This window comes from Camarhynchus parvulus, chromosome 4 (genome assembly GCF_901933205.1).
Source record: "Camarhynchus parvulus chromosome 4, STF_HiC, whole genome shotgun sequence".
NCBI lineage: Eukaryota > Metazoa > Chordata > Aves > Passeriformes > Thraupidae > Camarhynchus > Camarhynchus parvulus.
In genome coordinates this window covers 48,232,225-48,304,313 of record NC_044574.1, presented here as the reverse complement: position 1 = coordinate 48,304,313, position 72,089 = coordinate 48,232,225, and positions in this window count along the sequence as shown.

Below are 72,089 nucleotides of genomic sequence, written 5' to 3'. Positions count from 1 at the left end.
CAAGTCTTCTAGACATTACAGTATGGATCCTTATGAATAGACATGGTCACTACCAAGCCAGAAATAGGCAACTATAAGAAATTCTGTCGGGTGGAGGTGGTATTTCCAGCTTCCTCAAGCTTTTCTTGCAACATCTATCTTTTTTAGGGCCCTATCTCAACATGAGGGAATCTCAGCTTCCACTTTAAAATGCAAGTTACTACACTCTGACTTCAGAAAAAAGTTTAGAAAATTCAAACCTGAAAGGTTCCTAAATTACCTTGGTCACTCCTTACAGAAATCCTAATGCTGGATGCACACAATTCAGGTACAAAATGTAGGAAGTAGCATACAGCTTTTGTAAAGCCAATGGTTTTTTGTAGGATAGATTGTTTCTTTCCTTTCCCAAAGTATCCGTAAATAGACTGCCAGTTTTTAAAGCTTCCTTATTCAGTTATGATTAGTAAAGTAATCTGTACAACACAAACCTCATGTTGTAATAAATGAACAACTACCTTTACTAAACAGGCCTGTACTTGACCAATTGTGGTTGCTCTCATTTCACAACTCAGTTTTCACACACCACACCACATACACACATCCCCAATTTGATATCCATAACTCTGACACAGAAAGTGGTTTAACAGCCCAGAAAGAGGCAGAAAGCACCTCATGCAGCAAGAGAGAATTCATTCTTATAGTTTACATGTTTCTCCCTTTTTGTATGGTGCTGGCCTCAGCCCTTACACCTGCTCTGTGAGATTTACTAACTTACTGAGGAGTTATAGTAACAGTTTCTCTCCAAAATTCCCAAGAAATAACAGTTAAATCCCAGCATTAAAACACTTTCTCTGTTCTTAATTCTGGGCAAGCATGTGTATGTGAACTCAGAAGCGGCGCCATTTTAGTGAAGAGCACTCTTCACTAAAACTGTTGTGGAATTGGTAAGCAGTGAGGCTGAGGAATGTCATACTCAGGCTAGATTGTGAATTTACTGGGGTAGAAAGAACCCTGTTATTTGATATCAAAACCACGTTTTGCCATTGTACAAATAAATAAAGCAGGACTGTAGGGTCAAAGAAGTATGGTCTCTGCACATAATGCAAAACCTGAAGCTCAGTCAATTCAAATGTGGTTCATCTGTGCTTGGTAGTGTCTAAACCCCAAAATTACAGGAGAAATGCAGTTGCCAGAGTCATTGAATCCCTTCCAAATCAAACAATCCTGTAACAACTGTAAAATATGGCCCTTTTTCTAATGATGCACATTATGCAGGTTACATTTTGGTAGTACCCTACTAAGACAAATACAAAGTGAGTGAATTAAAGCAGAATCCATTCTCTCCATCTGATAAAAGATGACTGCTCATATCATGCTTTCCAGTTTAAGGAAAACATCTGTTTAAACTAATACCTCCCATGCCATTTCAAGATACCTTAATATCTTTTTGATTTCAGTCATATTGCATTGGCATGTCTGTAAACAGGCATTTTCCTAAATGCTCACTGGTGTAATTTACTGTATGCTCACTGTATACTTACTGTAATTTACTGTATCCTTCATACTTACATATAAATCCTCTTTTTGCACTTCCTGTTTGAAATGGAGATTTCCTCTGAATTGTATCCACATACATCTACTATACTTAAACATGCAAAGAACCATAACTCTATTAAGCTGACAAACTAAATTTATCCTGTGCTTATTGAATTGGTTTATTAGACATAACCATAACACATTCCTAGATAAGAAGGGGCACTGCTTTGGCCTGGTTAAAGGAGGGGTACATTTCAGCTATTTTATCCTGACAATGCTTTCAGGCCAGAGGAACATGACAGTTCTTTCCAAATGAAGGCTTCCAAATGGTATGCAGGGAACACATATGTACTTTCCCAAGTCAAGATGTTATTGATTTAGACAACAGACATTGGAAGATATGCTTCAGTCTATATTCTGAAAGACTTCTGAAACTTACGAAAATGGCTTTGGCTTTATCAACAGCAAATGTAAATTAATAGCATACTTAATGATTCTGGACAAATGACAACACAATTAAAATCCATGGGAATTTTATCACTCATTTCCCTGAGACTGGAATGTGAATTGCCCTTGCAAAATGAAAACAGCAAAAAATCCTGGGGTTCATATCGGGCAGAGGGTCTTACAGTAATTTACAAACATGAATACAACCCCTTAACTTTCACCTGGGACATTTTTTCACATTTTACAGATGTGAATATGTAGGGAAGATAAAGACCTAGAGCAGAATAGGATTTTGGCACCAAAAGGAAGTGTTTAGTGAAAGTTAAGTAAACAGAATCAAAATCTTTATGAGCTGCTGGTTAATTGGCACAACCTCTTAATTTTAACCTGTAATTTCTGAAAGGCCCTTTTGTAGAAGGCATTCAACAGAGTGTAGCATCATCTATTTCTTCACGAAAATAAGTTTAATAAGCACAGCCCTTGTCAAATGTTTAGACAATCTAGGATCAATTCTCACCACTAAGAAGACTCACTTGCTGGTAGAATCAACCGTCCCTTCTCCAGACTTATGATTGTAAAGGCAAATAGTTCCACCAAAGAGAAGGAGTTGGGATGTGTTCTGGGCTTGAAGCTTGCGGACACTATTTCAAAATTACTTTTTTTTTTTTTGAGAGTAGCACATTGTAAAAATACCTCAGGGCATGATCTGTATCTCCCATTTTCTTCTGATTACAACAGCAATAAGGGCAGCAGTCCTGGAATATTAATATAATTATTCAGATAATGACTTGGATAATAAAAGGGGTGATTTATCCTTTATTCCTCTGGACATCACTGTCATTAAGACTAAGACTTTGAGGTCATTCACTACACTAAAGAAAAGGAAAAGGTAAAAAATGGAAGGAAAAAGAAGGGGCATGTTCAGTGCAATTAGGTAACTATGAGACTTGGGACATTAGTGAACTGATGAGTTTTTATGAATTTCAGAAGTGGACATCCTTAGCAATATCTAGATTTCCATAGTTCAAGCAGCAGAAGGGAGAGGGCTCAGCTCACTGTGGTGTTTCTACTTGGAGGAAAGTGGCTTTTGGTTGGAGGGGTGGAATTTGTGCTGAGGTGCTGCAGCTCAGTTGGCTTGCCTGGGTTGGAGGTTGGCACAGAAGGTGAAAAATAGGGCAGGAACAGAAACTATGGCTGAAATACTTGCAAGAGTTCCCGCCTCATTCCTCAGAACACCAGGTAAATGAACAAATAACTGGTGTTGTGTGTAGGTAGGTTTTATTATACTTTCACTATAAAGACAAATAAAAGTGGGATAAAATATTTCTTTCTGCTCTCCACAAGGCAGTAAAGGAATCATGGTAATTCCAAAAATCTTTTCTTCTTCAACCTTTTCTAAAATGTGTATTTCTTAAGGCATGCCCTTAGGGGATAAAATCAGGGATGATAGGTGATAAAAACTAGGTGAGTATAGCTCAGTCTATCAGCCTATACTGTACAGCCACCTAGAGCCTTCCAGACAAAACAGAAAGTAGGTGTCTTCTACGTCCAGGAATGGAGTGGAATCTGATGGAGTTAGGGAGCTGAGTGAAAAATATCTGAGTGAATAAACACTATGGATGGCATAGAAGCAAAAATCAGAACAGAGAGGTCTTTGAATTTTACCATTTTTCATTTGTGTGAGGCTGGTTTACTGAAGTCAAATTTTTCTACTCAAGTATCAGAAGCAGCCTTGACATCTAAACATCAGTGATGTTCATATCATTTTTCTAATTAATATTGGCAGGTATTTTGAACCTGTGTATACTTCAATCCCAGTTGATATGTCACTAAAAGCAGGTAGAAAATAGAAATGTCCACAAAAAGAGAGAAATTATGTTTAAAAGTGATATCAGCATTTCTAAGAAGATTTTTCTCTCCTTTTGCTGATTTCCACGTGTAGGAGAAGCTGTCAATAACCAAAACTGAGAAAAATATAGCAAGTTAAATGTAATTTTTTTTTGTTCTGGAAATTCAGAAAAGATTCAGCCTGAAGTGTTTCATTTAAATTAATGTAGATTAAAGGTATTTTTGACTCCTATTTGCTTTGAAGAAGCAGTAATATCTTCATTAAGGTAAAATATTTCTAGTATTAAAAGCATTCAGTTGAAAGAAAAGAGGAAAAATTTAGTAAGCAGAAAGCTTTAAACCTTTTGAGATTTCATGCACTCTCCAGTAAGATGAAAGCAACATTTTTAAGTCTTATGTTCACTTAGAAACATTTTGAGGTGTGCTGTTACCACATCTCATCAGCTTTTTGCACTTCAGAGCCATTTCAAATCTTATTGTGGTATGTTTAGCAATACACTTAAAAGATTACCACTTAATCTAGTTAAGACTAGTTGACTTCAATCAAGTGTCTATCTGTCCATCCAGCTGCTTACTGCTTTTTGTTTCTTTGGGAAAGAAAGGAAATTAAAATCATTGGGGAAAAAAGGGACAACAAAGTCTGATCTTATTCAGGTGTTCTTGCAGCTGTGAATTTTTCTAGGCAGACCTTTTAGCAGATGGATTATTGCCATTAATTCCAGCAAGAGCAAGGCTGTTTCCGCAATGGCTTATTTTCTATGGTTGATTTTATTACAAACGAAAAATGTTCTGGCTTTGAAGAACCAAAGTGAAAGAAAAATTTGCCCCCGAAGTTCAAAGGCTGCTTAATAGCATCTGACATGCCACATTTCCAGTTACTGTGGGGATGAAGAGAGGAGGAAAAGATGCACTTTCAAAAGGGGATGGGCACCTGTAGGTACAGCACCTTGCTGTGACAGAGGAGTAGCCACCCCCTGTACAACTGTCTTCTCTCTTGCCTTTCAGAACATAACTCTACAGAGTCCTGATCTCAGACATACCAGCTACTGTTTGAAGTTCATGGGTAAGTACACAGCCATCCTAGATGTGTATCCAGAAGCCCCAGACAGCCAGGGTCAGAACTCCAGATTCTCCAGCCCCTGGAGTTTGCTAGACATTCTACTCCTTTTGCTTCACAGCACTGCAGTTGCAGAGACAGAGCCCTAATGAAAGCCAGAAAAAAAAGTAGGAGAATAGAGAAAGAGGCAAAATGTTCTAGCCAATGGAAGTAAGGCTTTATGGACTGCATTAACTCTAGCTTTTCTTAAGTTTTCACATTTTTTCGAGTCATAAATTTCCTAGGTTTATTGCAGTAAAAAAGATAAGTAAAACTTGAAAAGTTTTACTTTCTATTCCTACCATACTCTGGTCTGTATGGTAGGAATATAAACAGCCACTAAAAATTCTACTGGTTGTCTCTGAAGACAGAGGAGTAAGCACAGCTTTTGTTGGTTATAGAAAGGTTGACTCAAAGTCCACTAAATATGATATCTCCAGAGATGCCTAAAGTTTTTCTGCAAGCACTCAACTTTTAGCCTTCATAATTTAAAATACAGAATAGTGAGAAAGAAATTTTTTTTTCTTCTTATTTAATTTTTTAAAAAATCTTTCTAACCTTCAGTGGTTTCCACCAGAACACCAGCAGTGGTAATAGAATAGAATTTCTGCCTTATGTTCAGCTTCCATAATTTGAGATACCAGACTTAGTAAAAGAGACCCAAAGAAAAGAGTGGCAAAATTTTTGTAACCTCAAAAATGGTGGGCTTACTCTTTTGTTAAACTAAAGCAGTGGTGAACTGGGTGTTTTCTGCTTGCTTACTTTTAAAACTGGGAGATCTTAAATTGCTTAGCACAGGACAGAAATATTTTATAGTTGGAGAAACAGGCAAGGTTCTGCAAACTCATTCAGTCAGCTCAAAAATGGGAATAGAATAAAGGTTTATAAGATCCCTTCCAGCAGCTCTGACTGCTAGACATTGCTAACAGTTCACACTGAGGAAATACGTAATATGTGTCAGCTCAAAATTAAAAGTGCTTTTTCTGCAGGGGGGAGGAACCAGGCCTTGAAAGTTTGACGATGCAAGAAATGGCAAAGGATATTGAGAATGGAAATTCTTTTGCTACTGCTGCTTATTCTGTCACAATGCATAAAGGTATTTCTTCAAATAGTTAAACATAATTAAGTTGTTATACTGCTATTTTAAACAGTAACATTTCATTTGCATTGATAATTACCTGCATGTATGTACATGGTGTGATTCCTGCAAAACCTACTAATTGTGCTTGGCTTAGTCAGCACCAACAGTAAAACACTGCCTGAAGGAAAGATACTGATGATGATGATGAAAATGATTTTACTTAAGCAGAATTGACCTGGTTTCAGCTGGGAGAGAGCTAATTTTCTTCTCAGTAGCCGGTGCAGTGCTGGGTTTTGGATTTAGTGTGAGAATAATATTGATAATATACTGATGTTATAATGGTTGCTAAGCAGTGCTCCCTCTAAGTCAAGGACTTCTCAGTTTCCCATGCTCTGCCAGTGAGGAGGTGCACTAGAAGCTGGGAGGCAGCATGGCCAGGACAGGAAGCAGGTCTGACCTGGCCAGAGGGATAGTCCAAGCCATAGAGCATCATGCTCCATATATAAATGAGGGGGAGTTGGCCAGAATGTGCCAATTGATGCTGGGGCATGGGCTGGGAATTGGTCAGTGGATGGCAAGCAGATGTATGGTGCATCACTTCTTGCCTTATATTCCTCTCTCTCTCTCCTTTTCATCACTTCCAATACCTGTGATAGGAATCTGTGATGATGTCCAAAGGTGCATTTTCTACCATAAAATCCCACCTAGTACTGAAGAAAATGGAAGAAACAGGAGGGAAGCAAAAATAGGGCCATGGCACGAAATGGAAGACTCGTAATAGCACAGCAATGACCCTAAAATATCTTCTCTCATCTATATGCTAAACATTTGGATTGCATTTTGAGTTAACAAATTCTTGGAAGGCTCTACTCAACTGTAAAAATAAGCACCACAAATAAGCACCGCTAGCAGCCAAGTTAGTCCATTTAAATAAGCATGGAAATGAGACTATTTCAGCAGGTAGACAAATATTGTAAATATTTATGCTTGTAAGAATAATAATAAAAAAACCCACAGAAATCAACTACAGAGACATTTCATGCATCCATGCATACATGTGTTTTCACCTGTGATCTATAGTGGATGTTAATAGCAAGAATAATTTATAGTTTCAATGTATTGAATCTTAATTGCTACCGCTATCCTTATTCCACATCTCAAATAATAAAGGAGACCTGAATTACCTGGTTGATATCAGACTGTAGGAGAGCACTGCTGGCTGAAATTGCTACCTTCCTAGAAGCAGGTTTTATTAACAATACTGGAAATATTGAACTAAAGATATTCTTAACAAATGTTCCTCTGATGTTTTCTAAGAGAAATGCAGAGTCCCACCTTTTGACTCTGCATAGATCTCTAGAAAACAGCCATCATGCAACCCCTCAGTTTGGTTTTGCCCTGTTAGACACCATGTCGAACATGAATGAGCCCAAAGAGATGTCAGTCAAGCAATTTTTCCTTTTACAGTTGAAGGCAGTTGATTTTTTTCACCCTGAGTGCTGGACTCGGCTGAAGAGATGAGAATTTTTAAGAGGACTTGCTCACTTAAAATAATATTCTGTTAACTTCAGTTCTTATACAAAAAGTCAGATGGGCTTTGGCAGTAAGTTCAGACAGTCTGTGTTGTACTGAAGAGCACATCCTGTTCTCTTTACTGAGATATCTGGCATGTCTGGATTTGTATCTCAAAAGCTACTGTATCAGTGTCAAAAGAATGTAGGACACTTTCTTACTTTTTGTGGGAGATGGAAATGAGAGAAAATAATTGAACTCTTCCAGTATGTACTATGTGTGGCTGAAGTCTGGAAAATAGCTGGATAGGTCTTGTAGTTATAAATAATGAAATTAAATGATTTGATCTTTTCATTATTAAGCAAAATATCCATCCATTTTCAGTATCCAGATGATGAACTTCATCTCTAAAAAACCCCTAAGACATTACAAAAACCACAGGAAGAATCACATGGAAAAGAAACTTAAAGAAGAAATATGTGAAAAGAGAGTCAGCACTAAAATAATAAAAAAGGGAAAATGGAAATTTAAAAGAACTGACAATTGCACTGATGGTGTTATAATATGTGATATTCATATGGAAGATTAAAAGAACAGATGGCAGGGAGAATGCATACAAAGCCATTCAACAGACACTTATTTGTGCCTCTAAAGACTATTGCCATTTTTTTCCTCATCCCCTGCCGCTGAGAAGGATAGGGATACTGCAAATTGTCTTCTCTATCTAGCAGAGCTATCAGTGTTAGAGACAGGCCTAAAGTGATTAAGATCATGATCTTGTTTTCTATTCAATACTTGAACTATGACTGGCAGGGGCATTTTTCTATTCAGTGATGTATGGAGTTTATGAACATGGGCAAAGTGTGAAACTGAAATCTGGGTTTGGACTTTGAGGGTAGTGTTTGGGAAGTGAATAGGGGGTGTCCATTTGGGGTGTTCATTTGTAGTTTGGTTCTCCTCTACTCAATACAGATATATATGGAAATACAACATCTAACATCATAAAACACTTCATAAATTATATATATTTTTTAAAGTTTAAAATTTTAAGTTTTAAATTTTTTAAAGTTTTAAATTTTTTAAAATTAGAGAAATGTAGGTGGTACATGAAGAAGGGACAGAGGGATCCTAGTGCAACAGCTGTCCCTCCAAGTAATGGAGTATATAAGTCACATATACTTTCCCGGGCATCTAATGCACTGATCAATACAGGCATAGGACAACCTGAAGTGACAGGGGACATCTGGTCTGCTATGCTTCAGTTTTAACAAGTGGAATTAATTCTGGTTAAAAAAAAATATTGCTTAAAAATATAACTTTATGTCATGTTAAGCAACAGTCCTAATCTGCTTCTTCCTCCTTGCCTTCTCCCCCAGGAAAAAAAAACCCCAAACCTTTAAAGAAAACAAAATAAACCTTTGGGTGCTGAGATGAAGCTACTGCAATGAGAATACACACTGGTTTTTCCAGTCTGTAAGCAGTTGATGGAAATTTCTCACTGTTATCTTGAACCAGCTGACTCATAGGAATGGGGAAATAAAAGCAAGATGGCAGTGAAAGGTATTGCAGGCATCTGTTAGAGATATTTCTGCTATTTGTAACACTACTAGTTGATTCCTTGTGAAGGGTTGATTGCTCCCATTTCCAGTGGCTTAGGAAGATGTTAACCTCTTTTTTAAAGACCTGCACTTTTGTTAGCCAACATTAAAAAAATACAAATGAGACACACTAGGAGGAAGCCACCTTACCATATCTGGAAAGCATTTCTTTCCTGAAGCAGCTGAGAACAGATGAGTGACACTCAAGGGCTAAAATTATATTTTCCGGGTATAATTAAGTTCGGAGCACATTGTGAATTACATTTTAACATTTATCTGCCCTGAACTCTCCTGATGGAGCTGTGCTTCTGGTCTCTGTTTCAGTAAGAACCAGTGTTGTTCATCTGTACCGCTAAAGGCGGGTAAGGAAGTGGGGAGGTGCGTTGCCTTAGTTCCCGTGAAGACCACGAGAGGTCACTCCAGCTATCTAGACCATGATTTCTCACAGCGTTTTAAAAGATTTGCTAGAAAGAACTACCAATTCCTCTCCGTGTTTGGGAAAATTACCCTTTCCAAACAAACAAATAGTTTCCACCACCTGAATGCATTTCAAAGGTTATTTACAATTGATTCATAAAATAAAGAAGCTTAAGGAAGGGTTTGTATGTTTTAAATATTTTACTGATCCAAAAAAACAAATGAAGGACTGTACAAATAGGAAATATTTGGATTTGAATTCTAACACAAATAAAGGCAAGCATCATGTCTTCAGACCTGAAGATGTCCCTTTCTACTCTTGCTCCCCACTACTCTTTACTGATTTGGACACTTGATACAGATTTGAGAAGAAAGAGGCTGGCAAACACAATGCTTTTCTGTTCCCTTTGTGGTTCCAAGCAGGATAAGAGTTGGTGGCTCTATGAACAGGCTCTAGTGGTTCATGACAATTAGAAGTTTTTCCCAACAGGAAGCCAACAGACAGTGTTTCAGGTTTAATGTCTTTGAGGTGCCTGAACAGTACAAAGCCAACAAATCCTTTTAAGACTTACCCCTCTAAGAGCAAACACACAAGCAAATAAATTACATTCTAAACAAATCCCAAAGCTATGCTACTGCTCAAAATCACATCTAGGGATGCTTAGAGCTCAATTTTTGTCTTAACTTCGATTTGTTAAAGCATCACTTTGATCACTTATCAGTTATACTGTGAATCTGCTGCACTGAAAAGATAGCAAAGTCCTGGGCTCCTGGGCCTCTGTTTGTTCTGTGAAGCCTTCTGTACACACATCCAGTGTGCCACACAGCTTACTTAGAAAAACTCCAACTCTGACTTCCAGTTAGTCTTTTAGACTTAATGCTTTCCTTGATACTGTCATCACATCTACCTGATGTGATGGTGAGCTTTGCCGTGCAATCAGTTGTTCTCTTACTGGCCAGCAAATAGTATGGCAGTGTAATAACATAGATTCATTGAGTTTCCCACCAACAGGCATGGCATGGACCCCTGGTTATCTACACAGCATAATTTTTCTAATTTCTGATAGAGTAGATCATCAGATCTGTTTGATAATACACACAAGCCTGAAAGAAAGATTTCACATTAAGTTCTCATTACAGTTTCAGGTAAGCTGTAGAAAAAGTGAAATCTCTAGCTAAAAAAGTACATATTAGTTACCAGCTGGCTGAGGCGCAAGACACTGAAACCCACTTCAAAATCTTTGTTTAGCTCTCCCTGTGAACCATTACAATTCTTCAGTCAGCATGATTTTCCTGATACTTATTCCATAACTGCTGCTCACCTATAGTTCTGCATCAAGCCTGATATTAATTTGAATTTTTAAAAATAAAAATTAAGTAAAAGATTTCTTTTGTGAGAGAAAATGCCTCCAAAAAAAGCACAATGCAAAGAATAAGATAATGAGCCTGCACCTTAGACATGAGACAACATAAAAATGGATTCCTAGCTTTTGAAAACGCCCAGAACAAGAACACTTTTCCAGGCTTCCTTCTATATATTATACATTGTGGTTTGGAAGAAAAATAGCTTAATTCTAACTGCATTCATACAGAGTCATCCATGAATAAACACCTTATAGAAAGGCAGGTTTAGGTTGCTTTTTCTGCAGTTAGGATTGCTCTCACTCTCCAGCGTTAGCAAACTGTGGCAAATAATGCACAACCAGGCACTACTGGTGAGGAAAAGACAATATGAAAAATGACTGAAGTTTTATTTGATAGAAATATTTCATTTAATAATCCAGTATTTGCCATTGTTGTATGATTATACAATAGCAACCAGATGTGAATAATGGGGTTTGGGTTTTTTCATGAAATTGAGAAGCGATACTTCTTTTAAGTGATACTGTTAAGTAATTTTTGTTTGAAATTAGTTGTAATGCCTGAAGAACATTTAGTACTGTAAAATGAAACGAATGAATGTGGACTAAAAATCCCTATATCATATGAACCCTATATATCAAGGAGACAGCTGATGAATAACTCTGATATAGTGCATATGGCAGACATGGCAACCACTCAACCCTCCAGCACTGGGTGAACCTCAGAACGTTTGAAAGTTTTGTTTTGATCACCTTCCAGAAAATGAAATTGTTATCCCAATACAGCCCAACCTCTTGGAGCCTATAAATCAAATATGTTATGAAGAGGTTTTCTTGTAACACTTTTGACAATTCCTGGTTTCAGACAAGTTGAAAATGTCATGAGAAGAGTCTCAGAACCAGCATGTTCTAATTTTTATTTTATTGGAAATTACTAATTTACCAACACATTAGATTTAACCATTTTCATCTCATGTTGTGCAGGGATGCAAGGAATTAAAACAGGCTTTGACTACTGAGATTTCATTTGGCTGTGGGATTAAAGTCCGGTGCCGTTTACAATTTTTTGGTACCAAGGAAGCTCACAATCCTGTACTGTATAGTGGAAACATTAAAAAAATTGCCAAGAGAAATTGCCAATCATATCTAACTTTGCAGCAAAAATGGTACATATTTTTTCACATATTTTGCCCATAAGCAAATTTATCTTAATTTTTGTCTGAAACCTTCTGTGCTGGATTGTAATCCTGGGAGATATAAGTATCAGACCCATCACTTCTTCCTTCCCACCTTCCTTATCCTGTTTCCCCAAGAAGTACTGTAGTTTGTCATTCTCAAACTACAATGGCTAAATTCTACCTTATTGCTTTCTTAATTTCCATAGGCTGCTCACTCACATGCTATTTTTTGCTCCAGAGAAAAAGGAACCACTTTTCCCTTTGCATTTTGTGCCCAAGACCCAGAGAGCTTGTGTGAATGCAAGGGGTATTGCCATGTCTACGTCAGCTGACTAATAGTAAGCTGCAATCCTCCTATTTAGGTTTTCTACTCCTTTCCCAAACACTGACCAGACAAAATCCTTGCTAACCAATGTATGTCTGGCTGAATTTCAATGAGGAGAAGGTGTCTTACAGAGACAACCTATTTTGTTAGCATGGCTATTATGCAAAACGGCTTACAGTTGCTAATAGCATCTGCAAAGATATTGCTGGGCTGAGTGAGTATAAGAAAATTACTTTCACTAAGCCTAAAAAATGACTGCAGGATTTTTTTCTCCTACAGCAGCGATCTGCCCCTTCTGTGAATACTCTTCAAAGGCAATGATCAGCCTTATTCTGTATTTCAGAAGATGTATAAATAGTCTTGGAAAAATCTTGTGCCAATTTTGCTGTTTCCTTAGAATGTCAGGTTCAGGCAGCTCTCAGCATTGCTGCTCACATCTCAACTGAACGGTAAAAGTTAAGCTTCTCAAGGCGTGCACAGCTGTAATCCAGCCTCTGGTTTCTAGGGATCAAAGGTCAGCACATTAATCTATTTGGGATAATTCATAGAACCTCTTTGGAGAAAAGAAAAACATTAACATAAAAATAAGCCACGTTTCCTGAAAATGAATCAGAACACTTTATGATATAAACCAGTATCCCAATGACTACCCAAAGCAATTAGTTTAGTGTGTTCAGGCTCAGAATTACTTTACTCCATTTCACTCTGGGTATTGCAGGTCTTTTGTTACAATAATTTTTTGGAATAAGTAGTCTTTGCCCTGATTATGAAGTCAGTTGCTCTGAAAAATAGAAAAACCCCCTAAATAAATGTTTCTGTACAGCTGTGATATGAAAATAATCAAACCATCTCCCAAAGCATCATAAAGAGCAACAAAATATTTCATAACAATAAAAATGTATATGAATGTTTGCTGTCATTTGAAAAAGACTGAAATTAGTTCGCAGGAAGTGCAAGAGGTTTTTAACAAATGTTTTTCAAAGTAGGTGTTAGTAAAGCATTACAGAGCCCAGCCTCAAATGTCTGGAAGTTAAAGCTGACCTAATTTATATAATGTACATCAAAGGGAGATTATTCTTGGACAGTATTTTTGCCTAGCCCCACTTCTTCACTGAGCTGTAATTGTTGGTTATGCTCTGAATATTGTTTCTTGCTACCTTTGTGTAACAGATAAAGGTAACTGTTTTAATGTGATCAGATGTCAAGTTTAGAGAACAAGAGCTGCCAAAAAGAGTGCAAAGAAATAACTTATACAATTCTATGAGAGTGTGGAGGGATTTTAATTTTAAGATGGTGAGGTTTTGCTCATGGCAATTCTCTGCTACCCCATGTGCATTTCATGTCCTAACAGAGACATGGAACAGATTTAGATGTGAAGTTCATTGCTAAGCTTGGGATTACTGTCAAATTAATTCAGTTATTGCTCATAATGTTAATTGCAGTGATGCAAAGAGCAGAATTGAGAGAAAGAGCAAAAAGAGGAAGCATGTGCATGTGCTTGCATGCATGTATTTGTATCTGTTCATGCACATTAAGGGGACTTTTTAACCTGTCCTGGTTTGTTTTCTAAGATTGTGAAAGACATGTGATAGCTGTCATACTCCCAGTATCCCAAAAAAATAAGATTATAAATGGCCCAAATGATATATTCTTCTCTCTTGCTCTTCTCAAAAATTCTCTAAAATCTCCAGAATCCAAATCTGGATGAGACAAAAGATCTGGATTGACACAGGCACAACTGAACAGGCACATGGCAGGAAGCCTAAAATATTTTGGAGGTTTCGTGGGTGAATGTTTCCTTCTGAATTAAGAGTTGTGGGAAAAAAAAAAAGAAAAAAGAAGCAACTCTGCTTTAAAACCATAATTCATTCTGACTGTGGTGATGGGAATAAGCCCATTGCAAAGAGCTGATGACCCAGAGAAGATATTTTTCATAAAAGTAAATAAAAGAAGTGCAATTCACATATTTCCAAATCTAACTAGAACTGAGCTAGTGGGGAACTGTACAAGTCCTAAGGAACATCATGTTGTAAGCAGGGCCATATAAGAATATGTCCTTTGCATCTATCATAGATTTTGTGGAAATGTTCCACATGCACAAAGTAACTGCAACAGTTATTCAGGGACTTGATTAGTGTGGATTCATTGTCTCCAAGGTCCTTGGCTGTGCTGTGTTTTTACTGCTGTGGAGAAGGACTGCTGAGAAAGCATATTCTGAAAAAGATTCCTTCTGCTGTGTAGTACCTTCCACAGGGGATCCACTAAGTCAATGAGAATTTTGCATGGCACAGCATCATTAAACAAGAGGATTAATTCAGTTGCCTCACTATGAACTTGGTACAACTATCAAGAGAAATGAATAGTGAAGATGACAGAATGATCTTTTCTGAATCCCTGTGCTGTCATGCAATATGGATAAATAATGAGAAATAAGTTCTTGGCAAATGCTAAGTTTGGCTCCTGAGAGCTTAGACATAATGGTAATATGATATTCAAAGAGTGTAGTGCTCAGTCAATTAGACGAATAGCCTGTTTTTCTTGTCGTTGTCCAATAAATTTGAGAACAAATGACATTATAGAAACCAAATTATTTCTGCAAACTAGGTACTGAGACCTGGCAGATGACCGAGTGATATTAAATGATCTTACACAGACACGGTAGTTTGATTGGGGAAGCTTTTTGATTGCAATGCAGTGTTAAACAAAGCAAGAAAGGCCTCATGTAGCTACAGAACTAATCCAAAACCTTGTTTTCTTGCCTTTTTTCTCCTGAAAAGCTCAACTCCTTATTAGCCTTAAATCAGACTTGCCAAAATGCAGAAACCTGTTGGCCTTTTCTGCCTAGCACTATGTGCTGTATAGAATTCCTGTTCTGCTGCCCTAAAGACAGCACACAAATAAGCTTTAACTAATAATGGTTGATCAATACGCTTATATGAGCATGATCTCTTCGAACTGCCAGCTGCCCTACAGCCACAAAGGGCAAGACAATATAAAAAACCAAAATTGACTTCTGCTAATTCCATATTAATTAAGCTTCTCTTGACCTGTCTTGTGTATTCTTAGGAAGACAATTGAAGATCTTTGCATGCAGAACAGCAAACATGCTCTTTTGGGATAATTTCAATAATCTGACTATATCAGGAAGATTCATGCCCTGAATTCATGCCCTTAATCAAGTTGCAGCATGTTAGGGCAATCTAGAGAGGTTGAATAAAGCTATTATTCATTTCTGCATGAAAGCCAATATTATAGTTTCGTACAAGGCAAAGGGTACAAATTTATATGTGCTCAACTACAAGCCTTGTTTTCTTCCACTGTACAGAATTTATGATCCCTATTTACCTAAATTCTATAATAACTTTTTAGTCTTGAAATATTTTCCACAGTTATTCACACGTATATTATCATAATAAATGTAAACTGAGAATCCAGCTATCAATAGGCCAATCTCTTAAAGGTTTGTTTATGGCTGAGGTAAACACATCAGCAAATATAAGGCTCTCAGCTTGTATGTTGCCCAAACACCATCAGCTAGTGCCTCCACCTGACGTAAGGCACTGGCCAGTTATAGTGATTGATTTGGGCCATTAGCTCCAAATCAAAGTCAGTTTCAGTTCATCCATCTTTCTAGAACCTCAGCAAAAAATGTTATTTGAAAATAAACACTGGCTCTTTGTCTCTTTTTTCAAAAGAGCAGCAGGGAGCTGATCGACATGTCACTAAGTATGTCTCCATTTCTGCTGCTGCAGCAGCAGTCTCCTGGAGCTCTGTTGTTGAATTTGGGTATTTTGTCTATGTATAGTCCTGAGGTGAAGGTCTGGAGGAGGAGAGACTGCACTTCTTTCCAGCAGAACTGAAAAAAGGGTTCCTCATAAAATCTGATGAATGTAAAAATCAGACTTTGATACTTAATCCCTCAGTCCAGCTGACCAGCATTTGACTCAAGACCAGGAAGTGGAAGGAAAAGGTGGTTTTTAACCACATTTGCAAACTCTGGAGTATCAAAGCAATAACTGCCAGCAAAATAAAGCACCTGGGGGATAACTCTAATCTGTAGCAACCTGACCCTGATCCTGCTTTGGGTGCTGAACACACAGGGATTCACAGGACACCACAACCATGGTACTACCTAGACCTGATTTACAGCAGAAATAAAGGTGACCTGGAATAGAAGTGATTCCCTTGAGGATTGCTCTACTAAAGGATAGGTTTCTAAAGAGTTGGTAAAAAGGGAGTTTGTCACTGGAGACTGTTCAAAGGCCTGGCCTCAATGCAATTAAATCAGAGCAGCATTTCTGTCTGCCAAATCTGTGATTGTAGCATCAAAGGTTTGTAGGTGCCTGAGTCAAGGATTAATTCTAGGGACAAGACTTAACATTTGTTAATTACTTAAGTTCTTTCTACTATATTGTAGGGAAGCTGAATGACATAAGAGATCCAAGCCTAACTTTAATGGATGCAGAAGTTCACTGACATCTCAGTGCAGAGTTGTGCCATGTGCTGAGGTGAGGCTTCTCTCTAAAATATGTTTTGTGATGTTTCAGACTTTTTTTTTTGCTCAATTATCCTTTAATTTAGAAAATTATATTCTCAGAAAAGATTCTCTTCTGCTGCAAGCACCTGAAGATCAGTCCATTTTTGATTTTGTTAGGGTTTTTTGGCTATAGTTCTTTGTTTTATGTTCTCACAAGTATGACTAAAAGTCTTCTCTCAAAAACCACACAAATCAATACTGCAGTTGGGTATTCAGGTGTGGGGGGCTACAACAGCCATTTCTTCTCTAATAATATGTACTTAGAGCTGGTTCTCCATAACTTGCCTCACTTTGACTGCCCTGCCCCTGCTCTGACCTGACCAGAAGCAGGGGAGCCTCTGAGACAGTGTGGGTTATTTGAGGACTCCTTCTCCAGAGCTTTACTGCTAAGTGACGGCAGTTTACAATTGGGGAAGTATAGCAATTATTTAAAAGAAATAAGTTTTCATGGGATCTTGTTACCACAGAGTCTTTTCCCCTTTGCCTGTCTTCATCAATAGCAATGGCAAATTTCCAGCTTTTAATTTTTTTTCTGTGAATACTCTTAAATCCAAAGAAGCTAATTATCAGTAACTTCTGATGTAAAGAGCTAAACAAATATGATGGAGAAACCACCAAAACTTGGGCTTAACTTCACTGTTCAAGCATTAGAAAAAGAGAAGATTTCTTTGTGCAATTTGTTGGATAAATACATATTGTGAGGTGCAATCAATATTTCTCTTTAACATTTTAGGGACTGATAATTGTTAGCAGGAGGCCTTACAAGGGAAACTTCAATGATCTGCTTTATCCTATTGGGCTAGTGACTGGCTTGTCTCAGCAGGAAGGCACAGAGAGGCCTCCTCCTGCCTTCTTTTGGGAAAAGAGAGGATTTAGTACAAATTGAGAAGTCACCTCATACAGAGTGTCAAAAGTGACCTCATTGTAGCTGGTGCAGCCAGATGAAATCTGATGGAGCCTGCCATACTTCTGCTGGGTCAGATTTCTCACCTTTTGTTATTTGAGCTTCTTTCTGAGAGCCTGAGCTGCCTAAAGGAGTAACAGGACATTCCCTTTCTTTGCCCTTTAATCCAATCACAGGGGCCTTGCTTTCTCACAGAGGGCTGGGATACACACTAAGGTTAGCTGAGCAGCTGTGAAAGTGAGGTAAAGATTAAGACCTTGACTCTGATCATACATTTCAATATGAATGAAGCCAATGAAAGGGAGATTATCTTTCTTGCTACTTTTCAAATTTCTTATCTATGAGGCAACACTGTTTACACAAAGCTGGATGCAGTTGACAAATCTTTGCCCTGATAGGTGCAGAAACTTCTGGTCATCATCTTAAAAATATATTTAGGGAGAGCTGGAAGGAAGGAAGAGGAGAAAACAGTGAGGGAGAGAAAGTCACTTTTGATGGTAGCAGATGGGAACATCTCAAGTAAGAAATGCAGAAGTATTCTGGTTGCAGTCTGGCACTTCAAAGCAAGATGAAGAGGCATTTCAAAGAGAATACACATTATTATTTGATTAAGATTCAGCTTCCTGGATGAAATGTGCATGCAATTATTAGCATGATGATAGTAGGTTTCATACGGAAAGTTTATTGTCTCTGTTATTGGTTCTTATTAGCAATGGGTTCAGCCTCCTATCCTGTATATGAACTCCCACTCTTTTTCAAAATTTGCATATATAGAGGGGGTGTCCAAAACTGGTTTCTGGTTGAATCCTTTCAGTTTTGAATACAAAGCAGCATCTCATGGGAGATCTAACCCCAGATTTAGGGTGAGTAGAGAAGTTGTCCTCAGATAATACTTACACAATGCCTTCTTTGCACTGATGGATTTCTTTCTTCCTGCCCTATTAGGATCAAAATCTTATAAGGGTGGTCACACACTGGAGCAGGTTGCCCAGAGAAGGGATGGGTGCTTCATCCCTGAAAACATTCAAGGTCAGTCTGGATTGGGCTTTGAGCAACCTGATCAAGTTGAAGATGTCCCTGCTCATTATAGGTGAGCTGGACTACATGACTGTTAAAGGCACCTTCCAAAAAAAACCATTTCATGATGCTATAAAACTCAACATGCATTCAAACATAGCACTTTACTTTCTCACACTGTTACCAAAAGGTCCAGACTTTTACTGTCTATATAAACCAGGCAGATTCTACATGACTTTCTGTGGAGCTCATGAATAGCCTGCCTTTGAAGTTTACCAGGGAATTTTCACTGATTTCACCCAGCTAAACAGATACATTTCCAATCAGATCACAGAAAGAACTTTTGGAATTCAAAGCCTGAACATAGGACTGCATTCTGCCACAGCTCAGCTTGCAAATTATGTTGCGAGAACATAATTCTTAAAAGATGATGTGTTGTTACATCCTGATCCCAGTGAAAAAAAATTCCAAGGAATTTAGTAGAAAGGCTTTCGTAAATTCAAACTTGAGGCCAAAAGCAGAGACAATCCGGTTTCTACACATTTTATGTGTGCATGTCCCCAAAGCCTTTGAAGACAATTATGAGAAGTGTGAAGCACAACATAGAAGTTTTCAATTTGAACTAAATCAGCAGTCAGTTCTGCCCAGAGCCATTCCCTCAGCAGTGGTCAAGACCACAAACTCTGGGAGTCACAGAGAAGTCTCTGACACAGAAAACTGCCTCATAACCTTTGCAAGTTAATTAGCCTAAAATACTATTTTATCTTTTTTTTTCTATGTGTTTTAAAAATGTGTACCATTGCAAACAGAAGTATTTGTAAATGCAAGTAATTATTTCCTTTTCCCGCAAGCCTTTGGAAGGGAGTTTCATAGACTCATTTCAGTCTTGAATTAAAAAAAATAATATTTCCTGGCTCTAAATTTGCTGCCTTCTGCTTCTAGAGAAGCTCCTTTACTCTGATATCATGAAAGACATGATTGGAAAAGTTTCTCATATTTACAGAGATCACTGTTTTCAACAAGTGATACTAAACATACTTTCTACTCTTGTCTAAAAAGCAAGAGTACAAATTTAAGCAGCCCAAATCCAAATATACTCTGTTCCTGCGTAGGAGCCAATAGAACTCCATGAAATAGACATTTTTTTCCCTCAGAATAGTTGAAGTATTTTGAAAGGCAACTGTAAAGTGACTCTATTCAGACCTGCCTTTTTATCATGCTACCTGCATGAGCAGATGTTTGTGTCCATATGCAGCTTAGATTTACAATTTCTGGCTTGATACTATGGTTAATTTTGTATCTTGATGTGATTATCACTTATTTTCAGTTCGACAAGACTTTCTCAGTTTTTTTCTGTGTTTTGCTTTTGTTCCTTAATGTCAGCTGTTGCAACTTTTAAGACTGGTGCCATAGATGGGCAGGTTTTAGATGAGTGAAAGAGGCCACTGGAGTTTGATGGAAGTCATATAAGGCTTATGTTTGTGAGATCCCTTATTGATTCTGCACCTGTCTGGTCTCTGGCCTGGAGCTCTTTAGATTCTCTGAAATATGGGTATTTTAAATGTCTACTAAGTGAACTGCATTTAAATTCACTGATTTCTATGTCAATCTTCAGTAACCAAATGGTGTTAGGAAAAAAACATTGAATGGAGATTCTTGGGCATTGTGCTGGGAAAGAGGAAACCTGTTTTCAAAAACTGGATTTATAGAATTTGGAAATGCAGAATGAAAGAATTAGAATATGAAGCCTACTGGGGGCTGGACAGAACCAGAGAAATACTAAAAGAATTAATTTTCTTAGCATAGCATTATGTCAACTCAGAGCGAAAAAAAATCATTCAGCTGCTTGACTCAAAATACCTGGATGTGAAACCAGTGGTGCCATCCACTCCTTGATCCCACTGACAGATTTACAGCTTGCTGCTATCCATAATGAAAATGGCAGGTGCACTCTGCTACAGAAGAGCATTTCTGCCTGAAAATTCATCCCCATGCACATGTGTGACTAAGAGAAGCTAGAGGTCACAAGGGGACAGTTCAGTGTTTAGAGTGACTTACAAAGAAATGCTGCTATCTTCCCAAGGACAATCTCCTTGCTATCCTGCAGCTGTATCCCAGGGTAGGGAGACTAACCATTTCAGTGCCAGGTGAAATACATTAAAAACTAGTAATTTTTTGACAAATAAAAAGTGTGCACTTAGTACTACTCACCAAAGATAAAATATCTCAGTTTGAAGGAAGATTTGGTTTATAACCCTATTAAAATTTTATACAGAAAAATTCACAGGAAACATTGAAAAAACTCTGAAATGTATTAACTGGGGCCAAGTCATAGCCCAAGTTCTAGATATCCCTGAAGGCTTGCAAGTGCTATAAATCTGAACTAGGATTTAAGTGATGATATTAATTGAATGCATCCCTTCATTACTATGTAGATAATTATTGTATGTCAGTATGTATCTAACAAACTAGACAGCATTCAGTCCTACTTGGTTCTGAAATATTTGACTTGGCTATGACTCTTGCAGCTGAATTTCAGCCAACTGAAAAATACCTTGCCTTCATCCCAGCCTGACTTTACATCCAGTTTGCAATTTCACTGAAGTAGAAAGACTGTATTTGGAGTGAATTATGTTGAGATTGCTCTATTTTACTTTTATGTCAAAATAAACCCGTAACTCTCAAAATTCCCCACTCAGGTCTTTTGAAGAGAGACTAAAGTCTTACATACTGAGTTTAGGACTGTATCTGGGTTTCAAATACCCACCATTTGAAATAAAGGTACATAGTCCACTAGAAAGGTTGAGTGAGTCATCCGGCCTTATTTCTATTTAAAAATACCCAAAAAGACTGGTAAATATAATTCCAGTGAAATCTTGAGGTCATTTTTGTAGCATAATGATTCACTGATTCATTGCAGAATGCAATTGCTAATGATATATTTTTTTGGAAAGGGTAACATGAGAACATTCTAACAGAAAATGGTAATGACATTTGTGTACAAATTCCCCGGTGCACAGTGTCAGCAATCTTGCTGAGGACCCAGAAATTCCAGGATATTATAATCAAGCCATGTAGTCCTGTCATTATGTCAGCTAGCATCTCTTGCATGAAAGGGTAAACCTGGGGGTAAATTCCCAGTTAGTGTAAGATTAAACCTGAGGTCTAATCTTGCACTATCTTATAGCAGTTTTATTTTACTATTTTCAGTGAAGTCTTTCTACAAGTAAATTCAGAAGGACACCTCTAGATTTTCAGTTTGTCATTACATTACCCTCTGTGGTTTAACATAAAATATACAGGTGACTTGTATATGTTTTCAATACCCATGTAGAGTTCTGTTATCGGAACGAGAAGCCCGCCTGTATTTGTATTGCTACTCTTTTGTCTCCTCACAGGCCTTCCAAACACCCACTGCTGCAGTGAAAATGGTCTGAGCATCACATGCATAGCTTAAATTAAGTGCTCAGAGACTGCAGAAAGAGGGAAATTTACTGTGCTGTACACTCATTTTTCTTTGGCTTTGCCCTCTGTAACTGGTCATAGTTTCCTTCCTGAAGCTCTGTCCTCCACGCACCATTACTTTTCACATGACGTGATTGCCTTTGCTGGCGCTGGGGCTGTGGGTACATTTCAGAGTGGTGAGCCATTGCCAGCTGCCAAATGGCTGAGGCTTCCCCTGTGCCTTCATTCCTCTCTGTCAGTGATAGCTGTGCTGAAGTATGAGCCCCCACAGCACTCCCCTTTCCTGAGATGAGGGAAGTATGCAGCTGACTTAAAACATGGAGCCCTGTCATGACTGGCAATGGTGGGAAAGAAGTGACTGTGAGACACTAAGCTGTAAAACAGTCTGGCAGGTGGTGCCACAAAACTGACCCCATTTTTAACAGAAAACATTATTTGTTTTCTCCATTTCTCTAAGCTAGGGAAGGTGGAGTTGCTTTACTTCATATAAATATTTCTTTACTAGTTACCAACAAAAAAATACAAATTCACATTTGAAAAATCTACATGAAAAGTTTGATGTTTCTCATTATACCATTGCCAAAATATGGAAAGTGAAGAAATTAAGAGTAACAGGGAAACTGCTTGCTTAAAAGGAATGCAATCATCAAGTTTAGATCCAATCATCAAGAAGGTCACTTTGATATTTTTTACCCATGCTCTGGTATAATTATTCCCAGGAAAAACAAAAGAGCAGATTTCATGAAAAGAACTAATGCCAGAAAGGAGACTATGCCTCACATCTTCTCTAGGACATTTTTGTTATAAACCAGAGACAAATACTTTTTACACCTTTCCCTTTAAAAATGGATCTATTCATGCCACACATCTTTCTGCCATGTGTCAGACCTTTTCTTTCTATCTGCGGATGCCTAAGAAGGATCTCACTGACCTAGGCAGTAAACTTTCTGTTAGTAGTTCCACAGCAATTTCCATGCAATACATAGAGTGTGTTGATAACTTTCAGCCTGTTTTAATTTCTAAATCTCCTTAAAAATCTGATGCTAAGTTTAGAACAATCAGACATTTCCAAGTGTGATCATGATAAGTACAAATATTTTGCAAATGGTATGTGGTTATGTGCGTAAGGAGAAAGGCAGCTCTGTTCAGCTAAGCAACAGGTTTCTCAAACACAATCAAGATATTCATAGGCAAAATCTGAACTTTTTATAGCCAAAGGAAGTCAGGAATTGACTTACAGACCTAAATTTGGACAACTTCAAACTGGGTTTTTACTATTTTACAAATAAGCGACTACTGGCTCAACACAGAGGAAAGCCCCAGAGAGAAAGAGGTGCACATTTTCACTGATCACTCTGAACTGGTAATTTCAAACTCTACCTGTAGGCTTCACAAGCTATGAAAAATAGGTTTTTTTAAAATATGAATTTTAAAAGAAAGTAGTAAAGAATCAGTGTGTACCCATGGGAAAACCCCTTTGCTGAAGAGTTCTCCATCAAGAACACTCCTGTGTGTTGCCTCCTCTTACTTCTGAGCCAGGTTAAGGCTGAGCTACCCACTCCTCCAAGATGCCTACAGGGCATGAGCTAACAGGATATTACTCTCTTGCCATGTCTGCTCACATGCCCTAACCTCATGTGTTTTCAAGTAATGAAAATAGATAAATAGATTAATAGATTTTAAGTCCAGAAGTGCCCATTATTATAATTTTTTCCTGACCTTGACTTCTAGTAAGGGTCACTAGATATTACAGAATTTTGTGCCAAAAATACGGCATTTGCACTGCATTGAATTTTGCATAAAGAAGGGCAATTTTTCTTAATTGTTTACACTGTTCTCAACTAGGTGAAAATTTGAAATAGGAACTGATCAGTGAAAAAAATCTACCAAAGCCTGCTACCAGAGTCTATTGGGAATATATGGAAAGGTGAGTACTAAAAGCAAAGGCTGCAATTACAACAGAAAATGGATCTCAGCAGGATCTTAGAAGCTAAACTACAGAAGCAGTTCCTCTCAAAGGCCAGGGTACTGCTATTTGAAAAGTGTCTGATTCACTGAAGGAATGACAGAATTCCTGCTAGCAGCAATAGTTGAGGCCACCATTTTTACACCTTTTTCTTGTGTTCTTTTTTCTTTCTTTTGTTTTTGGGTTCTATGGGCAGAGTTAAGGATAAAGGTTGTTATCACAGAACACACATAATGTCACGTGCTTCACAGGCACAGTAAAGGCTTACACAGGATTGATTTAACAGAAGATGTATTAAGCAGTATTATGTATTAAAGTTGATAAAACATACTTTGAATCCTTTACTGAATAATTTTTCACTGACCTGTCTTCTTTGGGGAAAATATGTTCATTTGTGGGTAGTTTTCTATGTGCAGTTAGGAAGGTCTACTGTGAAAGCTTTTGCAAGGGTGCACTTGAAAATTAAGGGTTCAGTAATGTCCTGAGGAGGTTACTCATGTGAGTAGCAGTGAACAAATCTATGCTGGATCTTGTTCCAAACCCACAAAGTCTTCTTGTACTATAAAGCACAAGTCTCTATGCTTAAGATTGTTGAATTCTGATTTGCTTTTTCCTTTCTTTAGATTTTGCAGTAGTCACTAATTCAGTGGTTCATATTGAAGATACAGTTTTGGAAAAAAACAGAAAATCACTAACTGTAAATAACCTTACCTGAATAAAAAAATATATAACCTATTTCAAGAGCACTGGACATAGCAGAAAGTTGTATGATGCCAGTAAACAGGAAATAAAAAGAGGGATGTGGACAGCCAGAGAAAATTCAAGTCTCACGGGAGCAATACATAAACATAATGAAGTGCTTGTGGCAATTTGGCATTTCTTTAGCTTTGGGGAATAGAAGGTCAGGGGTCTAATTGTGCTGCAGAGAGGAAAAGGTTTGCAATGTGGGGTTGTGTTAGAAACTGTTTTAAGATTTGGAGCTAGGGAGTTAGTAAAAAAGAAAGAGAACCAAACAGGTTAGACACCAAGGTAAGGAACAGCATTGTTTATGAAGGGCTGAATCAAGTAGGCAGCCACATCAATAAACATCAAATGTCCAAGATACAGAAATGTGAATATACTGTTTAGACAGAATCCTAAATTGAAATTAGGAGAGTCTGTACTCTTAGGTATGTAACCAGCTCCAAACCAGCCCTATTTGCTTTTAGCATGGGGAATCTGCCTTGAGTTTTCATGTCTTTTGGGAAATGTGCATCACCCAGTTGTTTGCTGACCTTACAAGACATGTGCCTTGAATTGCTTCCCTCTGTACACACAGTCTTGTTCAGCAGTTCCTGTACCCAAACCCAATTCCTTCAAAGCACAACCCTGCAGCATGTGGTAGCTCATTTCTCATAAGAGATCCTGAAGGATATGCATACACTGGCTGGGAGAAAATCTTAACTGAAAGCATACATACATTTACAGATGGAATAGAGGGAAGCAGGTGATACTTTAGCAATCTATGCCAAGAACAGAAAAATGTCTATACTACAATTATTGCTGTTATCTACTTGCCAATGCCAATGATGCTTGATATGGACTGGAGATAAGTGCACAGAGGTGGTTGCTTCTCCAGAGAGCTTCTTAAGGATGTTACTCAAGAACTGCTCAAGTTGATTGAAAATGTCTGTTTTCACCTTCCTCTGTCCCTGTTGGAAGTTACCTGTGCTGCAGATTGCAGTAATGGGAAAATTGCCATCTTTACATCCATTCTGGCCAATGGCTATGCCCAGAGGTTAAAAAAGCACTCTCAGCATTTGTTGGTTTACCGTTAACATGTCAAGGAAAGAATAATAATTTTTAAACCTTTTCTAAAGAGGGAGTGTTAGAGCTGGAAGAAGCAGTTTGGCTAATCTGGAGACCTTCCTCTGGCCAGTCCAAACTCACGTTCCCATTTCCAGAGAGATCCGATATAATTCTTTTAGACTGGGAATATTAAAAATATGATTAATGTCAAGAACAGAAGCCTTACTTTCATTTTTTTTTAGTAGGTTATCAAATTTGATAGATGTCAGAGGTCAGAATAAGTTTCTAAAATATGCAACTAGAATTCCTGCTTTTTATACCTTGATCCTATTCCCTAGAAAAAATCAAGAGGAGTTTTGCTGCTGACCTCTGCATGAAGAGAGCAGGGCCTTCAAATTGCATAGCAAAATATTCTTTACTCCTTTCTGTTTCAATGTCTATATAGATGTAGGCTGGAGTAGGATGAAAGTGTCAGTTTTTACATTTAAGGATTTGTGCTTTATGAGCCTTGATATGTTAATGCTTCCTCTGGGGCTATTCTGGATGAGTGCATTGCACAGGTGGCCCACTGCAATTTATAGACACAATAATTGAACAAGAGAAATAAGAGACAAGAGTGTTTTCAGCACATGGGATGCAGCTGGTTCAACTACTTTAGCAGGAGGCATAACTTTTGTATGACAGAGTCCTTTTCTAAAACACAGCAAAGAGGACTTTTTTCATGGAGACCCATGTGCTGCTTTTTGCACTTACCCAGCTTGCTTCACATACCAGAGCATGCTCTGAGAGTTACTTTGTCATGCCCTTAAATGAGCAATTTAGTCCACTATAATTTATACTGCTAAGGAATTCTTAAAACAAACATCTGTTAAACCAGAAGTTGACTTGAGAAATGCATAACTCCCACGAGCTGAACAGTCCCATACCAAGGACCATTAAATTTAGCAAAGTGATAACATAATGCAAAAAAGCAAAACAACTCTTACAGCTACTATTAAATAAAGCTAAGCTCAAAATAACATTTTCACCACTCTCTTGTCATAGGTTTACACGGTTAACCTTGACTTTCAAAGTTGCAAACTGAATATCTTGACATATGACAGAAGTTTTTCCCTAAGAAACTAGAGGATACTCATCTACAGCCATTTGTCTTTCTGAAATCTAAAATTAAGAATAAACAAACTACTGCTAGTGTTACAGACAGAATCTGCTAGGAAAAATTCTAAACTAAGGAAGGATATGGAGCACATATAAGAAGTATTTAGGTTTCTGCCCTTCTTAAAGAAGAAAATTAATTATATCTCAAACTTCCTGTAGATTCAAAAAATTAAAAAGGTGATTTTATTCTATTAAACAGTAACAATTAAAAGATGAAAATCAAGTATTGATTTTCTAATAGCCTGTGTTCTGATACTACAAGATTTGTGGTATCTTTGAATACGGGCTTGAGGATGAAGCAGCTTCTAGCATTTATGTGATACAAGTATTTTTAAAATTTAGTAATAAATCCAACATGAAGGTATGCCGCCTTCAACAAATGCTCCAATAATCAGTGTCTATTATTATATCTTGATGTATATCAGATACAATTTCTGTTTGGGATGTTTTGGAAAAGAAACCATAAGTGCCATAACTCAGTGCTTATATACAAAATTTCTTTCTGTTTAAAAGTTAATTAAATGCCATAGTTTACCGATTAGTTACATTCCATTCACTGTTGCTCCCTCTAAAAAAAATAAAGAATTAATTAATACCCAGATTTTTTTTTGTCTTTTTACACATTCTGCAACAGCTCAATTTTAAAGTTTTCTATACACATACTGGAGTCATTGCTCAGCACACATGGAATGAGTCCATGAGTCATTGTCTCTGGTGTACTTCTGGATTTAGGCAGTTGTAAACAGCCATTGGTGTGACCCATATTCTTATCCCATCTGAAACTTAGTGCCAAGTTTCACAGTCCTAATGTTGGCCAATGTTAATTATTATCAATTTTAATTATTATTACATGAGGTATAATTTCTTCTGTTTGACCACAGTTTACATAAAAATGGTGGGGGGAGGAACCCTGTCATATGTTTTTGGTATTGAGAACACACTTATATGTATACATAAGAACTATCATTAAAATATACATTTATCACACAATCTTCACAAACTTCACTTGCATCCACAAAAAGACTTCTGCACATCAAGGCCAAAATAACACTGACAAAGGTGGGAAATTTGCACACACTTCACCACAATACAACAAAATTTCCCCATTATTATTATTTAAAACAGATTTAAAACATAAAAACTATTACCAAAGTCCATATGCTTAAACATCTTATGAACTGGGACAAGACAAGGAACTGAGTTTAGACAGAAAAAAGTATGTATCGCTTCAAAGCAAAATTTTTTTAAATCAATAAGAAGAATTTGCAAGAGGCATGTCACAAATTTCCACAACAAGATATATTTATAATTTTTGTCAAGATTCCTGCATTCTCCAATTTACTCCTCTACAGAAGTTGTTCTGTTCTTCCACTGTTGGAAAGTAATGGAAAATAAGTGTCATAGATAATACCTGATAATCTAGAAAGCTCTATTCTATCCTGTCAGGATTTCGACTTTGTGATTTTCAATTTAATAAAAATGTAATGAAGTAAATGAAGTAAATGATCCATTGAAATGATGCATAATCTTCCAGAAGCCTCTACAAATGTGATGGAGATTTGGTAAAGGTCTGTCATTAAAACAGGAAGCTAAGCAGCACAAGAATGCCCAAGAAAGGCAAGAAGATGTCACAGTGGTAGTAACATTACCGATGTTCTACAAATTTCCAAATAACTCAATTGCTTTTGAGACCACAGTTTGACAGAGTGCTCAAGCAGACATCTCCTATTAAGCTCACAGCATAAATGACACCTGCTTTAACATCTTGCTGTCTCCTATACAAGCTTCACTAGGCACATCATCCTTGGCAGTTACAAGTAAAAATCACAAGTTTCCAGTCTGTCTCTGGCGATTATATGCTGTTCTTATTTCACAGAAACAGTCTTTGCTGCACTATCCCAACTGGGCAGTAAATGCTCCAGTTATCCTTGGGAGCTGCCTGCACAACCAGCATCATGATTTAATTTTCAGCAGTCTCAACATCTACCTTCTCTAACCAGAAGTAAGAGACAACCTATTTCTATTTCTCAGGGCACATCAAGTAGAAAAAGAAAATGCCTGCTTCTTCACTCGTTGTCAATTGCTCATTTTAGTTTTATTATGTGTTCTAGATGAAGGCTGAAAATTCTATCATTTGTAGTTTCTCTACAAGACTGCGAGCATAGGGAGTACACTGAGACTTACTTCAACTCATACCATGCTTAAACCCACAAAATTTAATTTCTGTTGTGTATTTATTACAATCAGAACTAAAATCACCTTCACCAGAAATTGTGATGACATAATTATATTGTCATATATCCAAGCAAATCTGAGTTTGAGTTCTGTACTCAGCCACACACTTAGGCCAATGCACGCCTCTAGGTCGGAACTCTCCTAATTCTAAAAATAGAGTCCTCACATTTTTCCATGTATTGCAACAAACTTACAATCCAGTTAAATGCTGTTTATAGAAGAGAGATGAAGAAAATAAATTGCTCCATCTCCACGCATTCTTCTTGCTTGGCCTGAAAGCAAACAATTCTGCTTTGCTCATTGATTACCAAAATAGTTTCTTGATGACTTGTTAATTTGATAGGTCAGGCAATTTATTAGGTGTTTCCTGTGTTTCCAGCTACAGTCTGCATTGCAAGGAAACAAGTAGTGTCTGTGGCATGGAAGATGAGTCTGTGTCTGATGAGAGCCATGTGTACCAAACTCCCATTTTTCATAAGTGCTGTCATTTTACAGATGTATGACCCTCTTCTCCTGGTTACAGAGGAGGGGGGCTGGGGGAAGATAATGTACAGGGTTCAGCAGAGAAGCCCTTGTAGGCAGAAACACAAATCATGTCATGCAAACCAGAACAGGCTACAGGAACATCACATCTCTTTGCAGAAGACAATAACAGATAGGACAGAGAAAGATGGAGTCTAAGATGATTAGGAAAACAGGAATGGTTAATGGATAACAGCAACGTGGCGCCAAGCAGTTCATTCCATGTCATAAAGATACGAGGCAACACAAACAGAGAGCAGGTAAAAGGTCTTTGAAATTCATCCAATCAATGCAGATGCAGATTTGTGTTCCTAGTATATTTGACAGAGAATAATACAGACTGTGGAGAAATTAATGCATTTCAAATTAAGTCTTTTGTTTTCTTAGCATCTCCTATTCTCAGCATACAGTATATAATTTCCAATTTGAAATTACAATTTTGGTTTTGTTATTTTTTTAAAACATCTCTTCTCTGTAAATTCTAATAACTTTCTTTTCCCTTCAAACCCAGGGTTAACATATATTTTAGGAACATCATTTCTCTTTCACATCAGACCAGTAAGCTTGAGAAACACTCTGAAACACATGGCAGTAATTCCACCCCACTCCTCACCTCCTGTGGAGGTCCCTACTGTACTACTATTGCTGCAGAATTTGCCTGGTCCCAATGCACACTGAAGGCATAGAGGGATCAGTACTACTAAGCCCCTGACCAAGAAGGTTCTCAAAATTCTGTTGCATACATATAGGGGGCAAATTGAGGTATTATATTATCTCTGAAGATTTAGAATTAGTAGGGAAGACAGATTAATCTCTAGTTCTACTCTGCTTCATTTAAGGCTCCTATTTGTATTTTCTGTTTTAGTACGAAATTACTCATAAGCCCTTGAATTTTAGTCAGCAATATGTGGCAGCCCAGTTTTGCAGTACTTGGCACATATGTCACATAGGAATAATTCTGGAAGAGCACTGAGAAGCTAATTTGCAGTGATAAAACTGTTGAGACATCAGGGTTCAGCATGCTTATACATGAAAAGTGCTTGAGACTAGGCTGTAGCTGATGTAGCTTAGGAGTCTGAAGGAAAAAAATCTCCCTGACATCCTCACTGTTCAGAAGCTTGGATCCCTGGCATGCACAAATTTGCAGGTACATTGTGGATTTCATCAGGTTCTCAACAGAAAGCAATAAGAAATGAAGTGAGGGTATGTCAGCATGTTTTGAATCAACCAGAATTTGTCTGAGAAACCAGCTAAAGAACTTCAGCTCTTTCTTTTCACATAAACACTCCTTATAAGAAAGGTGGTAGTGTGTAGCTGCTGTAAAGTGACCAACAGTAAGTGGATGTAAGTAACAGAAAGCTATTAATATTGGATAACTTTCCAAATCTAAATGACAGAAAATACAGGAACACAGCCAACAGGCACTTCAGCAATGTGCTTGTTTTTCACTAAATCATCTACTTTGGTTGCAAGTGTTTATCCTTACTCAGGCAAAGATTTCTTTGACTTCAGTGGAAATTCTGACTGTATGAGGAATGTAGAATTTTTTTCCTCCTGTAAACAGAGGTTCTCTGGAATTGCAGCCTGCACATAATAAACCTCTGAAACAAGTCAGACCCATCATTCTATTTCACTGTGAACAGAACTCCAGTATATCTCAGTTAACAATAAACATAGACTCTCCTCCCTGTCCTATTGAAATCTATGGCAAAACTCCCAGTGACTTCAATAGGAGCTGTAGCAGACCCTGAAGTTTTCAAAGACCAGACATGCAATGCTTTAGTGTTCTGCCTCCTTCAGCTACAGGTCAAGCCTTTGGCTTTGTAAAATAAGGAGAAAAAGAATGTATTTTCAGCCTGGTTGATAGAAAAAAAAAGGAAACCAGCAGTAACAGGCATTTATTATAAAAAGTACTAAATGGAGAGCACAAACCTCATATCACACAAAATCAATTTTATATACTCATCCTATAATAAAATGTGATCAATATAATGCTTTCCCACATGTTCCAAATCACTAAATGGCAGTTAATTATCATAATTTACCCTAGTCAATTGCATTTAACATAAAAATAGAACAAAATAAGTTACATCTAACATATTATAAAATAAAGAATGTTAATTATTGCAGAGGTAAGACTAGAACTAAACAGAGAATGATGTGTTTTCTAGATAACAAAGTTAGGAAAACAGGACTAAATCTCTGTATGCCATGATTACCTCACATTTGATAACACTGTCCAAGATGCTGTTGTTTATTCTTTAGATAAATGTCCTAATCAATAGATACATGAAGACAAAATAAGAGCAATCAAGAGGGGTGTATTTGCCTCTCTATTGGTACATATCTATTGAGGGCAAATAGAATTCTCATCAGCAAATCCTAGTTTGAGTCTAATTTGCAGTTCTGATTTATAGCTTTTAGAAACATCGTGTCAGGGATATGGCAAATATTCAAGCATTTGCTTAGCTAAAAGATAAAGGGCTATAAAGGCAGCTGAGATACGACACAGAAAACAAGGTTTAGGATACTATGCTCAAAACTGTAGGTCACCTTTCTTCAAGATCAGAAAGAAGCAACATGTCCCCGTTGCCCAAGAGCTTATGGAGAAAGGGTCTCTTAAAAAGAATAGTTGCTCTCATATTTTTTGTCATTGACAGCAGGTAGAGAAGGTCCTAAAAAATCATAGCTTTATGCCATTAGTCCATTAAAAAAAATTGTATGAATACTCAGTTTAGAGACAGTTGTATTTCTAAAGTCTTATTAGGGAAGTTTTAACACCTGATTCACCATCAAGCTTTCACTGTGCTAGGACTAAAAAAATACATAGGCTCTGGCAGGATGGAAATAGCCAAATGCGTTTGATTCTCAAGGCCTTTTAAAACATACTTCCCCTGATAGGAATACCACTGCAGTTTAGTTTACCCCTACCTCTAACATTTGCTGCAACTGTCTGATGAATTTGCTCTATTTCAGGACAGTAAAATTACCTAGGTTTAGAAAACATGAAACACTCCCAACTAAATTTTCTCTCCCCTAATGTCACCTAAAAAAGCCCTGAGGATTTAAAACATAGTAAAAATAATTTCAGTGGCCTGATTTGTAATCCTGGCTTTCCAGACAGTTCAGGACAGCTGAGAAGGGCAAAAACTGTAAAATGAGACTATGAAGCTGGAGTAAAGGACAACAGAGAACTTTTCATAGTGGATTGCCACTATCAAATCCATGAAAATAAACTACAATCTAAGTCTCTTTTTCACTTTGACAAACTACCTACTAAGCAGAAAAAGCATGTAAAGAAAAGTTCGGCTCTGCTTAAGTCAGGGAGTTACTCATCACTCCAGTGAGGATTTCACCTTTTACATCTAAGAGAATTTGTCTTTTTCAGTGCAGGCAGCTGAGGGGGATGGTATGCATATTTTCTATCAGCTATGAGTGCAGGGCTTTTCCTGCCCATTAAGAAAACAGCTTCTGAAGATCAGACCCAAACATTCATTTTCTGTTCAGTATTCCTGGAATGCTTTTCTGCTTCCTTACGCATGTTAACTATTTACATCTCACAGCATCCTCTCTGTAAAGTGGTGTTAAAATCTCTCACATGGCTTTGAGGACAATTAATATTTATGCTGATCTTTGAGAGACTAGAATGAAAGTTAGCACAGTATGCATGCCTGGTTTTGTTCCCACTGTTCAGAAAAACCTGTACAAAGCTAATACTTTGCATTAGGGATCTTTCTGATGGAGAAGGAATGAAACTAGTAAATAGAACTACTGATGTCAGATCAAAAGAGACCCTCTATTCACCCTATCTCCCTCATTTATTTTTTGGCATTATCTTTTTCCTTCCTATCTCTCCAAGGCTCAAGGCATCAAAATTTACATCTTCTTTGTGTTCTATCCTCAAGGAGGAAAGGAAAGAGGGAGTAGGAGGGGAAAGTATGAGAGATAAAAGGAAGAAACTGTTCTAGATGTCAAGCAGTGTAACCAATTCCTTAATGTTAGTCTGTGCTTTTGAATATCGCATAATTTATAAACTGGAAACACGTTCTGCTTTGATTTTCAAACAGCAGCTGAAGTTGCATGCCTCTTCCAAGCCTTTTAAGGGATAAGGAAACTGATGGAGATAAAAAAATATTCACTTGTAATTCTTATATGATCCTGGTAGTGTTCCAGATTTCCATGGTAGGTGGTGTGGAAGGGATTTGAAAGGTGGTAGAAAGAAAGGATGAAAGACATTTGGAAGAACGCTTCTCTTCTGTGAAAATGGATCCAAATTATCTGCTTAATCACTAGAATTATACAATTACCTCTCGCTTTTTAAAGGCTTTGTAGTTTAATGGTAACATTAAGCAGAATAGCTGCTGTCAGGTATACAAAATCATAAGACGAGATTTTCTGCATTTCTTCACAATTGCTATTTTGTGAAGTTCTGTTGTGCTAAAGGGCCATATTTTTAATTCATTTGTGACAAAAGAGTGTGATGTGACTTAAGTTTCGGTAGTACTCAAGGTAAGCTTTGTATTGTAGCCCCAGATTCATTGCATTCAGTGAAGAAAGACTGCTAAGGAAACTATACGGCAGTGAAAGCAGGCTGAAAACACATCCATCTGAAGGAGAAATTCAGCCACATAGTAAAGGAAGCCGGTGGCTACTAAGATGATAAGCCTCTCTATTTGCAAGTACACCAGAACAGAAGGCCTGAGTGTGGCTTTACATGCAAGATGTGAAATAGTTCTGTCCAAGCTCTCAGCCAGAGCAGCAGCATAGGAGACAGGCAGTGCAGGGATACTGTACAAGCTCAGCCCTTGAATTCTACAATGATAAGGCAGACTCCCAGGATTAACAGCCCTGTCAAGGGTAAGTCTCTGAAGTGCTTATTTGTTTAGAAGAACCACCTCATTCATCATTAAGGAGTGATAGAAATGGAAGTCCTCTGACACAGTATCTGAAGTCTACCTGGATGTATGTTTTCTCAGTATCATGGAAAGCAGAAGATAAAATATTCCTATCTGGTTTTAAAAACAGTATTAAAATGAAATACATTACTTGTGTTTATAATGTCTGGTTTCTAAGATATTTATTTTATTTCTTTTCATGAAAATATTGCAAGCTATATTGAAAGTATGTGCTTTCCATGATGAGCAGAAATACATCCGTATGAACACAATTTTAAGAACAGAAGTAAAATTTAAATTTAGATCCCCCTACTTCAAAAAGCAAAAAGGTTATATTTTGAATTTCTATGAAGTTTAACAAGATGTTTCTGGTAATAAGTAGTGATACTTGCCTGATAAAATTATGAAGTTGATTTGTTTTAAGCTTCATTTACATAAAGAGTGAATTCAACTAAAAATTTGTAATATGAAAATACTGAACTACTCATATGAAGATTTTTATTATATGGAGTTACTCTATGAATGGTCCTATACTGCAATTTCAGAACCTGTTTCTGTATTCCTCTGATCCAGGGTCTTATTCATAGTCCATCTTTCCTCTGTATCTTACTGAAAATTACAGTCAGTAGAATAAGTCTAATAAAAACATATTGTAAGAGCTGTGAATGACTTGTAAATACCTTTCTTGGAGACCAGAAGACTGAAATGAGGATGCTAAGAAGCAACAAAACACTACAAGAAATACTGGGAAGCTATTCCTCACTCTGTTGGTGGTCTTGTAGATACTGGATCTAATTGGATGTTAAGAATTAAAGATATCTTGTTCTGTCACTTTGACAATGTTTGTAGTGAAGCAGACTAGGGCAACACTTGTTTTACCATTAAGAGACATATATAACTTTTTTTTTTCAATTTAGAAAATGTGTCATTTACTGGACGTGCAAGCATAAGTTTGCAATAGAGTTGCAAAATACTAAAGTTCATAAATTCATAGAGTCATCTAAAGGTTAGAGATTATTTCACTCCAAACCCCACTGCCATGGGAAATGACACCTCCCACTAGACCAGGCTGCTCAGTTTTGTTACCAGTCCTGTGTTTCCTAGGCTGTTATACTCTGTTAAATTTATTTGAAGAAGAAAAACCAGCAGTCCAAACAAACAACCCCCCACCTTTATTCAGTGTTTCACTAATTTTCTCACTCTTTATTTTTTACCTGTGGAAGAAACACGTATAGGGTATAAAGAAATCTATTTTAAATGACTGTCCAGGGTATTGGCACACTTCTAATCCATATATGAGAAATCTGTTAATGGAGAATTTCACATATTTCAGTAAGAGGAAAGAATTATGCAGAATCACTGTCTTCAACACAGTAATGGTGTGACCAGAAATACTAAAGCCTGCCAATAATTTGGTATCTACATTTATGCTGACACCATTTTAAAAATTAGTAATATATGTTGTGTATGATGCAGTGTCAATCACTGCACATTAGAAATCACAGATTTCTGCTATCATTCTGATTTTGTGTTTTTTAGAAAACGTCTGATTACCCTGGATTATTCAAGAACTGCTCCCTTAGAAAGCATTAATTAAGATACTGAAGAGTCTCATCTAATATTTATACTTCTGGTGTTGCACTAGATCATTTTGCAGTGCATGAACAGCGTCATGAAGAAGGAATTAGAAGCAGTATAGCTCTGAGCCTCAGATAATCCTTCACTGATTAGTGAGATTCGCATCATCACCTATTCTGAATGCACTCCTCTCAGGATGTTGATAAAGCCCTTCAGTATCACAATATGGACTTCCAAGCACAGCTACGGCTTTTCTACCCAATCAAAGTGAAACCCTCAGTTCACCTGGTTAAGCTAGCTAATCCTAAATCGGCTTTTAGATTGTCACTTAACAACTCTGAGGCACTCCAGAAGGATCCCGCACAAATCCTGTGGTAAATGAGGCCTAGGCTGAGTGAAAATGAACAAACAAAAAGCTTTAAAAATGGACAGCAAATTCTTTATCTAAGGCATATTTTTATTTCTTTAGAGTGAGAATTAAGATGTCAGGAGTAGGACAGTTCTGTTAAATTGGTCTTCAAACGATGATGTATGCCTGCTTAGATTTCCAATGATGACATCTGAGTACATATTAAACAGCAAACCAATGCAAATAACATGCAGAGGGTTTGGTGCTTTGCAATTTTTGAATATGTGGGCTATGACTAATCAAACAAAATTATAGGTTTAATAAAGAAATTGAAAAGTTCTGTAGTTCAGACATATTTGTTGGCTTTGTAAAGGTCTGAACAATTTGAATTTATTGATGAACTCCCCAACATGATGTAATCATCTTCTGATGACATTTTTAGCAAAAGTTACACTGCTATGTTAATGGCTGTATCTTTCAGGAAACTGTGTGCTATCATCTAAGTCCTGCACACAACAGACACAGTAGTGAAAACCTTTTTTGCATCTTGATGAAAATCCTGTCCCTTGTAGTCAGGAATTATGCAGAGGCTGGTAGCAGTGTGTCTGTAGCTGCTGACTGGCACTCAGAATGCAAGATAATGCTTGTATCTGTTACTAGAATTGGGTAATAGACACTGCTCAAGTAGGTTTGCATTCAGGCTTCTTAGATTTCATAGGCTATACTGTAGAATTATTTCATTGAACACACTGCAATTTGCAATCTCATACTGGAATTTGTAGTAAGGTAATTATACACGGAATATGCTCTGAAATTATTTTAGAATTACATGACAGCTGGAATTTGAACTTGCAACAAAGAATTACACAAGTTTTAAAGATCTCCCCCTTGCAGTGAAATGAGGGAGCAAGATTCCCAGCGCTACCTGACAAGTGAAGGCATTTGGAGTAAAATCTGCCAGTGGCAGAGAATAAAGGTCTTGCCATCTGAAGCAGATCACTCAATTACCAGTGCCAGATTAAATAGAAAAAAACACACAGAGAACTAAGTTTATTATCTTCCATAGTGAATTGTTTAGAAATAATAAAAAGGATACACAAACACTATACCATGGTAGTTTATTTTGTCTTGTGGGAAGTTTTAACAGTTTCTGGGATTAAACGGCTTTCCCCTTCTGTGAAGGGTCTGATGTAAACTCTTGTACTGAGGCTTAAAGTCTTAAGGTTGTTAGAAGTTTCCATCAGTCAGTCTGTATGTCAATGGATAAAAAGTTGGTTGCTGATCTGACCTGTTCATCGCTCTCTGGAATGATGCCATCAAACTACAGATACATGTGGCAATGCTGGGGGCGGGGGGGGGGGGGAAGGAGGGAATGGAAGAATAATAAAAATTATTTCGTGGGAAAAGTGAGTTCCTCTCTGCATTGAAGTTGGAACACTGAGGCAAAGTCATAGAAATCTGTAATTTAATTTTGTGTCTGTGCACGCTCATTTTGCAGTTGAAGCCTCTATTTTATAAATTCTTAAGAATTAGGAATATATTTACCTTTGTAACAGAGGAAATAAAATTTTAATTCCTGAGACAGGTTAACACAGCCTGTGTTAACATGATAGCTCTATGAGTCTGCTGAGCAATATATGATTGCAGAGCTACATATCAATTCACCACAGACTAGAAAAATGACTGTAAAAACTATGGTAGATAAAAGTAATTTTAAAGTTAGTCCATTTACCTGGATGTGAATAATAATTACAGCACTTTTCAAATCTATTTTGAAATAATTTAAAATTGGTCTTCTAGAATTTCTGAAAGTTGCAAAAACCTCTTACTTAAATCCAGCATATTAGCTTTTTCTCTGTAAACATGCTATGAATATATTTCTGGGGATGCATTAACCATCTTTTATGCAGAGATTGCTTAAATTAATCATTTTAGCTGCTTTTAGCTACTTTTTTAGAAATAAGTTTAAATGACATCCAGTATTTTCTACCACCAATTGTGCTTTTGTTTCTCAATCTTTAGATCCAGTTGTATCCATCTCTAAATTATACTATTAATACTATACTGTAAATACAAGAATAATTCAGAATTAAATTCTGAAATACAATATTTAGGCAACATGACTTTTCCCCCAGCAATGTGATTCTTGCCTCAAGAAGTTAGTAGGAAGAGATTTGGAGTTTGTCTGCATTTTGGCAAATGTAAATTCCCACTTCCAGAAATTCCCTTAATTCAGTTGTCAGGAGAGAGTATCTGTAGCAGGATTTAAACTAAAAATTGAAAGGAAATCTATTCTGAAGCATGAGAAACAGTGGCTATTACAGGCCAGACCCTGAGATTATGTTTAGTGGCCAGGCATTAAGTTAAGGCATGTGTAGGTAGTTGAATGGTCCACAGAACACAGCCGTTCTTTGCATACCAGTCCTGCTCTGCAAATTTAAAGGAACCTGAAAGCATTGCTAATTTTCATGTTTTAGAATACTGGGACCATATTTAGAGGAGGCTGAAAGCATTTCTATTTTATGTATTAAAAAGATGCATCTGGAACAGAATAAAACAAAAAGAATGATATCTGTTCTGAAAGAGAGGCAGCTTTGCTTAATTAAGGGAAAAAAATGCATCAGACTCTAAAGGCATTTTCACAGCAGTCATATACCTTGAGGGCTGTGCTAACAGGCTTAACAAAGGATTAATTGATAGGATCTAGCTCACCAAATTTAAGGTGACCACACTGAAGATGAGAGTCCCAGCAGACCATCTACTTTTTCTGCATAGTCTGTAAAGAGTTACAGACAGTTATTCATCTGATCTATTTCAACAGTGGTTTCAGACTGAGGCAGCCTGTGCTGCACTTTCCTCTGAGCACACAGGCTGCCAGCAGCAACCAGGTTAGATGTGCACACCTGAGCATGGTCAGACAAGTCCTACTCTGTGAATGCAATATTTGTCTTCCAGATGAGAATGGACAATAAGTCCAAAAAGAAATAGGTTGTTTACTGAGGTTTGTGAAAGTACCCTTCTGTGCCATTTAGGAAGCTATGTCCAGTTCCACAGCTACATTACCTGGTATATTTTGTAGGCCATGGAACTTACATCTCATCCACTTCCAATTCCAGTTTTACTACAAGTGAAAGACTGCTTAATGCATCGGTTTTTGAAAATAGCATTTGGAGGTCAGCTATAACTATCTGGCATATAGCAGGCAGGTCACATGCCAGAAGTTGATGATGAAGGTGCTCAGGTCAGGGGTGTGCTTTGTCGCACCCTCTTTGTAGTTGACCAAAACAAGCCAATAAAAGTTAACTAGGTTAATTTTTATAGCTCTATTAGCTGAATGCAGAGTTTATCATTCGGGAGAAAGGTAGTATCATGATAGATGGAAACCAAACATTAAGCCCAGACAGCACAAACAGAAGCCAAGCATAGGTCAATGGACAATCAAATCAGGCAACAATGGTTTAGGAGTGATTGGGGGCATAGTTCAACACACAGGACAAACTCATTGGTTTGCAGAAAATAGAATACTCTTGGATTTTACTGATTATTATTTTGTTTTTCAGAAGAAAGAGTTGAGTCTTTTGAAACATGTCAACAATTCATTCCTTGCCACATTTTCCAGAGGGAGGTGAAGAACTCCTATCATAACCTTTGTGGTAGGTCACTCTGTGATCATCATTATCTGACAGGGTAGAATAATTCTGTTACACAATGGTGTAGGTCATAATCCCCCCTGTCAAGAATCTACTACAGACAAAATGGGTCAATATACAAAGTAGAACAAATCAGCAGAAAAACTGGGCCCAAACCATGTCACAGAAAGTGGTTATAAACCAGGGCATGCTTATGTCTGATGAGATAGATGTTCTTGGCATTGATTTGTTGGAAGATTTCCCTATGTGTCAGTATTCAACCAAGCACTTTGGAGTAGTGCTAGGAATTTATATCCTGGGGATGCCATCTTTTAGACAAAATAAAATCAATGTCCCAGCTAGTCAAGATTTTTTACTGCTTCTTCCAAAATAAAATTTCTTTAGGTCCGGTCTTCATCAGCTTCCAGATCCTGTAATAACTCATTTCTCCCTGCAGTTTGACTTAGGACTTCTAACCTATATTATGGTCCAGTCACACTGTGTATGAAAAAGTGATTACAAACTACTACTGTTCCTGCAACACTGCATTGCTGTTTAGTATCATTGAATCTGCATGGATTTGTATTTTGTGAGAAATACACAAAGAAAGGAACATAGTATACAATAATATGGCTACTAGCAGTATGTTCCTGTAAAACATCCATTTACAAACCACTGTTAAAAAGATCTTTTGATTTCATTCATCTGTTTTTAAATGCTTCATACTTATGAACAGATTAAGTTTGAACGCCTTTAACAGATCAAGGCATGGGCTGGAAACAGCTTATTCAAAGGAAAAAAAGGAAGAATGTTACCATTGTAATAAACTAGTGAATGAAAATAAAACCCCAACAGGACTGTAACTTGCTGCTAAAGTAGGAGGAGGCCACATTTACAAAGTCTAAACAGACACTTGCAGGAATGGAGTGCATGTACTGTCTTTTTACTTGAAAAGAAAGGAAGAGAAGGGAAAGGCTTATCTGTATACAGCAAGCTGTTCTGGAACAGGTGAGAGAGAGAAAATTTACTGATGTTGCTGCCCGCTGTACCAGATGCATTTGGCAGTTGCACAGAGTCCAGCTTACAGGAGCACTTGTGCATGCCTGTATCTACTTATTTGTGCTGCACATGTTCAGCTGTTTTGAACAAAATGTTGCTTAAAAGTTGAAGATATGCCCAGTGAGTGTGGCAGAAAATAAATTGTGGGGATTTTTATTCTGTTGTATGATTATCTAAACTAGAATGTACTATAAATTTAATTCCAAGCTCCTAATTTCTGGAAAATCTCAATTAAATCAAATTTTGTCCTGAATTTGTTTGGAATGTAGTGTACATAGATTTGTGCCATCTCTAGTATATTAACAATCCAGAGATATCAGAAATAAGACATCTCAGTGGAAGTTTTAACATAAACTGTCTTCCAGGTGATACTGGCTTTTCTCGAAAGCTATTTCAAAATACATTTGAAAATATGGATAATGGAGCTACAGTTTACTAAATCTGTGGGAAATTTTCCACTGATGTCTTGTGATACCAAGTCTGCATCCTATAATGGAATGAATCTTAGACATTCAAAATCCATGCAACTTTCGACCCCTTGTATTTGCTTTGAGAAAAAAAAAGTAGTATATCCTGTGCAGTTTTCATCTAAAGAGACTTTTGAGCAAAATACAAGATGCCCACACAGATTAACAGACACTGTTTCCTTCTTGTCTCTCAAGCCCACCACCCCTAACAGCAGCCTCCCCTGAATAATTTTACCCATGTGAACAAGACTGGCTCAGAGACCCAAATCTCACTCCCTGTCCAGCTCCTTCCCTGCTGTTTTATTATGTTCCTCATGGCCACCAATAAGAATTTTACTGGGGGAAGACATAGGTATGTTTCATTCTGAAGTAATAAACCTAATTCTAACCACTTTAATAACACACTAAGAGATAAAAACAAAACAAAAAAAAACAAAACAAAACAAACAAACAAACAAACAAAACAAAAACACCCACAGAAAAAGAACACCAAACTGCCAAAAAAACCCAAACAAAACCAAGAAAGCACATGCCTTAAGATAGGTTTCTAATCCTAGAAGAACCTGCCTTTCCTTGCCAATTTCATAATCTATTATTTTTTTAAATTTTACTTTAAACTCATTCTTAATCTATTGTTTTTTGTTTTCCTAAGATGCACCTCCCTCGTCATTACAGGAAAGTGACCCTATCACAGTGAAGAACTGCAAGAAGAGGAGCTGGCAAAGGAAATAAATAACCCTAAATAAGAGCAAAAATATTCCACTGCAGGAATGCAGAATTCTATTTACATCACTGGCATTTTGGAAGGCTGAAATTTTTCAAAGGCACTACCATATGATAGAGAACAGAAGACACTCGCAGGCATTTAAAAGAAAACTGGGAATTTGTCTTTGGAAAGTTTTCACATGTTTGTGGAAACTCACAAGCTATCCCATCATTTTCAGGCATCTGTGATTTTCTTCCCCCAACCACCCCTTTTTTTTATTTTTTGTTTGTTGTAACAAATGGAACTGTCACTTCAAAATATGCTCTTGCATTACTATGAAAAACATATTTCATTTCTCTAATCCTCGGTGGCAGCCAGAAAGAAAATATATTTTAAAACTTTGTTTTTGGTGTATTTAAAGGGACAGGCTGAGCTTCCTGTAGTGCCTCAAACTTGAAGCCTCCTCACCAATAGAATAAAAGTGGCTGGTAAGCATTGCTTTTGGGCTGCAACAGTTCCCATGTCTGGTGCTTAAAACTCAGCTAACCTCATGATTGAAAGAACAACTGGAGTAAGGTTAGCTGTCAAGGCTTTGGGATTGAAACATCAGTATCAAAAGTCTAGGAATAAGTGTGGTAACAAAAAAACATAGAATCTGTTCTGCAATTTCAGAATTTTTTATGGTATAGGGCAGAACTAGCCTTTCTCTGACTCCATCATGTTGTGTATTGGTTATGCTTGAGCAATTTACCATATATTCATACTACAGAATTTTGATATGAAATATGAAGGGTGAAAAAGTTTCCAGGTGGAATGTATTACTGATGCCAATATGCATTACAAACACTATAAAATAATATTTAAAACCCACTTATCAAATAATATTTAAAACCAGTATTGCTTTATAAAATTATTTTCTTTGAGTTCATTACAGAGCTCTGAAGATCTTTACATTTTTAGTTTGCACAAAACCCAAGCATTTTTCCAGAAATCACAGCAAATCCCAAGCCACACAGAATGTGCTAACATTATATATGTTATAGATATACCTAAAATAAAGGAACTGCTAGTGATATTTCTTCAAAGTGCCTCCAGCTGCTTCACAATTTTCAGATGAAAATACCAACTACCTGCCATGAAAACACACATGCATGTAAACATGCATATATTGGAAAATATCAGGGCCCTACCACAGCTCTTTTCCACTTCAGGGCCCCCCTCAGGGAGAAGCAGCTAAGCTACCCTAAAGTCTCAGATTGCAAATGTTATTTGAATGCAGACAATTTGCCTTATTTTCCTTCTCACGTGCTGCTTAACCACATCATTAGCAAGACAACACACAGGTAGCCATTAAACAAAACACATTAAAGAAAAGTGATAATTAAAAATAATCTGCACAGAGACCTTGTGTACTCCTTGCCTAGTTTTACACACTGACATTGAAACACATCTGCCTGAAAAAAAATTAAGTACCCCTATTTTTATTCCTTTGAATGTTTCAAACTGGACTTCTAAGTAACTTACTGTACAAATAATTTCAGTGAAATGAATGGGCACAACAAGGTTGAACATGTGCAACATTATTTGCAGGCTCTTCTAAGTCATTAGTTTATGAGTCATCTCCATTGTATCCAGAGAAATGCTGTTGCTAGCAGAGTTTTGAAAGCATCTACAAGAATTCATTTTTGCCATTCAGGCTTAACATGTATTGCTCAGTCTTTGAACACACCGGGATGTTTATATAGCTGCATACATAATATACTGAGACAAGATAAATCCCCACTTTTCTTTCTTGTCTTTCAGGTATTTTCAGTGGTTTCTTTGTGTTTGTCCCTCTATTTGAATTTTGCAATCCTAATTCTCAAGACCAGCTGAAGAATAAACAGACGCTTTGTGATGTTAAAAAAAAAGGCAGATAAACAATAAATTGCATATAATGCAAGCTTCTTTTGCATTTCTTCCTTTAAACCAAATAAATTTAGAGTGACAGCTTTTCTCAGAAAAAAAATGAAACAACGAGAAAAAATGTACAAGATGAAATTATTTTAACTGGCTAAAAAAGTTAAATGCCTATTAAGTATCTTTGATACATACTCAAAATCCTTTGTCAGGATTTTCTCAGTGGTTTTTTGCTCAGTGTCTGTTGGAGTTACCTGAATATTTTCAGTCAACAGCTGTTGAAAAGACATCCCAATGGCTCCCATCTCTGTCACTGCAGTCCATTCTGTGGACATTCTGTGTCCAGCTGTGCCTGGGTCTCCCTGGACATGAAAATCATATCACTTAGATCGTGCACATTTGTTCTGCTTCTCTCTAGATGGCAGCATTTGCCTTAAAGACTTCCCTCTAGATAAACTTGTCTCATACAGGAATAACAACAAAGGCTCAAGAAAAATAGTGCCAGGAATCACAAAATCTTAGCGATAAGTTTTGGTTCAATTTTAGGTTTGGTTTTTGGTTCAATTTTAGGTTTGTTTTTTGTTTGTTTTTTTGGTTTGTTTGTTTCTTTCATTTTGTGGTTAGTTTTTTTGTTGTTATTGCTATTTTTCTTTTTTTGTGAAAATTCATAAACCTTTACATTGATAACTGAAGCAGGCAAGGAGATTCAGTTAAGAGACATAATCTACATTGTCAGGGTGCAACAATTACTGCATAATCAGCCTGTGCCCCACAGTTCAAGAAGGATGTTAAATATATCCAGAGAGGAACAAAGCTAGAGAAAGGGTTAGAATGTATGTCCTGTGGAGGAGCAACTAAGGATTTTGGGTTTGTCCAGTTTGGACAAAAATAGGCTGGAGGGTGACCTCATTGCTCTCTGCATTCCTGAGGAGGGGGAGTGGAGAGGAAATTACTGAACTCTTCTTCCTGGGATCCACTGACAGGACACATAGGAATGGCTCAAAGCAGCATTGGGGGAGCTTTGGACTGGACTTCAGGAACCATTTCCTTGTTGAGAAATTGGTGAAACACTGAAAAGAGGCTTTGTAGAGAGGTGATTGAAGCCCCAAGCCTGTCAGTGTATAAAAGAAATTTGGACAATGCCCTTAATAGTCAGCCCTAGGGTGGCAAGGCAGATGGACTTGTAGATCCCTTCCAACTAAAAAGATGTTATTCCATTCCATTCCATTCCATTCCATTCCATTCCATTCCATTCCATTCCATTCCATTCCATTCTATTCCCTGCCATATTTCTTCTCCCTATATTCCACTATCCCACATATTCCTGGTGCTTGCTTCTTATTACAAACAGCTATATATTTTCACAGTCCTTACTGTAGTCTTATTGATCCTTAAAGCAATTAATTACTAAATCCTTTATTTTTACAAAAGTTACACTGAAAACTGCATATTTTTTTATCTATGAGTATGAAGATGTGACATCTCTAGCCTCCATTAAATGAAATAAATGAGAATCACATAAAATGGGAAAAATCTAATTTATAATTAGTGTATTTTTTTCAACTAAATGCTTTTAATAAAAAAAGGATGTGTTTTTTTATTAGGTGTATACAACATATGTTCTTGTTGCCTTTTAAGCAGGTCATAGCTACATTATACATCTCTCTAGCAAATTTCTCTCTCTGTAGCCCTCTCTGAAAAGATACACTGCAATCATAATTAATCTTCTTCTTTAGTGCATCACTACATGTACTCACAGTAGGAAAGTTCTGCTATCAGTTGTGGTAATTTTTTAGTAGACATAAATAATTCATTCCCTATTTACCACCTATTACCATGTGCAGCAATTTTAACAATGTGCCCATTTTTCCAACTTTTCCATCAGTCAGGCTTTCACTGCCAGCTCTGTCTGTACTCTGAATCTCACACAATCTAGAGATTTTTTTTCTTTAAATGAGCCCCAGCTTAATTTTTCTCATGCTGCCTCCCCTCCTTCCCCCAGTTTGCGTTTGCCTCTCATTCCCCTAAAACTTCCTGATTAAAGCCTATGGATCTTTGGCAGTCAGAGCCACAGCATTTCCCTGGACAAGATGTGTCTGCTTGACTATACATCTGAAAAGGTTACAATGCAAGGGGAGATGCTGGCATTTCACTACTTTCTTTTAGCAACTGAGAAAAGGAAGAATATATTAAAATTTAAAAAAACCCCAAACCTAAATATAGAGTACAAATGGGCCAAGTGTTAACTCATCTAGCAAAAAATGTTAAAGTAAAAGCATAAAAATTTAATGCTGTAGCAGTTTGATCCAGCCCTCCTATTTCATCTGCTTATCTCAGCCTCTGATGAATGCCTAGCTATTCAAGAATTTATTTTCCTATCTCCCAGAAGAAACTCTTGTAATTATTTTTAAAAATAGTGTTGTGGATATGTGGTGGCCAAATGCCTATTGATCATGTGGAAAGATACATTCTTCTTCTGACTTCAAAGGCCACAGTGCTGTCCAAGGAACTAAAACTGGCAGCCAAAATACCAGGGAAGAAATAGATAGGGGTAAGGATAGAAAGATTGTATCTCAGAGAGCAGAAAAGAAACGATCGTCTTCAAACTCTTCATTTAAATTACAGCAAAGGTACAAAGCTACTGCAAGGTGCCAGACTTTCTGGAATATCTTTTGAAGATAATAAGAACTATTTGAATAAATAGGCTATAAATATACTTGACAAAAGCATCTATAAAGTTACAAAAGCAGCAGTTCTTTCTATGGTTGACAGAAATGCAGAGGTCATGTTTAATTTAATAACGAGGCAATCTATGGACATTAAAACAAATGGCATACTTCAGATACATATTCAAAGAGGGCAGAAAAAGTCATCATATTGAAATCAGATGCCATGTGCATCACACATAATTTCTTCCTGTACTATGCTCCTATCCTGTCCTGTTTTTTCCAGCTTTAGAAAGCTGTTTCTGTTTCTTGTCCCTCAGTTGATATGATCCAGTTAAATCCAAGCTTTGGAGACACTTGCATGAAACAGCAGTGATTACTTGATTTCTCAGCATATAAATCTAACTACAAAACTCAACTATGTAGGACTCTGTTATGAGGTAATTTTCCTATACAACATTCTTGTCTCAGCTGCTATCTGCTCTGAGACCCACATTAACAGAATACTGTCAAAGCTGATCTCCATAGAACATATTAAACAACTGTTTTCCCAGAACAAAATGATAAAGCAACAAAAGTATTAGACAGAGCTTTTCAGCAAGCAGCTTCAATGTAAGTTCCACTTCAAGCAGCTTTTAATTTCTAAAAATTAAGGCTGCAAATAGCTTTGTATCTGTTTGATGCAACCTGTTTAGAGAGGAAGCTTTATTTAACTTCCCAGTCTGCCAGCTATTTCCAGGTTTTGGCTTTATCTTTGCCTGGTAAATCTCAGTCTGAGCTGAGAGTAGTACTAGAGTATTTCACATTCATCTCCTGAGTTTATGTCACCAAAAAGGAACCTCAAAAGCTGACAGGAGGACAGAAGCTGCACAGGCTCTGTGCCCTTCCGAGGGCACAGTCATGTCCATGCACAAACCTCCATAATATCTGGAGTTCTCTCTTCAGATGTTTAATTGCTGAAACCCTACCCTGATGCATGTCAGAAAAGACCTTCAGCAGGAACACTGATAAAGGCTTTACATATTAGTGAGGTCATATTACTGCACACACAGTTTTTATTCCTTGCTCAAAATGTCACAATGTGGCATTTTTGAACAGCTACCACCTATTTCTGGGTGGAAATGTTGGGACACAATGTTGGGGCACAGTTGCTAATTTGGCATCAGTTTACTATAGTATCAAAGGGAATACATATTAGACCTGCAGGTGAGTAAATCTGAACAAGGTACAAGATTTTTAGCTCTTTAAATTATGTGGTTCTGTTAACTAGAAAAGGATCAACATAAGCAAAAATTTGGAAAACAGGAAGAATATTAGTCAAACTGATTCACATATACAATGGGTGTTTTATTACAATGTGAATTTCCTGACCTGCTACACATAAAAAAAGCTCTATTTCAAAGTCATTACAATCAGAGAATCAGTCCATATCTTGCTTTACTAAATTGATTTTTTTGAAAACATGAAATGGGTGTTTTGCATTGCTTTATAATTTTGCCTGGCATTTCTTCCAATAGCTCTAATTACTCATATTTATTGCAACACTGTGAGGACTTTTTTTAGATAAATATGTAATTACTGTTCAATACTATCCTTATAATTTACAGATAGGCAAAACAGATGGTGCTTTTTTGCAGCTGAATAATAAATGCATATACATACAGAAAAAGGCATGAAGAAGAAACTCCAAGTAATATTTTTGCTCTTGCACTGTTCAAATAAAATAGCCACCTGTCCTCCGGGAAGTCTGATGCTGCACTAGAGTTGAAGACAGAGAATGGAGCTTGCAAAGTAGCCACCTTATAAGTGATCTTAAAATCTGCATTTGTTTGTGCAACTTGATATGCAGGATTCCAGTTAACAGACAAGGCTCTGTGTCACAGGCAGATGCAAGTTTAACACTCTGTGATCTTTACCAGATGCTCTGAACTGGCTCTGCTCTTGGACCTGTGACAGTTTTGCCTATCCACTTTCATATGTCACCAGCCTCTGCTAGCAATTAAGGGATTGTCTTTGCTTGCAAATGTATGATTTTTGCATACTCTTTTGATGACTGCCCTTGACAAATCAAGAACTGATCCCACACCACTGTACTGCCACTGGCCAAAAAGGAACTGTAGTGAATAGGTATATGTGAAATTGTTATTTGGCTCTCAGGCTATTTAATTTTATAGTATTTAATTAATGTATTAATTGCATATATTTTTTCATTTTGTTTAAAGAAAAATATGGAAAAAAAAATTCCTTGGCCTTAACAGAGTGCAAACACAGAGCTGGGTTGTTTCCTATCGGATACTTTTCTTTATCAATAACAAATACTTCTGGCTTCTTCTGTATATTTCCATTAAAATACTTATAGCAACACTCTTTTACATGTAACTTAAGGCTAAAGAGGTTTTCTTCTTCTTCCCTCCCTACTTTTATCTTTCAATAAAATAAAAATGAATATATAGTTACTTATTGATTACTATACAAAAAAAAAAAAAAGTTAGCGCTTTTCAGCAGACCCCTTTCTTCTCCTTTGAAAAAATGCTTTCAACACAGGGAATGTAGTGTGGAAAAAACGGAACATATGATCACAAAATAACAAGAGCTTATTAGTAAGTGTAGTGATCAAGTGATACTGAAATCACAGAAGTGGAATAAGAATTTAGACAGATAAACACTAAAGTCATGTCTCATATCTTTCATGGGCACTTGAAAGAATACAAATACCAAGAAGGCAGAAGAGTCTGTTTATAGGACCCTGAAGTTTTAAAACAAATCTTGGGATTGTCTGGTATATGCCATAATAATTTCCATATACTGAATCTCTTGAGTTTTTAAAACTGCATTTTGATAGTTTGATCCAAGAGTTATTCACAGTAAGTTGAGAACTCTGAAGCTTTGCAAAAGACTATAGCTGTTTCTGCCAGTAAAAATATAAGGTACAGACCCCACTTGGCTCAATTCATTGTTTCCTGACCCCCTCCCCCTCTTTTCTGAAGCACTTCTTGCTCATCTTTGCCCTGGGACATTGCACTGCAGACTGATCTATGACGATCACATGCTTTTTATCCATTAATAGCCTATGCCAGAAATACTTCAGCTCTTCCTGGAGCTAAGACACAAGGCTGTCAAGACAATGGCCTGGCTGCTCATTTGCTCCCAAGACAGTAGGTTTCACCAGCATTCCCAAACACAGCAGCTGCACAGTTCTGGAATGGCATTGGCCTTGTCAGTGCCTCTCATCTCCATCACACAGTATTTCACTATGAGCCCAGGTGGATCAACCTGCTTCTTAAAGGGCTGCCAGGAATGTTGTGGTGTAGTTTTGCACAGCAGACAGCAGAACCAACAAAACCATAAAAGACTATACACCATCCCCATCCCCAAAATTGTTAAACAAAGGTTGTTATTTACAGATGATGTATAAAGAGAGGGTTGATTCTCTTTTAGGAAAGACAACTCCAATTCCTTTATCCATAAATATTAAGACAAGGAGTCCTGCATTGTCTATATCCCAACAATGCTTTGAGCTCTGTGGGCAACAGGAAGATTGACGTGCTCCTTGCTGTCTAACACGAACAAGTGATTCAGGAGGTCATTTTTGCAAGCTGAGCTCTGCCCTGACATGGTTCTACAGGTCTCCCTGACACAAACCCACTACAAAGATCCACGCTGGCTCCAAGCAATTGAGAAGAATCACCTACTCTAGTAGTAAAAATGTACAGAAATCAACAGCAAACTGAAATGCCCTTCTGTGAGTCATGGTTCGTTCAGGTGAGTTCCTATTTTAAGTTTTAGGGTTTTCATTAAAATATAAATGAATTTTAGAGGTTGTTAGGTCATCCCCTTCTGGTGATCACAAAGCAAGCTGCCCAAGCCCATATTTCCCAGGGAACATGGACTTACTAGGAGTATGATTTGATGGAGAAGGTCAGAAAAGCTTATGCTGACAGACTTTACACCTGCAAAATAGTGCAAAAAAACCCATTCAGCAGTGTGGAAAAATTGAGTTTTAAAAAGATAAATGATCTTTTCTGTATAGAGCTGGTAACAATGGGCTATTTTCCTGCACAGGTATCTGGAAGTTGAGGAGTTACCTCTATGAGGTACTAAATATGTCAATAGAGAAGCTTTCTGATCACTCCCTGCTCCTGTGCTGGACTTAATTATTTTTTATTTATCCCTTTCCTTGTATCCACATTTCTCTCCTACATGTTCCACCAGGAAATTGCAGACTTTTGGGTGCACTGAGACATCTTCAAGCAAGTCCCCATTCACAGGGGGAAAACATCACCCTTGCTTTTTAATCAGAATGATGAGAAATGGTTTTCCTGATGGGTATTCTAAACCTGGCCTCTATAGGCATGGAAATTATTAAAATTCACTCTAACAAGAGCCTTGTTATGGAACATAAAAGCTATTACTACATTCTTTGATCATTCTTCCTGGGCAAAAAGGGGAAAATATTGCATCCATGTCTCCACAATTCTGAATAGTTTTGCAATGCAGAGGAGGGAAGCATAATGAAAGACCTTGTCACTTCATAAAAACTTGATGGAGGATAAAAATATGGGTTCTTATTTTCCCACCCATGTCAAGCAGGAATGTTTTTCTACTTTTCCAATCCTACTATATCTTCAGTATGTAGCTGTGGAGTCTGTGAGAGGCCTTTATGATATAAGCTATGCAAAGTCTCCTGTATGAATTGAATTTTTAAGCCAAAGATAAGATGGTGCCTGAGCAAGAAAATTTGATTTATACTAGGAGAGGGATGAAATTAAGGTGAGAAAGGGCTACTGGAGTACAACAGCTCATGGAGCAACCAGAAAACAAGGCTATTTTTCCATTATGTTTTCAAAGTCAAGGCAGTTAGCTGCAACTGACTGAATGTTTTCAGGCAGAGACAGTTCTTGTACTGGTCATACAATTTTTGAAAAATCTTATACTTCTATTGCTAGTTAATATTTCTATCAAGACACTGCCTTAAGGAAAAGGGTGTTTCACTGTGCTGGACATTGCACAAACAGAGAAAATATGCAAATGTTTTCCTGACAATTTTAGAAGTAAAAAAAATATTCTAGTTTCAGGTCAAATTCTCTGCCTACACAAACCCTCCACTTTGCAGATAGAGGATACAATAGAACTAGTCATCTTCTGTTTACAGGTTGAGATAATAATTAACAAGCACATTAAGCAACATTGTATATGGCATCACTAAAATCATCCATGTAAGTATGGCAGCAAAAGGGTGTGCCAAATTAGGGGCATACTTTTTGTGATTTTCTCACATCTTGACTTCATAATGGGAAAAAACCCAAATTTAAGGACAGGAGCCAGTAAAGGAGTTAACTCAGACCAACACTGGGATGCAAAGCTGTTAAAAGCAAGGCAAAATGCCACATCTCATCTCCATCTGGAGTCAGCCTCAGTCACTAATACAGAACTAACCTCTGAAGTACATTCTGGTACTTTGGGCCTCTTTCAATAAATCTCAGGAGAACAATTCAGGAGGGGAAGTTTTTCCACTACACTGGACTTCTGATAAATGGATGTGACACAAACCTAAATTGCATAAATTAGTGTCTTTAAATGGCCCCTTCATGGTTTCTCAGTAGCAGGTAAAAATAGAGATTTATATTTCTCTTGCAATCAATTTCACTTTAGAGCAAAACAGCAAACTATTTGTGACAGGTGCTTACTGAAAGAGACTGAATATATACTGTGAAGTGCAGATGAATCTTACCCCCCCTACTCCCCAAAGCTAACAGGAACTCAGGGAGACTGAACAAGCCCATTAATCAGATTCAGTTTTTGAGGCAGTGTGTGCTCTTTGATTTTCTACTGTGAACAAGAACAAATCTGTTGTTTTGCCTCTTTTCCGTATCTGCCTGTTTCAGCAGGTAGGGGGCAAGATGGAGTACTTCTAGCCCCATTTTATCAGAAAGATACTCCAAACAAAGCATTTCTGGGGCATTTTTAGATGTCTTGGATATACAGCTGCTCACGTAGTGTGATAATCTCTGAGAAATGTCTGAAGTCACTCACTGCTGTTCTGAAATGGGATATGGCATATACAGTATGAAAGTATGGAAAAAAGGAAGTGAGAGTCAGAGAATGAGAGGAATTTGACACATTCTGCCATGTTTCCATGAAGAACACAATGATCAGATGCTAAATATTGCAATGGCAGTTAAATGATATGCTGTCAAGTAGCTCTCCACTGCTTGTAGAGCAGAGATGAGATTGGTTTTGAACATTATAGACACTTCCACTATATCCTATGATGTAAGAATATTTCCACATTTTCTCTTTATGGAGAACTTCTGGAAAGAGAACCTCTGCTTTATGTATGCTAAATGAGTAAACACTTGAGAGTCTGGAAAAATACTGCTTCTGGGAAATGGTCATTGTGGGAATAGCAGCAGACAGGGTGAGGTGGCTGGTAAATATAGAAATGACCAGCAATAAACATTCATTGTCCTGCCTAAATACTGGCTGCTGTTCTGATGAGAAAGAATCTTCAGTCAGATACATTTCATATTTTTACAAGACCTGCTGCCACAGATACAATTTAAGTCTCTACTAGAAAGATCAATGCTGATTATTTAACCTAAAACAACATATGGATGTCACATTCTACACTTCAAGATTTGTTTCCCTCAAAGTATCTGTTGTCATAACAGTTTGCAATTTTGCCTCACCTTGATTATTAGCTTTTAAAATCAGACAGACATCTTTGGTTACCCAATTATACTGTCATGATATTAACAGAATAGTTGCACAGAGACACTTATAGACAGGTAGGGAAATAGCAACAAATAATAAAACCATTCTTCTTACTATATTTATGCTTTTTAATCTGACAGTAGGCATGCCAAAATCATAAAAGATTTCCATCAACACCAGATTAGTAATGAAAATATTTCACATTCAATTCCCATGGCACATGTGGATACAGTTGGCTTTAGACATCTACATCACATCAAATCAAATGCAGTTTCTTTGTATTTCAAAAATTCAGCCTCTGAATTTTAGTTTTACAGACTTCAATAATGCTAAGATCCAGTGTACATAAAATCAAGTTTATTTCAGTTTTGAGTTCCTTTTTGAAATCGCTGTAAGCGCTAATTCAAGAAGGCTTTGCTCACTTTTTTATTTGTGTATATGAAATATGAAATGTAAATGAAAGCTCATTTCATTTTTCTCTTTGGAGTACCATTCCTCAATGTAAATGAGACTGTAAATAGCAACCATTTAAGGATACGTGGCAGATTGCAGAGTAGAGTTAGTTAACATATATGTTTTCAGTATATCTTCCAAGAATTAATTTTAATGACACAATGGCTACTACACCATGGCATTTATAACAGCTTTTTTGTGTGCACGTGTATTAATTTTTCATCTTGGTAATCAATGTACAATTAATGATATGTTTGTATTTTACATATATTTAAAAAAAAGCTTTTTAGTGTGTGTGCATAAGCACATGCCTATCAATCAATCTACAAGCATGTTCCTCTAAGCTGGACAGGTATATGAATGTGAAGGATGGTCTGGGTAAAACTTAGCTCTGAGCATTGCACAATATGTATTCTATTATCACTGTATCACAGACACTATCTTATCTTCCAGTCTGAGTTTGCTGACTATATCTGTTGCCATTTTGAACTTTTCTTATAGCTACTATTTCTCTTTTTGGAGTTTATCTATAATGTGCTAAATTCCTTCATCTTCCTAATCAATTTAGAATGGTTTACTAGTACCCTCTGTGAAGCCTCATTGCTGCCCTTTGCCTTTGACCTTCCCAGTATGTACTATTCCTAGTATTTTTAAATGGAATTTCAAAACGTGCCAAAAAACAGGGTTGGAAAAAAACTGACTTTACAAAAACCATTCTCAATCATTACAAATGGAAAATTACTTGGAAAATAATTAATTTCAAATAATAAATAATTAAGAAAAAAGGGCCCTCTCCACACCCCTGCCCCCAAATACAAGTCTGCCAGAAAGAGAATCTTATCAGTATGGAATATATTGTCCCAGAGCTTTATGGCTATATGGACTTGATTTTAAGCAGCTCAATGTACTTAAAACTCTGATAAATTTTCCAGTAGTACATCACAAGTTTAACACTTTAAAAAATAGAAATATAATTTGTGAATTGTCTGTTCTCCTCCCCTCCACCCTTAAATGGTGAAACATCATTATATTCCATTTGCTTGAGACACTGCAAGCTGATGGAAGTCAACATCTGCTATTGACAGATATGCTGGTATGAACTACATGACAAAATCTCTTTGGGGATTGGAAGATAAAAAAATGATTGAGAAGCGAAGTATAGAAAGTTGAGAAAGTAAAAGAAGAAGAAAATATATGATGGAAAAAAAAATATAGCACAAGATTTTCTCTTCCCTATTGGAAGAAGAATGTATTTGTGTTAAAATTTCAGGGGAAAAATATTTATCACTTTTTTTTCTTTAGGAAACAGGCAGCAGATAGTACAAAATAAACAAAGCTGCGTGTAGCTATAGATTGGGAATAGATTGCAATTTCTAGACAGGGACAATAGTTTTAGTACAAGCTTTAAGTTTTTAATTAACCAATATATTCATTATATCCTATACATAGTGCAAAGTATAAAACATTACATGAATCTACAGTATCTTTTACATATTTATATAAAATGATGCCATGTAAATATGTTTCAAATGCAGTATTAGCATACTATTGACACACAGCTATTTCTATGTCTCCGTTCAATGAGTATTTGGACAGTTCTATTTCCCTGGAAGTTTGGTACATATTTTTTGCATTTGTGCTCTTAGCAGAAGTGAAACTGCTTTTCCAACCCATGAGAAGCACTTCCTTCTCTCACAGACTAGTTTTTCCTCTTGCATAGAGCCAGAGTAGCAACCACAGACCACATCTGGCTTGCAAGTAATTCAGTTGTAACATTTGTGCTGAGACAAGAACGTGCAATCAGCAAAGAGCAGCAGGAGAGCAGACAATTTGTCACTGGTAGGAGGAAATGAGCCAGCAGACACTGCTGTCACTGGGTCAGGATGGGGCTTGGCCAAACTCTTAACTGGTGTGGTGACTGTGAATTGGGCTCTGGGGCACCCATCACCATTTGCCCCACTTCTAGACTGCATATTCAGTTAAAAAGAGCTCAGCCATATGAGGATTTCACACGTGGCTTGCGAGGTCAGACAAGCTAATCACCTTTGTTTTGCAAGGTTAGTGCAGTAACTGTAGAGCTACAAAGGGTTGGAAGGAAAGGTCACTTCCCTGTCAGTAGTTGCACAACCGAAGTCTGACTTAGATTACAGATAATAACAACCAGCATGTACCCCAGCATGTCCAGCCCTGAGATAGAGAAAACATTTCAAACCACACACTGGATATTTGACTCATGCTCTGGTGAATGAACAGCACACACATCTTCCAGGAACAAGCCATTCTTGAATAACTTTAAGTTGGGTTCCCTCTGAAATTTTTCACATCAAAGGCACTCTGTTCCCAAAATGGAGGATCTAATTCTCTTGCCACCTACTCTGCAATAATTTAGGAAGGTGTCCTGGGGTGATGTTATTGTGTCCCCTATTGGCTGCTGTGCATTCAGAAATGGATAATAAAGACACTAGGTATTTGCCCCAGCACAAGGCTCATTTAAGTAGCATAGCATTAGCAAGACAGCTCTGTACCTAAAATTCAGGTCAGAGTAGGGCCAGAGATATGGTGTATTTAAAGAACCAGTTTAGCTAATGCTTGTCCACAAAACAACCTTCCTAGTAAGAAACAAAACCAAAAGGTAGAACTGTAATTAACTTGCATTAGTTTATGTCAGAGATTGGAAGAATTTCCTCATTGTTTCCTCAAAGAAAGAGGGCTTGTAAAGGTGGAATGCAGTCCTGCTTATGTGCTCAGCTTGGTACATCATGTACAAATTAATGGCAGAAGATATCCTTTTCCCCTCCAAGTCAGATTTTTGTTGTCAATCCCATCTCATTTTGTTCATGAAATGGGCACTAGACTAGGATCCAGTTCAGTCTTTGGATTTGTTCTAACTCTAGCAGATGCTGCAAATTTGCACAGAAAAATCTAAAACTTGGATTGTGTTCAGATTCTTTGGTATCCTCACAAATCTATCCATATTCACCAACTCACACTGGTAGGACTCATTTTCATCTCCAATCTTAGCAGTATCTACATCATAACACAGCCTCACAACAGCATGACGTCCTAGTGATCAGTTCAGGAACATCTATTCCCCACCTTAAGTGTCTCTACTTGAGAGACCATTCCCCCATGCAGTTCCAGGACCAGGTGGTCTGTTTCACTTTGTTCCCTGACCTTTGGGATTTTATCTGACTATTCATTTATTTTGGAATGAGACTATGACAAATTATAATTCACTATTGTAATTGAATGTGTTTCAGTAGTGCTACAGATCAGCATTGTAGCAAAGTAAATATAGATGATAGAAAAATCCACTTTAAAAGAACTAAAAGTAGGGTATCTCTCTCACAATCACCAACAATTTTTTTAAGAATAAAAAAAGTAAATTAGGTAGTGTTAAGCTGCAGTCAGCCTCTTCTGATGTGGTATTTTAGAGTAAGAAAAATGTTATTACTTTATGACCACTGGCAATTCCCAGATACTTGAATGCAGCCTGTGTGTGTATGTAGCATCATATGATTTTAAAACTAAATATTGGACAGATGAGACATATGGTCACAACATTCTTCTTTTATTAATAGGTTGAGACTATCCAAATTTCAAAGGCCTGAATTAAGAATACCGTCTATTATTCCCCAGTTCCCATCAGCTTCTTTTAACAGTGGAGAGGAAAGCCACTATGCTTTGATGTGGTAGCTTGCAAAACAGCAGTCTGACCCACCAAATACTCCCCACTATCAAAATGGTAGGGTAACTCACTCAATTCTATCTGCAGTTCCTCTGGGTTTTAAGTACTGGTTTTTCAGTTTGGTGCTACAAGTAAACTGTAAACAGCTCAAATGAGGAATTAAGCTCTGTTTTTTACTCTCTATTATCAGAGGAGAAATTAATTAACTTCTGCCATAAAAATCTATTTAACAGATACTGTGGGCTTGAAACACAAGAAAAGGAATGGCAAAAGAAAACAAAAAAGAAGACATTTGCTTTAAGCATTAAGCCTTAGGTAAGGCTGTGTATAAGGGGACTCAATAATTTCTTCTTTTGTATAATACAGCCAAATTCATAAAGCAGCAAATCTAAACATAAATTTATTCCCAGACATGGCATTAATATCCACCCCTAAGAGACAGGTAGATCCCTATACAAAGAATAATTGTGGTGCTTCTGATTGGTCATAGAATCTCTGCTACACAAATTAAAAATAAAAAAAATGTGGAAAATAGGATCACAGGAAAACAAGAAAAAGGAAAGAAATAGAGATTAAACTAGCAATAAAATCTTCTAGTGAAATTCCTGGAAAGTGGTTCCAGCTGAGTACTGAGTAGAAACAGTACAAAGTCCCAAAAAGCCAAACACAAAGTAATATTGCAGAATAATTCAATAAGCTTCAGAGATTATTTTGCCAAAAATAACCAGGATGTTTGATCTCAGCTTGACTGGAATATGCAGCTAGGAAAAAAATTACTGTTTGCTGCAGGAATTGTAGTACTATGTCTCACCAGTAAAGCTAACAACTTCAAGTCAGAAAATAGCCTTTAACTTAGTTTGTAATGATGCTGTATTAATTAAGGGAATACCTAGTTTTTAAACACAGGTAAATACATTCTCTATTTCAAGATCAGATGTCCATACTTTAGAACTGATTTACATGGTATAATTAATAGCAAATAGTATGAGATTAGCAGAGTTGTATATTTTTCTTTCACATTTACATACAATGGGTCAATAAGTTTTCCTATCAACATTTTCCATCTAAAATGTCCTAAATATTGAAGAGAGAGACAATCCCACAAGAAGGGGACTCAATTCTGAATTCTGGTTGTAGAACTTTTCATCAAGATGTTTTTGACAATTATAAAACAAACACTTCAGCTAGAAAGAGAGAGAGAGACACTGCAATAATTCATTGCGAAAAATGATAATGATAGATTGTTTAAAAAAAAGAATATTTTTAATTGGTTTTTGAACTTTGTTTTGTAAAAAGGATGTTTGCTGGTTTGCTTTTTCATCTTAACTCAGGAAAAGAAAACAACATTATAGCAATATTATCAAATGAATGAAAATTCAGATTTCATCCAGCCCTAGTAGCAAGCTTAGTTACCACTTTTCTTTTTCCTAAATCCCCAACTGATGGTTTGCCACAAGTTCACTTTGAACTTGCACTACATTTCCTTCCATATTTCCTCTTTCACATCAATTCCATTTTTGCCTCCATCATTGATCTAACAATAGGGAAGTGTTTCTGGATCCCTCATTCCATTTCTAAGGATAATTAAAAAAAAAAAAGTGGCACTTTGAGTAACTGGTACTTTACATTATGTACTAATAAATAACTTACCATAAAATAAGTGTGAACGTGAAGAGAATTTCTATTTTGCTTAATAATGTTTGCACACAAGTTTGCTCTGCCGCAAATGTCAAGTAATTTTTTAAACTTTACCAGCTAACTTTCTAACAGGACCCCCCTTTATTTTGCCTGCTCAGTAGACCATATTTTACCACCTGTAATGTCATCTGTGTAGGAGACTGACAGATATGGAAATAACCTTTGAGAGAATATTTCTCTTCCCTCAGAAGCTTAAGACCTGGATTAAACCATGATGGTGGGACTGAGATGCTCACTCATGATTTATATAAGCTTTACTCACTTGATATATATGAATGTTAATACCTGTAGGAAATAGTCTGATAACTATGACTGCATTTTTGTTTTAAGGGCTTACACATATGTAAGGAGATATGGATGTTGTTTATGGAGTTCTGTGTCCTGAAATTTTCTATTCACTTTGAGCAGAGATTATAAAAAAATATAGGACTTTGGTACTCTGACAAATCTAGGATGGAGCCATTAACAAGAGAAAAATTTGTTAGTAAATATACAATGTTCTCTTTTTAATTATTACATTTTTACAGAGCTTTGGAAAGAGAACTTGCTTACATATTTTCCTTTTTACATTTTCTATGTTATGTATTTTTGCTTTTTAGCAAAAAGAAACCGGACACATGTGCCATGGGCTCTAGGATAACCTTGCTTGAACAGGGAGGTTGCACCAGATGAGGCTGCACCATGGTGGCCCCTTTGAATCTGACCCATTCTGCGATTCTGTGAAGGGTGTGAGCTCCTATGTTAACCTCTAGATTCATAATATTCTCCATTTTCTAATATTCTCCATTCCTGTTATATCAAGAAGAGCACAAAAAGCATGAGGTTACAAACACAGCACTTTTGAAGAGGCCTGTGTTTGAGGATGTAATCTCTGAGTTTAGGATGAATGAACTTCATATCAGGAATTATTTCTTCACCAAAAGTGTTTAGCACTGGAACAGGCTACCCAGGGAAGTCATAGACATCAGCCCTGGAGGTATTTAAAAGATGTGTAGATGTGGCACTTGGGGTCACAGTTTAGTCGTGGGCTTGGCAGCGCTGGGTTAACAGTTGGACTTAATGGTCTGGATTTTTTCCCAAGCAAAGGGATTCTGTGATTCTGTGAATAATGAGTGTTTTCTTCAAGCAGTGAATAGGGCACAATTGTGCTTGAACACAACACCTTGATGTTGAAATCTCCAAGAACTCCTTGAAGATCTGATTTTATGTTTCCTGAGTACTGCCATACAGGAAACTGATTAACATGGTTTGGGGCTTTTGGATTGTTCACATCCTTTGTTTTGTAAGCAGTCACTGAAATATAATCCTTCCATTTTGGGTGCAAAATTTCTACAAAAATCAAAAACTTCCAAAAGTTGCAGGTCCGATCATGTAGTAACTGCTTCTTTTCAAGGGGATGAGTCCTATTTGTACTTACATAGCAGAATCTTTGTGCTTCTGGGTTTTCTCTAGAGGTTTTGGTAAAACTTTTAGGATGTGGTAATTGAACTTGGTTTTCCCTCTTCCTAAAGAGCTCTGAATCTCTATTATCAAGACACTGCTGTAATGAGCATGCATTTCATCCAGAGATATGTTTTATTCTCTGAATCCCTGAGGTGAGCTCAGTTGGTCAGAGCATGGGACTAATAACACCATGGTTGTGGGTTTGAACCCCGTACACAGCATTCACTTCAGAGATGGACTCAATGATCCTAGTGGGTTCCTTCCAGTCCAGAATATTCTGTGACTCTATATGAAAGGCTGAAAATGATTCGAGTCTGGTAATAACCACACATGTCGAAAATTCTTTTGGTGGACTGGTAGGTCTCACTAAGTATATTTCATCAGGATGCAGCACCAACTGCAGAGCATTTGTAAGACTTGCTGCTATGATACTTTACTACTTATTCCACAGTAACAGCCAAAGGAGTGGATTCAAACCAGCATTCAGAAGTGCTGGTCATCTACTTCTCAAAACAGCATCCTCCCATCCCCTCCCATATCAAAGCAAAGCCAACCTGAGAACACTGAAATTTAGAAATTGAACACAGTAGTATGTTCCTTATGCCTTATTTGCTACAGTCTGAAGAAAATTCTGTTTGTACTCCTGGAAGAAGAACAAAAGGTATGCAAAAAACAACTTCATTTCTATATAACGTAGGAGATAAGAAGTGACAGTAACACCTCCTCTCTACTGTTAGCTTCCCATGTTGCAGAATGAGAATCAGATTTAAAAGAGGATGTAAGTTTCTCTGGAGTCATAGGAGAGAGCCGAGGGAGTCTAAGAAATAAGGGATTACAGATGAAGGTAGAAATCATTGAAAGAGTCAAGGATTTCTGAAAAAGTTCTGAGAAACTTGGTTTCTTCCTGTTTTATGATCCTGTTTTGAGATGCATCTGTTCTTTTTTCCCCAGATGTTTTTTCCTTCAATACTTCCATTCCATTCTTCTCCTTTCTACCTTACAAACCCCAAGAGGATCCATAGCCCCCAACCTGACCTAGTGAGTTACCTGACCTGATGTATGCCCTGATCTTGAAGTGCGATGTGACGAATGAGGTGCATGCCTCCGAGCTGTCGCCTTCTCTGGTAGCCTACTTCATTCACAGCCTCACACTGGGTGTCTCCCTGGGGTTCCCAAGAGCCAACAAGATCTGAAGACAGTAGCCTGTGCAGAGGAGATTGTTAGCCTCTCCGATATGTGGGGAAAGATTTCAGCAAAAGAGAGAGTTAAAGAGGACTACTGCAAGTCACAGAGAGGCAGGAAAGTATTTATCTGAGATTTAATGAACCCAGAAATTGTTTGCATTTTGCTCAGTACAGTGAAGACTGGAGGAGTTTTGAAGAGAATGATTCCATCCATGTTAAACAAAAATAACTATTAAAAAAAAAAGTATGAGGGTAAGGAACATAGTCGGAATGAGGTGGAAAGAAAATAATGGCACATGGAAAAAGGTAAACTTGCAAAGGTTTGGATAAATTTGTATGTTTAAGATAAGAATCCTGTTTGGGTTGCCCTTTCTGAATTAGATCTTTCAGCCTTTTGAGTTTTGGCTGTCGCAGATGTTTACATCACCATGAAGCGTGCAAAAAAAAAAAAAAAAAGAGGAGGAGAGGGAGAAAGAGACTGATTTATTAATCTGAATTCTTTGAAGGACAAATTAATTGCACTGTGGCACTTCTCTATAAACTAATATTGACTTAAAGGACAGCAGGAAGAGATGAAGACAATGAGTCCCTGTAGCACTTTTGTGTCACAGAAGCCCATTAAGCACACATATACTGAAGCAATAAGTTAGTTTAGAAAAAAGAAATCTATATCCTATAGGTGAGTGAGCATTTGAAATGGTTCTTTACAAATACCCACAGGAAAAAAGGCTTTGGAGATGATCCCTTTTTTTTTCCTTTTTACTATTTGTCCTTGCCTTGTTTTTTTAAATATGTGTTTTGCTCTACTTTTAACTTCAGAAGGTTTTACAAAAATCCCATTCATAAAACTGTATACATTCACTTTACACAGAGTTCTGTATGCCAGTCTATTTGTACTAGAGAATAACCAAGTGCAGCCTCCCTAGGACTCTCATAAATACAAGATGGGTGTTCTCTTTAGGACCATGTCCAGGAAGAAAACTTTATATAAATGTTCATTTCTCACCAGAGGAAAATAGTGACTTACAAACTGATCAAAGTCTCTGCTCTCTGTAGACAAGAATAATGAAATATTTCAGGAGGAAATACAAATAATATAAATCTGTCTTTGAACCACTCTCTGATTTATTAACTAAAGCAATGACTTCTCAGCACCATAATTGAGAAATCACTTCCACACCCCAGAGACTCTTAACATTTTCACTGCATGCTCTTTTGCATTAAAAACTAAAAATTGCATTAAACTCTAATAGGCTCTTACATCTACAAATATGCTCATTAGGAAGTTTTTAAATTTAAAAATAAAAACCAAAAAAACCAAGAAACAAACAAAAACCCCAACAAAATCCCAAACAGCAAACTTTGGAAAGTGAAACCTTGTGTGATTATGTGATCTCACCTTGCATAGTCTGGATTTGAGTGTATCTGCAGAAACTTAAATGATTAGAATTGTCAGTAACACTTCATGGAGCCATTAAACATGAACATGTCTGCCAATGCATTTATTTGACGGCTTTCGGTGAGCCTGCTAGAAGCATTCTGCTTTTCCCCCACAGCTACAAAGAAAGGAAATTGCAGTAATAGGATATTATAAGAGTTTTTAAAGGAAGCTAGAGAAGTAAATGCAATGAGGAGTTCAGTTGCCATGGAACTAAATATCTCCTATTTCAACCATCTAAACAAAAAGATGTAGAAGATACTTAGAAAATGTAGAAGATACTTACAAAAATCATATGGTTGTGTTACTCAAATTCACATGTGTCAGGTACCAAAATATAGACAAAGTAAATAAAAGCTGTTATAGCCTGTGTGAATGCAGAAGGATGAGAGCTGGCTACAGAAGCTCTCCTTCCCATCCACTACCAAATCCTTTACCACTTCTATATCTTACCATGTAATAACTACAGATTCTGTGCTTTGGAGAAGGAGAGGATATAAAGACTGATCTCACTAAAACCATTCAGGGAAGCTGCAATTAAGATACAGGAAGCATCACGACGCCTCAAAACACTTTGTGCACCCCAGCGCACGGTCATATCTTGAAGATCAGTGTTGCCTGTGCCCTTGTAGCTCTGCAAACAAATGCTACAATATAGAGCATGAGACAAATGCCTCTTACAAATCACTCTCAGAAAAGAGCAGGCAAATAAAATGAACCTCAGTGCAGAAAAGATGTTAGTAACAGGAGAAAGAAAGGTGAAGAAAGAGAAGGGGGATGGGGGGAGTAGGAGGAAACAGCAATATTGATCATTGCCTAATGATCAAGACATCTACTAGCAAAGTCAAACATTCCTGAAATTCAAAGATAGGTGATTTGTGTGCTGCGCACCACGTTTTGGTGGCTGTCTCACTAGCTATTTGTGAATACAAGTTCTTCTGCTTAATCATTTGTTCCTATTTATCTCACTGCTATTTGCGTCATCATTAATATATCTGATGGATTTTTGCCAACCTGAAGTTATTCTCCCAAGGTGGTTGGTAGGTGGTTTGAGTTAATTTCCAGTAGACTTGAACATCCATATATTTTCATTTAAGCTAATTTTATGTCCTCTTAAAGTCCACTCCAAAATTTTTATTAGCAAAGTGATTACGTGTGACTGTTGTTGCCATTAAAAGGCAGTTATTGTCATTTTATAATGTCTGTACTGTATGGTACCTCTGCAACTGAGTCCATCCTGACAGGACACCTCCATACATATATGCTTAATAAACCAATAATAACTACTGTAAATGGATGAATAAATTTTAATGCCTTTTAATGTATACATAGAAATATATGTGTCAGATGGAGCTATTGACTGCTAATTTCAAGTTATTCCACAATATAGAAACTAAGTGCAGTATTTACAAACTATATGATATACAGGAAACTGAAAATTAAATTAGATTTTGCACATCTCTAGAATCCTTCAAATTATGTAGTTAAACCCTCTTCTATAAACCCCCTTATGGATCTGATGGAGAAATAAATTTGTGATACATGTTCTCTACAGAACACCTCACTTGGGGTATTCTTAGAATCAGAGTAGTAGTGGTGTGACCCTCCTGTCCATCAACTACCTGGATAGTACAGGGGCACCGCCCCATAAGCTACTGTGATTGGGACAATCCTTATTTTCTGCTGGAATTGTTCCCTTTCAAAAACAGAGTTAAAACATGGCTATGGACTGTGCTGCAATGACTGGGCCAGAGTGGGACCCAAACACTGAAGATACCACACTCCCACTGCCAGCATTTTGCAAGTGAGTCATGTACTGACATCCCAGAAAGGCTTCCAGTGACAATGGCAATGTGACCTCTGGGACTAAGCCCCCCTCTGCTGGGAGGGTTATAAAATGTATTTTTCTTCACAGCCTTTTGAGGTGAGTAGACTGTTCAGAAGCTGGCTGTTTTACAGCTTTCTGAAAGACCCTGTCTTGCCTATTGAACAAGGAAAGCCTATGCCTTGCACTTAGGTAAAGCTAACTTGCGCCTTTGCTTATGTCTGTTTCTGCACTGAGCCCCAAATAAGGGACTTCTCTCTGTAATCACAAGTTTTGCTCTCTTGAGAATCCAACAGCAATTCAACTTGCAGTAAAGCAAAACTGAAGTTTGATTTGCATCCCATATTTTACACCCTCTCCTCCCACCTGATTCCAGTCAAGTGAGTACTGAAGTGGTCTGGCATAAGTAAAAGACAAATGTTTTATAGTGAATCAACCATGTAGCTCATTAAAACAATTGGGTTAGAAGACATTGAACTAATGTATAATCCATGAATTTTTAAGCTACCCTGATCCTTTCTCCTCCATGTAATTGCAAAACAGCACTGTACTGCTGGCAGTAAATGCAGGGGAGATTGTACCTTAATGTTTCAATATGTTGATTAATGTTGCTATAAAGATACACTAACAAACTGCAGAATCATTTTACCTCCAGTTTTTTGCTAACTTAGCACATCAACAAACCAATACTTGTAGAAAAAGACATGCTATTTTGTGATGAAATGTTCTTAGACATTGTCTGCTAAATCCCTATAATTAGCATGGCCCCTGGTGAATGTCACTCAGTATTTGATGAAACAGGGCATGAACTCCGCAGCAACACCCAGGGGGGTCGGTAATGCTATCCAGAATGACTCTTGGAATTTTTAACTACTAGATAGGTTCTCCTTATCTAGGAAACTCAGGGGAGAAAGGCATTTGTCCGGTCTAATGACCCCTGTTAGCAGATTTATGCCACCTCCCTCTATACAAACTGCCTTCTCTTTCCTCCTTTTTGATATTTAATTTGAGAGTAACTATACTAAGAGATAAAGTTATAAAAATGTAATAAGGGATATTAGAAGGCATATAGCATGAAAATGTTAAAGAAAACAGGCAGCCAAGTTCTTTATTCCATTCTGCTTATGCTATTGTTCTTACTTTTTAAAACACCACAAGAGCAACAAGTTTTTTGGGTAACAAAAACAAAAGACTGCATGAATGCAGCAGGTAATTTCAAGGCTCCTAGTAGAAATAAAATTTGTTATTAAAAGGCATCCTGCCCTAGGGAAAATAATACTTTCACTACTGTCAGGGACAGTTTTTCTTAACTGAAGACATGTACCCACAAAACGGAAAGGTGTTGGGAAACAATTTTCAGAATAGTAAATACTTTACAAAGTGGACAAAGTTCCTTTTCCTATAGTTTTCGGTTGTCTGCTGTTTACCAAAATTTACCTGAGACTGAGTCAAAAATCTGTTGCAAAACAGTAGCTGTATCCAAACCAGGGTTCTTATGTTTCAGGTGAGCGCACTAGCAGACATAGTCTTGGCTGTTGAGACACTGATTTTGAGAGAAACTCCAATCCAATGCAGACCCAAGAAACTCTCTTGATAAAATTTCCATTTTGCCTGGCACATTTATCTTAACTTTCTTTTTTCCACCATTCTGCATTTTGTAGCCTTAAGGATTTAATTGTAGCATCAATCTTGCTTTAGAAAACTTCATGCATCTTCTGTATTTCAAAAGCTGATAATTCTTAGATGAAGAATTATCTCAGAATGCTCTGGAGTTACATAAAAACAAATGTCAGAGCATTGTAATACTAATAACATTTTTTTCCTGAAAAAAACCCATCCATGATGGATTTAGCTATGCAAAACTATAAAATTTTTGAAAATCCATCTCTCTCATACTACAAGGGATTATAGATGGAATGAAAAAGAAATCAAGTTTTTCCTTTTCCTAATTTTATGTCCTAAACCGTGCATGATATCAAAATGATGGAATGAGCTGTAGCTTGGGTTAGGGGGCAGGGGAGAGGCTGTGTATTGTATTAAGGACTAACTCCTTGATTAAATGTAGACTCAAAACAAATAACCTCTGTGCGTGTGTTAACTAGCCTAATTAATCTTCATGTTAGATTAACTTGATAAAATGTTGACCTAATTTGGGATTAAAAGATTACAAGTAACATTTTCAGCTGAAAGCTGTAACATGCCTCATGTCAACACAGTAATGACAGAATTAACCCTGCAAGCCCTCTCAAACCTGTGCACTGGATGTCACTGCTTAAGTAGGGTTTGGGTGACCTGTAAATGTAGGAAGACTGCTATATGTATAAAAAGGCTAATACTGAAAGACTGATCTCTCTCAGTATCTCCCAGGCCTGCATATACTGAGAAATATCACAAAGCTAGGGGAGAAAGTAGAGATGCATCATCCATGCACCCTTACAACTTGCAAACTTCTGTAAACTAAATATACACTGTGTGTTTATGTTCAGAGGCAGAGATTGGAAAGAAGCACATTATAGACTCAATATCAGGAAGAAGATAATAAAAATGAAAACATTTGGGAAATATGTGAGATTTAACACTTAAAATCCAAAGGAAAAATCAAAACCAGAAAAGAACTTCCAGGTGTAGCCCAGAGAAGCCTTGCAGCATCAATTTGTGTGTGAATAATGGAGAGCTCTTTCCTGTAACATGTTTTGACATGATATTTCTAGATTGTATTCTAAAGGGTTGTTTCCTGAGCTGAGTCGGAAAAAAATTGTGGCTGTGTGAAAAGCATTTTGGTGATCACTTTTCACTTTTCAAAGAATAGAGTGAAAGGAGAATAAGTAAGGAGAGAGACAAGAACTCTCTCACTTCTGTAATAAGTTGTTCTTTTAGCTCATGCTATTTTTGTCTCCCTACAATTTCATATCTGCTCTTTTTATAGATAAAACTGTGCTATCTCTCACTTACCACCTAGGAGAGCACTGGAGTCTCAGAGATGAGCTCTTTTCAGCTTGCACCATCCTTAGGGCTGTGGTTTTTCCCAGAACTGGGACTGGCCTCAAACACACAAAAAATGCTCTTCCACTTCCTCTATGGCTCTCAGTACTAGTTCTGAGACTACACAGCTCTGAGGTGGCTGTTGAGGGAGTGTCTCTGGCTTTTGCTTGGGAAGTCAGATTAAAAATAAATTTATAAGAAATGGAGTGCAAGGCTGTAGTGCATGTGCTGAAAACTCATCTCAGCAGGGCATGGAACCCAATAGGGAGAGCACAAGAGGGGACACTTTGTACTGCTTCACATGTGAGTGCACAGCCCACCAGAAAATAATCCAGAAATAACTGCATCCAGAGAGCAGTCCTTGAAATACCAGCACAGAGCCCACATTGCTAGGGAAAACCAGAATACTTGATAACCCTATTTATGATATGCAAGTAGAAATAAAAAGAGCCTTTGCATGCAACCTGCACCACAACAGAATAGGACTATAGTTGTAGTTCTTATGCCTAAGAATTGCCTAAAGGGGCATCCCAGTGGCCAGCAGGAGACTGAGTTACAGACAACGCTAACTGAATGCTGGGAGACGTCCTTCTTTTGAGGTGAGGTTTGGAACCAACAATGAATTTAAACCTCACAAAATCAAGGATGAACATTGCAGCCTAAAATGTGATACACAACTAATCAGCTAAAGGAGAACAGGTGTTTTACTTAGTCCTTGCATGACTATGTGTTACAGCAGAGCTAACAATATGGTGGTCATATCTTTTAGTAGCTTGGAGGGGGTTTTTGTGTGTACACCTAAAAAATAAGTCATGCAGACTTTTTATTCCCCTGGAACATGAAGATATATGCAATAGTTTTATGGATTAATTTCCATTTAAACTGTATACTCCTTGATAATTTATTATTTTAGTTATTTCTATGTGTTATTGTCTAACTTTTCCTCTATGAAAAGGGAACAGGATATTAAAGCTTTCCTAAAGCTGCTATACTAATGTCACAAAGATGAGCTATCTGAAGTTTTTTTTATTGTACTCCCATAAATTCACGACAAAGGAAGAAATGACTGACCCAAGTTTGGTCAGACAATTTGAACCAAAGTGGACAGGCTTAAGAGCTGAGTAACAGAATTAACAGTATTTCTCTTGTCTGGATTCCCATGGAATGATGATTTGCAGCCACAGCAAAATCTAATGCGATTTCCATCAGTTCTGAGAAGTTTTATGCAAGCCTGGAATAGACCAATCTTCAGAAAGAACAAACTGTAGCAAGATGCAGCTCCTGCTGGCCATCACTTAGGTAATATTCTTTACTGATTAATTTAAAATATACTGCAAAATGCTGTGCTAGTGATGTGCTAGTATTTTTTCAGCAAACTGCTACTGAAGACTTGACTATAATTCACCATTAGATGTTGCTTTACATTACTGTGAGCAGCTACTAATGAAATTCCTCTAGAATATATATATATATAGGTATGTATTTCTGCAGTTTTCTTTGCTATTTGGTCATAATTAATCTGCACATTTAGTGAGTTTTCACTCTACTTCAGCAGTAAATGAAATAACCTCTTGACAAGTACAGATTATGGAGAGGTTTGTAAGTTATATTTAAAACATGCAGCATGACAAATGTCAAAGTCATATTCACTAGTTCAAATACTTCAGAATGTGAATATTGATATTGTGAGTGTCCACAGAAACAGAATAATAAACAAGTGAATTATCTTAGTTCCTTTGTATATAAACAAAGTTGACAATATACCTTATTGAAAAATTTGAACTTGCAGCACTTATCTTGGTGGAAAAGGAGGCAAGAAATTCAAGTGCCTCATTGTGGACAACTGGTTAAAAAGCAAACCATTTACAATTTTTTTTTCCCTTTTAAACCCATTCTTTGCCACTCCAGCACTCTTCTCCAGACACTTTGATCTTTAAGGTAAAACAAACAAAACTACACTGCCATCCCAATCTTAATGTTTGGTCATTTCAAAATAGTTAATAAACATTTGCAGCAGCCTTCTTGATGAACAGGCATAACTAGAACAAAGGTTTGTAATGCCACTAAAACTTCCATCTGGATTAAAAGTTTATAGATGGAAATACAATATGACTACTTTTGAGAAGTTTGAATAGTTATGCACTGACAATTGTGTACAATTAAATAATATAACTTTTATCCAGAATAAAAATACTAAAGCATATTTTTCAATCTCTAAAAATTCTATCTAATACTATTTTCAAGAGCAAAGAGAAGCCCAGAGAGATTACATGGATTCTAAAAGACTTTTATCCATTCAGAATAAAATGCAGCAACAACAGTGCTTCCAGGACCAAATCCAGCCAGGCTGAGCCAGACAAGCAATGAAGCACATGCTTAATATTAAAAGAGAATTTAATGGGTTGAAATTTGACATGCAATATGGCCAAATTTATCCAGCCTGAATTCTGCTCTGTGCTGTTGTTTCCTATTAAGGAAGAACTTCTAAAGACCTAGAGAATCAGCCAACAGCATATAGGAGGTGGAGGGACTCAGCATGAGTTTGCATAAACATTTTCCTCTATAGAGGTATTTTTACCACTTGCTTACTCAGACCCCCAGCTAGCCAGCTAATACTTGGAAAGTGTTAAATGGAAGATAAATACCCTGAGATTATTCTACTGATAGGCTGATGTACCTATGCACACAGACTTATGTAACATGTAATATTAAATCAGCCATGCTGTGTTACGTCATCCACTGCACTATTTTAAACTGAGGGGATAAGACTGTGGCACGGGAGCCAATGCACAGAAGTTCCTTCTTTCCCATTCCTTCAGCCAAGAGGTAGTCTCCAGAAATTTTCTAGAAAGGGTTTACCATGAACCCAAAAATATTCCTCTATTTTTCCCTCATTAAGGCTGCTACCAGCCAACTGGAAATTACAGTTTAACTTATAAAAAAACAACAATTGTATTCATTTTAATCAGAACAACTTCCTATGAAATGTACACTTTATAATTTTATGGAGATGCTGTGATGTCATGCATGCAGATGACCTCACTGCAGCAAGGGAAAATACAACATTACTTTAAGCCAAAGCTGATTTAATTTCAAAAAGCAAATTCTAAAATGATAAGTAAAAGTCAGCTACAGCAGTTTCTCATATCCTTTTTTCTACCTACTTTTCAAGAACTGAGTAAATGAAACAGCTAATAAGACTGCTATCATATATAGAAAACATTTGAGCAAAATATAATGGATCTGGAAATGCTAGTATCAAAATCTTTCTTACAGCACTAATTAGGAGGCAGAAACTTAGTGTACATTTCATATGCTCGTCAAAAATGAACCTGACTTCATATTTGATATAGTGAATAGCCAAAAAATCTGCATGCAGATATAAATAGACCAAGGTGAATTCACAGACCATTCTTTCTAAACCAAATGCATCGATACTACATTTG